We start from the raw sequence: 71,820 nt of genomic DNA, 5'->3' as shown, positions 1-71,820 counted from the left end.
ATTAGTTTATTTAGCTAAATAGCCAATATTACACGTAGTACCAAAAATACCCTTTTCTCAACCCAAACCCTAACCAGCCTCTTATCCTCAATATCAGCCTCCTCAGATCAGAGCACCGGACGGAGGCGGAGGCGGCGGAGGAGGAGGAAAACGACCAGAGCCGCTGCCGGAGGCCTCGCCGTGCCTCTCTCGGAGAACAGCGGCGATCTTGGCGCGAGCCTCGGAGATCGCGTCCCTCTTCTCCCGGAGCTCCTCCGCGTCGAGCCCCTCCAGCGGGAAGTTCCACCAGTCGAGAACCTCGTCGTCGTCGTCGCCGTCGGAGATCAAAAAACAGCCAACAGCGAAGAAGAACAAGTTCGAATCCAAATCCGAATCACCGTCCATCGCCGATTCATTCGACGCAAAAGATGAGCGGTCCGGGGAAGAAAGTGGTCGAAATGACCTTCAAGGCCTCGAAGAACATCGATTGGGACGGCATGGCCAGGCTTCTCATCTCCGACGAGGCTCGCAGAGAGTTCACTAACCTCCGACGTGCCTTCGACGAGGTCAACACCGCTCTCGAGACCAGGAGAGCAAGAGAAGACGGCAAGGACGACGAGCCATGAGAAGAAGAGGATAAGGATGTAGCTGGTCCAAACGCCTGGGTACGTGAACCACTTGGTGTTTCTGTTCAGATCCAGCGGCGGAACTGCATTCACGTACAGTGTCCCCATCACAGAAACCTTCAATCTGGACAGAGCTTCTAGGGTTTCGAACCAGAGAGAAATTTTGTTAATCTTTTTCTGTTTCTTTGTTTCGGATTCTGGATTTCTTTTGTGGGTAAGGACGAGATGGAAGTGGAAAGCCGTATTATTATTAATATTTCTTTATTAAAAAAAATATTGATATAAATAAACCCCAATCCTTCGCAACAGATAACCATAACTATCGACCAAACAAAAATTAAGCAAATAGCACAAAATTTACTATTGTTATGGTAAATTAGGATATTTTTTATCGCTGATGAACAAACAAATGAGTGATTAACTAGAAAATGTTATGGTTAATCGTATTTACTATTGTTCTTGTTACGGTAAATAAGATTTATTATTGTTCTTGTTACGATAAATAAGATTTACTGTTATATTTACCATAGAAACGAATGATTTACTCAATGGTTAATATGATTTACTGTCGGATTTTTAGTCCTCGATTGTTCACGGAAATAATTAGTAAATCCTATTTACTGTTAGATTAACTAGTCATATTTACCATAGAAACGAATGATTTACTCAATGGTTAATATGATTTACTGTCGGATTGTTAGTCCTCGATTGATCACGGAAATAATTAGTAAATCGTATTTACTGTTAGATAAACTAGTCCTCATCTCTGATAATTTTTCTGTTAGATTAACTACAAAATGTTACGGTAAATAAAATTTACTTTTATTCTTGTTACGGTAAATAATATTTACTGTTGTTCTTATTACGGTAAATAAAATTTATTGTTTTCTTGTTACGGTAAATAAGATTTACTATTGTTCTTGTTACGGTAAATAAGATATACTATTATTCTTGTTACGACAAATAAGATTTAATGTAGTTTTTGTTATTGTTAATTAGATTTACTTATTTTTTTTGTTATGGATGATATTATTTACTATGATAGTTAATAATATTAACCTAAGGGTATAATTGAAATATTAGAATGTTGTCATGATAAATTGGCTATTTTCCTAAATATGTTAATAGTTTGGCTATAATTTTAAAGTAGGGGTGTCATTTTGGCTACTTCTTTAGCCGACCCTAAAACCTATTAACATTTCTTACCTACTATTAATTGCTCTGTTGTTGTTTCATAAAATCTATTAACAATTATTATCTACTATTAATAGCACTGCTGTTGTTTTTTACTCTGATCATGGCTAAAAATATGGAGAGAGAAAGAGATAATTAAGAACCTTATAATTATGTATTTTGAATAATAAATTGAAGAGTTTTTCTAATTTCGAAAATAAATTTAATTTATAAATTAATAAGGGTATCAAGGGAATAAATAATGTGCACTGGCTATTTTTTTAATGTTTAATAAATCTCGGAACGAGGGAGCTAGAGATAGAATCAAAATAATTAAAGATTTGGTTTTCTTTAGGCTCACAGGAAAACAATTTCTCCCAAATTTAAGAGATTTAAAAGGACAAAACCAATTTTGTAACCTTTAGCCCTAATTTTTATTCCAAAATTATATGTGGTAATTTTTTTTTTTTAAAACTACTTGTAAATATTTTTTTTAAAGTCTTTATCGCGAAAAGAGTGTTTCGCAAGTCCTAAACAATAGTTTTCTTTCATGTTTACATTTTAAAAATTGTTTACTATTTTGAGTTCTGCTTAACTTTGTTTACTCATAGTTTTATTTTATAAAAAAATAATTGCTAATAACTATTTATAGTTGAAAGACATTAATATATATATATATATATATATATATATATATATATATATTTTTTTTAAATAACCACTATTTTGAAAATATTAAACTTTAAAACACTTTTCTTACCTTTATACTTATCATTATTAATTTATTATACACGTATGAGAAATCATTTTTTAATGTTTATTTTTTTCATTGACACCTAACAAAAAAAAAATTAGTATTTATACTCCTAATTTACACCAATCAATTTTTCAAAAATTTACAATCCGCTCACATTATTTATTTATTGCCCCTCTTGCTTAATTCACAGTTTCATATAGTCAAGTCTGTATATTCTTCCTTCTAAACAAAGCCTTACGTTTGGTTTCCGGTCAAGTTGAACTGCTTTTAGATCAACTGCTATAGAGGCTATTCAATCCCAACTATTCGGATCTATAGTTTTATATTCTAATAACATTATTACTATTTATTGACATGATTTGTTTAGGAAGAAATATGAAGATTAGATTTTGTAGATATGGGTCTTTGTATCTAGACTTATCTCCAATTTGTTTCATTATATTGGGAACTCCATGTGTCAGATAGACCCATATCAGATCTGAGTGTCCCACATCTTTCTCCATTAAGCTTCCTTTGGTTCATCCAATTGAACCTCATTTCCTTAGAAACCATTTATTTTCCTTCTCTTTTTTTTTTTTTGAACAAATCAACTCCATTTAGCCTTCTGCCTTCATCTTTTTGAATATCTTCATTAGATAATCCTCTCTTATTGAGTGCCAGCTGTTCAACGTGTCTGTACGATTGGGTTCTTCTTATAAAAGAAATGAAAGGCATCTCATAAAAGAATCTTAAAAGGTGTTTTGATTTCTCTTGAGTCCAAACTTATGTACAAATTAGTTGGCTTTATTTAGGGTGGTATAGTATAATAGTAGAGAGATAGAGAGGGAGGCCCACCTAATGGGTTATTAATGGTGTTAAAAACAAATAATCAGATTAACGATTTATTTAAAAATCTCCTTCACAAAAATTCAAAGTGGGGTTGCTGATGCTGTGTTTCTTTCAAGATCCCACATTTACCTCTCTCAATTTCTATAATACTTTTCTCCCTCTCACTCATCTCATTCATTGGTTTTATTTAAAGTGAGAGAGGTGACTGACTTAGTTGAGACAAGTGAGAAGAAAGAGACACAAATTCAACCTCTCAAAGCTCTCCTCTTTTGAATTATTATATACTTTACCATTGTTGCAAAACTTAGTTGAATTTGACCAAACCCAAAGTGAAGGAAGGAAGGAGAAGCAAAAAAATTCCCAACTTCTATACGTAATACTAAGCAATCAAATATAAAAACAAAAAAAAAAATTGAGTATTTGTGTCTCGTGTAATGATACTCTACTTTTTCATAACTTGCATCCCCTTCTTCCTCTTCTACAAGTCCATTTTCTCTCTGAATCCGAATCTGAATCGCAAGTCAACGAGAAGCGAGGCCAGACTATCGTTACCTTCTTCATCCCCTCTCGCTCTCCTCAAAGATCTCATCTTTACCGCTTCCGATCCGAACCCACCGCTGAAAACAATGTCTCCGAAGAGGAAAGCCTCGACGACCTCGAAGGTGGAGAGCGTGGAAGAAGACGATGACGTGTCAGCCCCTCCGCTGCTGGAGCTCCCGGAGCTGGCGCTGGACTGCATTCTGGAGAGACTCCCGCCGAGAGCGCTGTGCAGCCTCGCCGGAGTTTGCTCCGCCATGAGAGAGCGCTGCGTCAGCGACAGGCTGTGGGAGAGGCACATGAAGAGCAAATGGGGGAGAGTCTTGGGCCGAGCCGCCCGGAGAGACTGGGAATGCCACGTGGCGTCCAGGCCTCGTCACGACCAGCTGGCGAGGCAGGCCAATAGCAATAAGCAGCAAAAGGGTCTTCTCAGGCTTCTCTCTCTGGGCTGGCCTTTCTCTTGGATCATCACCAGACCCAAACCTGACTCATCCTCCGAGTGCAACGACGCTACTAAGCTGAGCAGTCCTCTCCGAGCTGACTCGGTCATGGCTTGGTACATCTCTCTTGAAACCGGCAACTTTTGCTTCCCGGCTCAGGTCTACAACCGAGAGGTATATATAGATTTAAATGTAACTTTTTCATTTTTATTTTTTTGTTGGGTTCTCTGATGATTAATGTTTCTGGTTGCTTTTGTGTACAGAACGGACATGTTGGGTTTATGCTGTCGTGCTACGATGCTCAGATGAGCTACGACCCTAGAACTGACACTTTCCAAGCCAGGTATGCTTATTCGTTCGTGCTCTTTTGTTTTGTTTTGTGTTATAGTGATTGAGCATTTATATGTTTGACTTTTTTTTTTTTGTTAGATACCCGGCACATGGGAGGAGGGCAATGGGCGTGGAGAGTGGAGTGGCTTGGGAGAGGCTCAGAGCTCCTCCGGTGGACACGTCTCCACACGATCTCCACCTCTCCGATTGCCTGCATCAATTGACCCCCGGCGACCACATTGAGATTCAGTGGAGAAGAAATAAAGACTTCCCATATGGTTTGTTTTACACAACACACCACCAATATATCCATCCTTTTTTTTTGTTATTTCTTTTCTCTAAAGGAAAGATGATTCTACACGTAACATGTTTTGGTTCTCTTTAGCTTAAGAGGAAAAAGAAAAGTAGTAAAGTGCAACCTAATTTCTATACCTTTGAGAGGTGATTATTCCATAATTGACGTTTTCCTTAATATTTGGTGCCAATAGTAATATAATATAATCAATGTAACACAGTAGTATGAACGCAAAAAGTGGTTGATGAGGTAATTATCATAAGAAATATTAGGTTGATATCCATTATCAACAACCAAATATTGACCATATCGAATTGTTAATGTATATCAAGGATCGTTCGTGTCAATAAATCAGGTTACAGTAGTATTGATTTAATGACATGTTGTGCTTCCGTTTTTATTTATTTATTTAAAAATTTATCTATTTGCAGGTTGGTGGTATGGGGTTGTTGGTCACTTGGAATCATGTGATGGGAATGAAAATCACTGCCGTTGTCATGATAGTGGTGAGTGTTTTGTTTATATCTTTTTCCATTTTATTTTTATTTTTTATTTTTCATCTTTAACTTTTCATCTAGTAGTTGATCTCAAACATAACTAAATGGAATCTAACAACTAGATATCTAACCAAAAATCCTTTTTTTTCTTGTCCTTCGTCCTTATGCACTCGACTCAACCATTTGATTACTCTCTATCTTCTAATATTTAACTGAAACTCTCTCTCTCTCTCTCTCTCTCCATGAGAGTTTATCAGCTTGAAATACAGCTGTAGCTATATTCTAGGCTATTAAAAATAGACACAATAATAATAATAAAATAATAATAAGCTGCGTGGTGGTGACATTTTTGGAAAATATATTCTCGTTAATTGATTTCATGCTCAGTGAAGGAAGGAGGTGTGGATGACGTGAACGTAAAGTTTGAATTTTTAATTTGTGCGTATATCAAATTGGTGGACCACTTTTGCGTGTGAAGTTTCAATTGGACCCGAGACATATTATTGTCAATATGTCGTATTTTCCACCAACATTGTGATAATTTCTGTCTCAGCAAATTGTTTATGGCCAACCACACTGAGATGACTTGAACGTCCTGTCTTTTTTTGGCGAATTGGAATCTTTGTGCTTTGTTTACGCTTGTATGTTTCTTGTGCCTCCCAATAAAAGCTCATCATTACCTATTTCTTACTTGTTGGCTTACCGTCAAGAATGACACAATCAATTTCAAGCCCATACATATTATTCCTTCCATGGAAAATTCAAACCTACCACACCGTATAATTCCGTTATATCATAGTTTGAGCTATTAACGTTCCTTTACTTCTATCAAACTTGGTGGGTCCATTCTATTCTAGCCCCAATCAGCTTTCCTTATTCATGCCAACCAAGATTTACCATATTTTCGTGCCGCTTACTTTTCATTCGTTATTTTTTTCCCATTCTATTATAGTCTTAGGCTTACCATCTTTCTTATCTTTTAGGTTGTCTAAAACAAATTCAATCACTTTATAGGAGTATACGCTGGCGTCGATACTTTCCCTAATTACCATAAAAAAAAAAAAAACGTTCTTATATAGCAAAATAGCATCAAATTTGCTCTAACTAAATATATACTTTTTTCACAAAATCTAAATCGGACAGTAAGAGTAGTTCATCAAAATAAGATATATGATCATATGATTACATAGCTAACACAACTCAAACATGGGCCACTTAATTAAGTACGTGTTATTTCTGAAAAAAAGCAAATTTACTGTAGTCTACTCTGACAATTTTGTTTGAGATTTCATTATAACATAGGATTCTCTAGCAGCTTCTAGTTTTCTCAAACTTGTTTTCTTTCAATGAAACTGTTTTAAATCAACATGTCAGTTGTGATGGCTCTTGTGTTCTGTTTTGCTTTTACCAGACAATAACTTTATTAAAGTCTTATAGCCAAAAGAAAGGAATTTAAATAAAATAGTAAAAAATTGTAGCACTTTAGTAAAAGTTGTACACGATCATAAAATAAAACTGAATGATATACAATATAGCTAACGCTAGCTAGACTATGACATTGGCCATGTAGGTCTATGTGAGTAATTTTTTATTTTGGAATTTTGAGCATGAAATGTGAAAATAGAGAGGCGTTTTGTTGTTGGCAGAGATTGTGGTGCTGGACTTCAAGCAGTACACGGTGGGGTCGCGGTGGCGACACACAAGGGTGAACAGGAAAGAGCACAGAGAGGAAGGCAATGAAGCCGACGGCTTCTACGGCGGAATCAGGAAGCTCAACAACCACCACCACGAGATCTCCACCTGGAACAACCTCTGGCCAACTGAAACTTTGGATTAATTTTTAATTTATTACTGTACATATTTTTTGAAAAATCATATGTCACGTACATTGGAAATTTGTTTCATGCACAATCCCGATCCCCGTATATTTGTTATTTGCTCCACATCGGATGCAGCTTGATTTGTATGTACACGCCCACGGTATAGTAAACACTTGGATGGGGACGATTGTTAAAGATTATATAAGAACATTTTCCAAATTTTAATAATACCTAAGAATTAAGAACGGCCGTGATGTTTGGAACATGACACGATGGGAAGAGATGAATTGGAAAATTTATTTAGTTAAGAGGGAATAAATATCGATGGAGATCAATTTAGTTTGAGAGAGAGAGTGATACTCTAATTTTTTTTTTTTTTTTTATATTTATATTTACTTATATTTACAATACGTGACTTTTTCAAGTTCATATACTGAAATCGATGAGGAGGCATGTTTTAATGACTTTTTATTGGCGCTTAGTGCTTCGTTACATGGATTTCAGTTCTGTAAGCCTGTTACTTCCGTTGACGGCATTTTTCTTAAAGGAAAATCGCACGGTACGTTACTTTTGACTACTGCTCAGTGTGGGGATAATCATTTGTTTTCGTTAGCTTTCAGTATCGTTGACTCTGAAAATGACAAATCTTGAAAATGGTTAATGAGGCATATTAGAGATATATATGGTGTTAGAAAAGATTTGGTCATTGTTTCGGATATGAATACGTCGATTCCAAAGGCAGTCCACAAGGTTTTCCCTAAATCCAAACTCGCTATACGCATGCAACATTTTTGGGGAAATGTGAAAACAAAATTTGGAAAATCATTCATTCAGGCCCTCTTTTATAGATGTGCAAAGGCTTACACCCAAGAGAGTTTGACTTTTTTTATGAATATACTTTTATGCTCCAATAAAAAAAAATAAAAAGTATTTGCTTCAAGAAAATCTTGAGTTGTGGTCACATAGCCATCTTCTTGGTCAGAGGTTTATTGTGATGAGTCACAACTTGAGTCAACACTATAAGTAATTCATTTGATACACATACTAATCAAGACTGTAAATAACTACTTCAAGTCCATTAATTTACATAATACTTACGTTTACTACCACCATTGTTTGGATTTAAAATCCAACAAACAAAAGAGGATTGCTATCACCATTTCATACTCCCAAAACAATAACTTGTCAAACAAAAGTGCAATCCTAGTAGATAAACATAGCTTTAATAACTTTAAAATGATATGAATCTAGAGATCATCTATCACCTTGCATGCCCAAGCAACTAATGATTGTAGAAATCCTCGATGTTGAATCCCGATTTTGCTTCACAACAAGTTTTGGATTTCTTCAATGACACGCACAGTACGTTATAGCTGACCTGGTCCCCATGGATAACTTGCAAAGAATTATGGATCAATCGCCATTTGGAGGTGCTTGTCATATGATTGAGAATATTCAGGGCATATTGGCGTTGATTGACCAGTATCCCTTACTTGGACCTGGCAATTTCCAATCCCATGAAATATTTGAGAGCTCCAAAGTCTTTGACTTTAAACTTGGTCTTCAAGTAACTTTTAACGCCTGCAATCACTTGTGGACTCGAATTGGCAATGACAATAACATCCATATACAGCACAATGGCCACAAAATCTGTGCCAATGCCTCGAGTGAAGAGAGAGTAATCAGCTTTGGACTGTGAAAAGCCAAAAGCTAAAAGCACCTCAGTGAACTCTAGGTTCCACTGTCTTGACGCATGTTTGAGTCCGTAGATGGACTTGTGTAAGCGACACACTAACACCTTTGTCATTGACTCCTCCTGAGTGAGAACACCTGGAGGCACTGTCATGTACACTTCCTCATCAAGATCACCATTGAGGAAGGCATTATTGACGTCCATTGGAGTCAGGCACCACCCTTTTGCTGCTGCTATTGCTAACAGTATCTCCATTGTGACTAATTTAGCCACTGGTGAAAAGATTTCTATGTAGTCTAAGCCCTCTTGATGTGTGTGGTTTTCTTCTTGCTAGAGTGCCATCTGAATGACATTTGTTCTTATATAGCCATCTACTTCCGATAGCCTTCTTACCTTCAGGAAGTAGGACAATGGACCATGTTTGGTTTGCCTTCATAGCATTCAATTCCTCGTCCATAGCTGCCTTCCATTCCCCATGTGGATTTTCTGACATGGTAAGGCTCTTGGTCTGTGTGGTCATCATGATCAAGGTGGTTAAGCTCAGTGTCTTATAAGCCACACAAAGTTGTTTCTTCAGTGTGTGGCACTTGCCAGCTCCTCTTCACGCGAGTCATTCTGAGGAATGAGATCATCACATTGAACTGGAGTTGTGACTTGATGATTCATGTCATTGTTAGAACTAGCTGGTATTTCAATTATGTTAGTGTCAGTAGGAAAATTTGGTAGAACAATACCATTGAATAGATCAACAAGATATGAGTGGGAGTTCGAGTTAGTAGCAGCACATGGAAAAACATTTTCATGGAAAACTACATCTCTAGAAATGAACACTTCTTGGTTACCAAGGTCAAGAAGTTTGTAACCTTCCACATCGTAAGGATAGCCAATGAACCAAACTGCCAAAGACTCTCAAATTTGAGTAATTAACTTCTCTGTCAACCAAAACAGCATAAGGGGTTTTTCCATGCAAGACTTGAGAAGGTGTCCAATTGATCAAGTAGCACTAGTACAAAAAAGACCTTTGGGTGCGACTTTTTTCACACCCAAAAGTCAATTTTCGCACCCAAAGATATCTTTAGGTGCGACTTTTCCGCACCCGAAAGTCCGCACCTAAAAGTCTTGGGTGCGTAGAGTCGCACCCAAAAGTCTTGACTTTCGGGTGCGGCATTTATGTGCGACTTTCCGCACCTAAAGTCGCACCTAAAAAGTCACCAAAAAAAAAAAAAAAATGGCGACAATCAGGCCCTAGCTCTGTAGCTGTCCGGAGTCTTGAAGCTTCAAGAATTCGTGTCGAAATAAAATCTGCGATAAGGCAAATTAAAAATACCCTAAATCACATATTCAACAAAGATCGAAATACATACATAAAAACAATACCCAAATTTGACTTCCCTTGATGTGAAATCCTGCGAAACACATTCGGAATTGAGGTGAACTCTTCTTCTTCTTCGTCGCTGTGTTAACATTATTGAAACCCTAATTCAGATTTCGAGACATAAAGAAAACCCCAATTCCGAATCGATTTAAAGGCCAAACCCTAATTTGATTACTTACCTTGGATAAATCTCTCTCCCCCTCCCTCTCTCTCACTCTCTCTTTCTCTTTCTCTCTCTCTCTCTCGATTGAGAGATAGGTATTTGACTAACTTCCAAGGCCGAGGCTTCGGATCGGAGCCGACGACGGGGCTGCGAGAGGCGAACCAGGTCTACAGACATACAAAAAGAAATAAAGGGAGACAAAGTTAGAGAGAGAGTCGGACAGAGAGAAAAAGAGAGAAGAAGAGGAAACTCACCTGAGGTCCGGCGGCGGCGGCGGGGGCTCAGCTCGATGACACCGTTCCAACTCGCGGCCTCCTTGCTTCTTCGGGGTCATAGCTCGCGCACGGACAAGAGAAGAAGAAGATGGGAAACGAGAAGAAGAAGATGGTCGGAGTTAACGTAGGAGAGAACTCGGAGAGAGAGAGAGGCTCGGGTTTAGAAGTGCAGATTAAATGAAAAACGAAGTGCAGATTTGTTTTATATCATGACCTAGAATTTGGGTGCGACTTTTCGCACCCAATAGTATTTCACAAAAAAGAGGGGGAAAAGTTGACCGCTCAAATGTTTTAAGACTATAGGTGCGACTAAGTCGCACCTAATAGTTTTGATTAAGTCGCACCTAATAGTTTTGACGAAGCATTGGGTGAGACTAAGTCCCACCCAAAAGTTTTGACGGACTTGTGGGTGCGAAAAGTCGCACCCATAGTTTAAAAAATCAGCGAAAATTTTTATATGCTTGTTTGAGTTTTGGTTGCGACAAGTCGCACCTGAAAGACTCATTTGGTGCAAATTTTGGGTGCGAAAAGTCGCACCCGAATGTCTTCTGCACCGGAAAATAGTATTTGTAGTAGTGTATGCATTAGTCAGAATACACTAAGACTAATAACAAATAGGTAAATGAGATTGGAAAATAAGGGCACGACCAACATTTAAAAGATGTTGTTGTTGGGAATATTGCCCACTTGAAGATAATGAATAAATGATTACTAAATTCGATAATAAGATTACTTTATTAGCATTATATGATCAGTGGGTTGATTTCTAAACAATTAGAATCAATAACAACTATCTTCCATAGCCTCCGTATTAAACTGAGTCACAAGCTGGGCACCTGAGTTCGTGCGGTGATCTAAAACGAGGTCGATGACTGATATACGCCTGGAAAGCTATATCTAAAGTCATATATGTGGAATACATAGGTGAAGGCTGATCACTATGTGAGAGCATTCTACACTTGTGGTAAGTGTACGACTTGGACAGGTCTTGGTTGTAGATGTGTCGTTTAAGGACCGTTACGACACACTAACTGAGGCCGATATGATGGTCATAGTGAGACTTGATCTGAATCCTGAAGTGATCATGGACACTGAGTCATGTAACTGAGCTCTTTGACTCATTAAATAAAGGCTATCCATGCTAATCACAACTTATGTCTTGAGAGTCTCTCAGAGCATGATTCGAGTGGGAAGTGATTTACAGATACGGAATCCAACCTTCCTGAAAGAAGGTTAATGTTCACTCACCTAAGGGTTGATTCCAGAACCGATAGATTGCTAGCACTTTCGAAGTAAGTAATGTTCGAAAGAATCTTTCGCTGGGGAAGCAACAATGCTTAGGGCTGATATGTATTAAGAGAAGTATAACGGAATAAATTGACTTCTCTTGACACGGGTTGAACCTGGAGGATCTTGATGACGAACTTACTATATCAATGGACACTCGTCACGATGAGTAAATATAATTCTAGTAATAAAAGAGAGTTCAGTCTTGGCTTACAAAGTGGAGTATTTGACCAAGATTAGACGAATCGATGGAAAAAGAGAAAGGACTATTTCATCTTTTTCATCGGATTTGTTAAGCTTCTATTACTAGGTCCATAGTCCCCGATTCGGCTCTGATAAAGGCGGATAAGAACTTTCGTATAATAATGTTTATCATTATTAATCTCACTTGCTGTAATTTTGATTGACAGCATTAATTCTGGAAAACGGGTATTCGCATAATTAAATAAATATTTATGGTAGAATTGTTTATTTATTGTTGGATCAAGTAAATAATCAATTATTAATTATTTTTTTTGTAGTTGGACCAAGTAAATAAATAATGGGTTTTAAGCAATTGGGCATTGCACAAAATATGAAAATCGAATTGGGAATTTTGGCATAAGATTTGCGCAAATCCCCTTGGCCGTGTGCCATCAAATCCGATTTTTTCAATATTGGTATTTACCAATATTTTCTATTTAGTTGTTTAAATAAAGAAGAGAGAATAATATAAGATATTGTCCTATATTTTCTCCTTATTTAAAGGAAAATATTTAGGAGAATATATGAGAATATATTTAAAGGGAAATAATATATTCTCTTTTATTCTCTCACTAAATAATATATTCTCTATTTAAATAGAGAATAATATCTCATAGATATTGATCTGATGGATGAGAGAAAAAGTAGGATTCACTTGTTGAGATCCAAGGGCCTAGATTAAATCATCTATTGTGAACACAATAAAAGGAAATAATATATTCTGGAAGGTTCCATGAATATCTCATTTTACTACTATAAATAGGGGTTCATGGGAAGCCAAAATTAAGCAATTAATTTGTGGAAAATTTCGTGGCTCTCCCTCTTGGCCGTGCGAAATTTTCTGCCTCTCCCCATCGGAAATCCGTTTCCATTCTTAGTAAAATAAGAGCGAGATTTGAAACACCACGTTTCTCATCTAGTGAGATAAAGACTGTGCCCACTCATCTTTCTTATTCATCTCGAAGATTACGTTTCGGAAGACTAAGGTGTCATCCTCGAGTCCTTCATCAAGACGACGCAAGGAGTACGCGATTGGTTTAGGAGCGTTCTGTAGCTGAACTGAAAATCAATGTAAGTATTCGTTTTTTCTTCAAATCGGTTGCTTGATAAATATGTTAGGAATTCTTGCCCACGAGAAGATACTTATGTAAATTCGCGTTGAAATTATTAATAAAATAAAGATTGACATTTATTATCTATTTGAATTGAAAGCGTTATTTCTTATTTAATGAGATTTATTAAACATTCATTATTCCATAGCCTCCGTATCTAACTGAGTCACGTGATGGGCACCTGAGTTCGGGCGGTGTGCTAAAACATGGTCGATGACTGATATACGCCTGGAAAACTATATCTAAAGTCATATATGTGGAACACATGGGTGAAGGCTGATCACTATGTGGGAGCATTCTACACTTGTGGTAAGTGTACGACCTGGACATGTCTTGGTGTAGATGCGTCATTTAAGGACCGTTACGACACACTAACCGAAGCCACTATGATGGTCACAGTGAGCCTTGATCTAAATCCTGAAGTGATCATGGACACTGGGTTATGTTACTGAGCTCTTTGACTCATTCGCTAAAAGGCTATTCATGCTAATCACAGCTTATATCTTGGGAGTTTTCTCAGAGCATAATTCGAGTGAGAAATGATTTACAGATACGGAATCCAGCCTTCCTGAAAGAAGGTTAATGTTCTCTCACCTAAGGGTTGATTCCAGAACCGATAGATTGCGCGCACTTTCGAAGTAAGTAACGTTCGGAAGAATCTTTCGCTAGGGAAGCAACAATGCTTAGGGCTGATATGTATCAAGGGAAGTATAACGGAATAAATTGACTTCTCTCAATACGGGTTGAACCTGGAGGATCTTGATCACGAACTGACTATATCAGTGGACACTCGTCACGATGAGTAAATATAATTCTAGTATAAAGGAGAAATCAGTCTTGGCCTACAAGGTGGAGTATTTGACCAAGATTAAACGAATCGATGGAAAAAGAGAAAGGACTATTTCGTCTTTTTCATCGGATTTGTTAAGCTTCTATTACTAGGTCCATAGTCCCCGATTCGGCTCTGATAAAGGCGGATAAGAACTTTCGTATAATAATGTTTATCATTATTAATCTCACTTGCTGTAATTGTGATTGACAGCATTAATTCTGGAAAACGGGTATTCGCAGAATTAAATAAATATTTATGGTAGAATTGTTTATTTATTGTTTGATCAAGTAAATAAACAATTATTAATTATTTGTTTATTGTTGGACCAAGTAAATAAATGATTAATTGAGTTTTAAGCAATTGGGCCTTGCACACATGGAAAAATCGAATTGGGAATTTTGGCATAGGATTTGCGCAAATCCCCTTGGCCGTGTGCCATCAAATCCGATTTTTTCAATATTGGTATTTACCAATATTTTCTCTTTAGTTGTTTAAATAAAGGAGAGAGAATAATATAAGATATTGTCCTATATTTTCTCATTATTTAAAGGAAAGTATTTAGGAGAATATATGAGAATATATTTAAAGGGAAATAATATATTCTCCTTTATTCTCTCACTAAATATTATATTCTCTATTTAAATAGAGAATAATATCTCATAGATATTGATCTGATGGATGAGAGAAAAAGTAGGATTCACTTGTTGAGATCCAAGGGCCTAGATTAAATCATCTAATGTGAACACAATAAAAGGAAATAATATATTCTGGAAGGTTCCATGAATATCTCATTTTACTACTATTAATAAGGGTTCATGGGAAACAAAAATTAAGCAATTAATTTGTGGAAAATTTTGTGGCTCTCCCTCTTGGCCGTGCGAAATTTTCTGCCTCTCCCTCTCGGAAATTCGTTTCCATTCTTAGTAAAATAAGAGCGAGATTTGAAACACCACGTTTCTCATCTAGTGAGATAAAGACTGTGCCCACTCATCTTTCTTATTCGTCTCGGAGATTACGTTTCGGAAGACTAAGGTATCATCACATCGAGTCCTTGAAGAAGGAGTTCCTTATCTGATCGTGTGGAGGCTTGTACGTTCAAGACGAAGACAGATTGTGAAAGCTTTCAGTTCGTGAGCTAAAAACTGTAAGTACTCGTTTACTCTTATTTCGGTTGCTTGACATATATGCTCTCGCATAATTTTAATTAACGTAAATCTAGATCTTGTCATATAATCATTGAATTAATTTTCTCATGATTAGCGTAATTAATTACTTTTCCGCATTTATATGGTTATATGGGGGAATCATCCCCGACAAGTGGTATAAGAGCTAATCGATTTACTTAATTAATTGATTCGTTCATGTGATTAAATTTAATATGGTTTGAATGAATTTATATTATGATATGAGGTTCATGCAATTCAATATATGATTATGTGAATTGTGATTTGTGGTTGATCGTAGAATTTTTTATTATCGCTTTTCTAGATTTTTTGTACACCCGAAATTCAAAGGGTATAGGATTTTTTGTAAATCTATTGTTGTTATTATTATTGTTGTAATCCGACGAGCGACGTTCTTGATCACGACGATCAGCGAGAGATGAGACGGACAGAAAACGAAGAAGCACGACGGACGAAGAAAACTTGTCACAAAATTTTGTGACAAGTTTCGGCCATCCTCTTCTTGGAGGGCTGCGCCCTCGTGGCGGCGGCGGTCCGGTGCAGCCTCAAGTCTAATCTTGACCTAGGTCAAGATTAGAGGATTCGTCCGGACCTCAGCCCGGAAACCCTAGTGGGCCCACGGGCCCACTCATTAAAAAAAAAAATTTACCGAAAAAAAAAATTAAGTTTTTTTAAATGTTTTATTTAATTAATTATATGGGCTGAGCCCTAATGATTTTTATTTAAAACATTACAAAATAAATGATTATGATATCGATTTATTTTAAATGGGACATTGGAATGGACCCTTACTTAATTAATTTTTTCGATAAAAATTAGAAAAATTAAATAATTTGATATTGATTTATTTTTCTAAGGGACATAAGAATGGGCCCAATTGAATCCATGGGCCAATATGATTGGGCTCATCTTGATTTACTTTATAAGAGTCAATTAGGATACGATCAACACGAATCAAACCATGCTTGCTATGCTTGTTTATTTAATTGCTTTGCCATGCTTGTATGCTATAACTTAGATCATGTATCGTATGTTAATAGTTGTCATGGGCCTTCATTCATTAAAATTGTCTAATTGGATTAGGATAGTTAATTAATGAATGAGTTGAACGGATCGGAGAGCTTTGTCACCAAGCCGATAAGAGGCTAAGCTGAGAGGTATTTAAGAAGACCTAGTGTCTCACCTTCTCTACTGGGAGCTTTTTCCGTGAAGGAATACTATTAGGATAATCAAGACTAGAATGTCACAATTTTCCTAATCACTAGGCTATATCAAAACTTATTGTTTTTAAGGGTAGCTTAGAATCACTCGTGCTTTTAATATGATTTAGTAAACACGAGTGTATCACCTAGATTAAAGTTAATGCTAGGAAATTAAAATACTAAAAGTATATTGAGTCTTAGGCCTCCAACATTGACACAACACCGTGAGGATGAAAGATTCCCTCGTGACCGGTGATTTTCTAAACATGGTGGTCAGTTCCATTCGGAAGGGCTTTTCTGATTCCAATACCAAGGGTGTGTCTCTGACGATAGGTGGGAGGGTTGATCTCTGCGTGTACTAGTTACGCTAGTGCGTATGGGCTAGATTTCTTTCACTGAAATGTTGGGTCGACTCATGTATGAACCAACCGGTGGTTGCTCATGTGGCCAACGATTCCTATTAAAATGGTAGTTAGTGAGCATAGTTATGAAGGTACATGTACTGTGATTGTTCACTAATCTGAGATGGTTCTCATTTTCACTAGGTGCACTCCGTTACGTCACCAGAGTGAAACGGACTGTGACTATTAGTCGAATTACCTTGGAATATAAAAAACTGGGTCTTTTAAATCTTTAGTATTTTTCCCCGTGCTTATGCATTATGTTTTTTATTTCCTAAATTTATATGATGAATGTTTTTCTTTTCAACAGTAATTTATGTACTTGTATTTTATTAATTTCAGCATGACTTCGAATTATGATCTCTTGAAGTATATTATGGATAACAAAATGAAGTCTGGTGAATGCGTAGTTCTCTATATGAGAAACATGACGGATTTGATGAATCTAGCCGCCTTTCGGGGCACAAAGATTGATGAGGCAACTCGGGTTGAAATCATTCTGAATTCACTCGCCGAGGAATACGCCGACTTTGTCATTTACTTTCGTGGTTTTGGCCCGGATTATAAAATGACGAAGTTTCAAAGCGAACTTCCTTCTTGGCGTGATGGTTTAATAGAGTATGCTTACCATCAGGTGCAACCGAGTTTGGCACCACAGTCTCGTCCACCTTCACCAAAAGATTTACCATTAGAGAATGTTCTCGTAATGGAAAGGCCATCACTTATAGTGATTCCTGATGATGATGACATTAGCCATGAGTCGAGTGAACATAATGTACCGTTCACTCACTTACATGTATTAGAAGCATTATATGCTGGAGATTCTCTCTCGTCCTGGATAATTGATTCGGGGACAACTAATCATGTTTGTACAACCTTACAGGTGTTTGACTCGTGGGAGGAACTGAGGGGAGACGAACTACAGCTTAGAGTGGGGAACGGAGAGTCCGTCACGGCTAAAGCTTTATGAATAGTTCGACTCCGATTTGGAAATAAATATTTGATATTAGATTCAGTTTATTTTATTCCTGGGTTCTGTAGAAACCTAATTTCAGTTTCTGAATTACTTAAACAAAAATTTTCTTTATCTGTGAATGAGAAAACTATGAGTGTTTCTTTAGATGGAAGATTAATATGTGATGCCTTATTATATAATGGTTTATATGTATTAACTCCTGAAAATAAATGTTCATTTAATGCTGAAATGTTTAAAGTAGCTAAACCCACATTTAATAAGAAAATTAAATTGTCTAGTGATGAACAAACCTATTTATGGCACTTAAGACTTGGTCATATAAATATAAAGAGGCTAGAGAGGCTTTCAAGGCTTGGGCCGTTGAAACACCTTCAAGTGGGAACTCTGCCTGTTTGTGAATCCTGTATTGAAGGAAAAATGACCATGCGATCTTTTGCTAGAAAAGGATTAAGAGCCACCGAACCTCTGCAACTTGTTCACTCTGACGTCTGTGGACCAATGAGTGAAGCTGCGAGAGGCGGTTATGAATACTTCGTCACATTTACTGACGACTATTCTAGATATGGTTTCATTTACCTAATGCAACGAAAATCTGAAACTTTTAGTAAGTTCAAGGAATTTCGTGCTTGTGTTGAAAACCAATTGGGTAAGACTATTAAGACCTTTCGATCGGATCGGGGAGGCGAGTTCTTAGACACTGAGTTCACCGATTACTTGCTTGAGCATAGGATTGAGTCGCAATTATCGGCTCCTGGTAACCCTCAACAAAATGGGGTTGCTGAAAGGAGAAATAGAACTTTATTAGACATGGTAAGATCCATGATTAGCTACTCTTCACTTTCAACATCTTTCTGGGGTTATGCATTAAAGACTGCCATGTATATCTTAAATCAAGTTCCTTCAAAATCTGTATCTGAAACACCCAAAGTACTATGGAATGGAGCACTGAATGATTGCGTCACTTCCGTATTTGGGGTTGTCCCGCTCATGTCTTGAAAAAAGAAATCGAGCAAGCTGGAACCAAGAACAAACGTTTGTTTCTTTGTTGGTTATCCAAAAGGGACAAAAGGAGGTATATTTTATGATCCTATTGATAGGAAAACATTCGTTTCAACTCATGCTACTTTTCTTGAAAATGATTATGTTAAAAGTCATAATCCTCGAAATAAAATTATACTCGAGGAAACTGTTAGACCAACCCCGAAGACTAACGTCCAATGGAATCCATCTCTACCTACAATTGTTGTGAGAGTGGGAGATGAAGGAGAAAACACAAATGTTGGTCCAAGTGCTACACTGCCTCGTCGTTGTGGGAGGGTCTCTAGAGAGCCCGACCGATATCTTAGTTTTGAAGCAAACTTCGTTGCCTTGGATGCGAACGACGATGACTCTGTGTCATTTAATGACGCCATGGTCGACTTGGACAAGGAAAAATGGCTAGAAGCCATGAATCTAGAGATAGAGTCTATGCACTCGAACTCAGTCTGGACTCTTGTAGATGCACCCGAACAAATTGGACCGATTGGGTGCAAGTGGATCTATAAGAGGAAGAAAGGAGCTGATGGACAAGTCGAAACCTTTAAGGCTAGACTTGTGGCTAAGGGTTTTACCCAAAGAGAAGGAATCGACTACGACGAAACCTTCTCTCATGTAGCCATGTTTAAATCCATCAGAATTCTTCTGGCCATTTCCGCTCATTACGATTATGAGATTTGGCAAATGGACGTAAAGACGACATTCTTGAATGGCTATCTGGAAGAAGAAATCTACGGATTCATAGAAAAGGGTCTAGAGCACAAGGTTTACAAATTATTGAAGTCCATTTATGGACTCAAGCAAGCGTCTAGATCCTGTAACCAAAGGTTTGATGAGGTGATCAAGACCTATGGTTTCGAACAAAACCTTTCTGAGCCTTGTGTTTACAAGTACTCGAAGAAAGTAGTTGTTTTCTTAGTCCTTTATGTAGACGATATCCTCCTTATAGGAAGCGATATTAAAGTAATGTCTGACATAAAGAAGTTGCTGGCAAAGCAATTCCAAATGAAAGATTTGGGAATGCTGCCTTTGTTCTAGGAATCCAAATCATTCGTGATAGGAAAAACAAACTACTAGCTCTGTCTCAAGGTACTTATATAGATAAGGTATTTTCTCGCTTCTCGATGCAAAATGCCCATGGGGTGTTGTTGCCAATTCGTTCAGGAAAGTTCCTGTCGAAAGAGCAGTGTCCTAAGACACCGCAAGAAGTGGAGGATGTGAGTCGAGTTCCATATGCCTCAGCAGTTGGGAGTCTGATGTATGCCATGTTGTGTACTAGACCCGACATATGCTATGCAATGAGAGTTGTTAGTAGATACCAGTCAAACCCTGGTCAAGAGCATTGGGTGGCTGTTAAGCATATCCTAAAATATCTTAAGAGAACTAGAGACATGATTCTTGTATACACAAGTAATGACTTGGTGATACAAGGATACACTGATTCTGATTTTCAGGTAGACCGTGACATGTTGAAGTCAACGTCTGGATCAGTGTTCACTCTCAATGGAGGAGCGATTGTCTGGAGAAGCGTTAAGCAATCTAGTATCACAGACTCTACTATGGAAGTTGAATATATTGCAGCTTCCGAGGCAGCCAAAGAGGCTGTTTGGCTTAAGAATTTCTTAGCCGAACTGGAGGTAGTTCCTAACATGAACAAGCCTGAGCAACTCCACTGTGATAACACTGGAGCCATCGCAAACTCGAAGGAACCTCGCAGCCATAAGAGAGGAAAGCATATAGAGCGAAAATACCACCTTATAAGAGAAATAGTTCGAAGAGGAGACGTGGCAGTCATGAAGATCTCGACGTTGGACAACATTGCGGATCCAATGACAAATGGACTATCTGAACATGTGTTCATGAAACACGTGGGAGGAATGGGCCTTAGATACCTGCCATATCTTCTCTAGGTCAAAGTGGGAGATTGTTAGGAATTCTTGCCCACGAGAAGACACTTATGTAAATTCTCGTTGAAATTATTAATAAAATAAAGTTTGAAATTTATTATCTATTTGAATTGAAAGCGTTATTTATTATTTAATGAGATTTATTAAACATTCATTATTCCATAGCCTCTGTATCTAACTGAGTCACGTGATGGGCACCTGAGTTCGGGCGGTGTGCTAAAACATGGTCGATGACTGATATACGCCTGGAAAACTATATCTAAAGTCATATATGTGGAACACATGGGTGAATGCTGATCACTATGTGGGAGCATTCTACACTTGTGGTAAGTGTACGACCTGGACAGGTCTTGGTGTAGATGTGTCGTTTAAGGACCGTTACGACACACTAACCGAAGCCACTATGATGGTCACAGTGAGACTTGATCTAAATCCTGAAGTGATCATGGACACTGGGTTATGTTACTGAGCTCTTTGACTCATTCGCTAAAAGGCTATTCATGCTAATCACAGCTTATGTCTTGGGAGTTTTCTCAGAGCATAATTCGAGTGAGAAATGATTTACAGATACGGAATCCAGCCTTCCTGAAAGAAGGTTAATGTTCTCTCACCTAAGGGTTGATTCCAGAACCGATAGATTGCGCGCACTTTCGAAATAAGTAACGTTCGGAAGAATCTTTCGCTAGGGAAGCAACAATGCTTAGGGCTGATATGTATCAAGGGAAGTATAACGAAATAAATTGACTTCTCTCAATACGGGTTGAACCTGGAGGATCTTGATCACGAACTGACTATATCAGTGGACACTCGTCACGATGAGTAAATATAATTCTAGTATAAAGGAGAGTTCAATCTTGGCTTACAAGGTGGAGTATTTGACCAAGATTAAACGAATCGATGGAAAAAGAGAAAGGACTATTTCGTCTTTTTCATCGGATTTGTTAAGCTTCTATTACTAGGTCCATAGTCCCCGATTCGGCTCTGATAAAGGCGGATAAGAACTTTCGTATAATAATGTTTATCATTATTAATCTCACTTGCTGTAATTGTGATTGACAGCATTAATTCTGGAAAACGGGTATTCGCAGAATTAAATAAATATTTATGGTAGAATTGTTCATTTATTGTTTGATCAAGTAAATAAACAATTATTAATTATTTGTTTATTGTTGGACCAAGTAAATAAATGATTAATTGGGTTTTAAGCAATTGGGCCTTGCACACATGGAAAAATCGAATTGGGAATTTTGGCATAGGATTTGTGCAAATCCCCTTGGCCGTGTGCCATCAAATCCGATTTTTTCAATGTTGGTATTTACCAATATTTTCTCTTTAGTTGTTTAAATAAAGGAGAGAGAATAATATAAGATATTATCCTATATTTTCTCCTTATTTAAAGGAAAGTATTTAGGAGAATATATGAGAATATATTTAAAGGGAAATAATATATTCTCCTTTATTCTCTCACTAAATATTATATTCTATATTTAAATAGAGAATAATATCTCATAGATATTGATCTGATGGATGAGAGAAAAAGTAGGATTCACTTGTTGAGATCCAAGGGCCTAGATTAAATCATCTAATGTGAACACAATAAAAGGAAATAATATATTCTGGAAGGTTCCATGAATATCTCCTTTTACTACTATAAATAGGGGTTCATGGGAAGCCAAAATTAAGCAATTAATTTGTGGAAAATTTTGTGGCTCTCCCTCTTGGCCGTGCGAAATTTTCTGCCTCTCCCCCTCGGAAATTCGTTTCCATTCTTAGTAAAATAAGAGCGAGATTTGAAACACCACGTTTCTCATCTAATGAGATAAAGACTGTGCCCACTCATCTTTCTTATTCGTCTCGGAGATTACGTTTCGGAAGACTAAGGTATCATCACATCGAGTCCTTGAAGAAGGAGTTCCTTATCTGATCGTGTGGAGGCTTGTACGTTCAAGACGAAGACAGATTGTGAAAGCTTTCAGTTCGTGAGCCAAAAACTGTAAGTACTCGTTTACTCTAATTTCGGTTGCTTGACATATATGCTCTCGCATAATTTTAATTAACGTAAATCTAGATCTTGTCATATAATCATTGAATTAATTTGCTCATGATTAGCGTAATTAATTACTTTTCCGCATTTATATGGTTATATTGGAGAATCATCCCCGACAAAATATGCTCTCGCGAATTAAATTAATTAAATATAACTAGATCTTGTTAATTATAACCATAATTTAATTAGCTTATGATCAACATAATTAATTATTTTTCCGCATTAATATGATTATATGGGAGAATCATCTCTAACGAGCGATATCAGAGCGATTGTTCGTGTCTGATACACGCTTGATTCCCCGATAGTCGTTGTTTTCTTTCCACAAGAGCATTTTGCTATGGTGTTTCAACACAAGAGTAGTGATACATAATGCCTTTGGAAGAAAAAAAAATCAGTGAAGGTAAGCTCTTTTGCATGATTAGATCTTAAACATTTCACAGATTTTCCAAGTTGCTTCTCAATGAAGGTAATGAAAAAGGGAACAACCTTGAGAATATTAGACTCTTTTCAACAAATAAACCCATGTAAAACGACTAAGATCATCAACCAATGTGAGAAAGAATCTGTAACCATTGTGAGAGACAGTATGGAAAGGACCCCACACGTCTCCATAAATGAGATCTAAGACATTCTTACTAGTATGAACAGAATTACCAAAAGGTAGTCTATGTTGCTTTGCCATAGGGCAAATGACACAAGGTTCAGAGTTTTGAGTAGGAGAAGTGAACCGTAAAACATCTTTGAGAGAGTGAATTTTCTTGTAGGAGGGGTGCCCTAGTCTGTTGTGCCAAACTCTTGCTGAAACTGCATTAATGACGCTGGTGTTGTCTTCAGTCAGCACATAGAGATCGTCCACTTGATCACCCTTCCCAATCATCCTCTTGTTGAGTAAATCATGTATGATAAAACCTTTGTCAGTGAAGGATGTTGTAACTTTGTTGTTCTTAGTGATGGCACTAACAGACAATAAATTGTACTTGAACATAGGGACATATAAAACTTCATGAAGGACAAGTTCAGAGTTTACTTTAACATCTCCAAAGAAATGGACAGAAATGACACTGTTGTTAGGCAGGGTAATAGTCGATCTATATGTAGGATGCAATGATATGAACATGGATTTTTTTATTGCAAATTTGCTTTGATGCACCGGAGTCAAGAATCCATGTTTTACCATAACTACTTGTCGAATGTACACCTTCACTGAACAACAAAAACCTGTTTGACAAGATGCAAGGTTGGCATTGGCTGTGGATTTCGCTGAAGAGGATGTTGAGGACATGAGTTTGTTGGAGAACATCTCTATGAGTTGATGGCACTGATCGTATATGAGAGCATTGATCGAGGCACTGCAATTTTTTTCTTCATAAACCTCTTAATTGCTGCTTGAAGACTTCGATCTAGGTGTATGACTTGGTGGATAACCATGGATCTTGAAGCATTTGTCCATGGTATGTCCGAGAATCTTGCAGTGAGTGTAGTAAGGGCGGTCTTTCTTGTTGATCTTCTTGGCAGTAGACTCATCTTTGATTGCCATGGCCATGGTGTTTGATTGCTCATGTGTGGTTGATTCCAATCCAACCGTTGTGTTTCTCCTTTTGAGCAACAAGGGAGAACACTTTGTTGATTGGCGGTATCAAATGGAATAAAATCTGACCTCTTGAGTTGGCATATGAAACGTTCTATCCCATGAGGAAGACTACGAAGTAGATGTTTTCGTTAAACACCTCTAGATCCTTCATCGCATCACATTTGCAGCCTCCACGAGAGCAGCTTGGCTTGAAGTTCTGGAGGTCTTCCCATAGAGATTTGATTCTTGTGAAATGTGTTGAAACAAACCTGATCTCTTGAGTCAAGTTGACCAGATCTCTCAAGACTTGAAAGATCCTAGGGCAATTACTTTGTTGGAAACGCTCTCGGAGATTTTTCCACACCGCCTCTGCTGAGAAGCCATGAGACGTCAATATTGTTGTTTCTCTTCGAGGTATTGAATCTTGGATTGTCGGGTTGAGATTTAGGAATTGATCCATCGATGAAGCCCAATTTGTTTTCTTCACGGAGAGGACGATCAACATCGATCGACTCCACGAGGTGTACTTATCACCGTTGAGCAGCTGAGCGACGAGAATAGCTCCTGGATTGTCGGTCTGGTAGAGATATCATGGATTTTCCATTGGATCGTCAATCAGAAGCTTCTCAGTTGAGACGATCGGTTGTGAGTCCTTCGGATCCATGGCGGCGTGAATAGCGTGAGGTGAAATAGTTCAAGAAGCTTGAGAAGAGTGCTTGCAATGAATTTTTGCTCTGATACCATGTTGCATTTCACGATCTTGAAATTTGGCAAAGAAAGTGAAAGAACAAGAACAGAGAATATTTGAAAAGAATGAATCTCAAAGAGAATGTTTCATTGATTTGATGTGTCTAATAAAAAACACAATCATGGAATATATACAAGTCAGCGAAGAATAAAGCTGGCTAAGCTTATACAAAACGACCTGTCGCTCAAAGGAAACGATAGCTAACTAAAGGAAATAAAATAACTTGCACAATACGCAACTAAACATATCAGACTAAACCAATAATCTCAATACTTGCCCCCATCGTTGTACGAAAAACTTCATAACCAATTTGTTCATAGAAATGGGTCGGGGAAGTGATGGAGACTGAAACACACCAAGAGAACTGAAATTAAATATATAAACTACACAAAAGAAAAAGTTCAAAAAATTTAAAAGATTAAAAAAACCTTAATTAATTTTGAAATACCGTGCGGGAACTACAGTCATCAGAGGCATACTCGACGACGAGAAGAGACGTGGTCGACGACAGCAGTGGTGGAATTCCTGAGAGAAATCGCGAACTGTTCTGTTTGGTGACCGAAGACTACGAAACCGCTTCGTTGAGGGAGAGGGATTTGTTATTTCATAGATATAAGAGCAAGAAGAAGCATAACATTTGGTCTAGAGTTTTAAAGAGATCGGCTGTGGAGATGGAATCTCTGGCGGTGGTGGAGGAAGATGAGGTCTAGGTCTCTTAGCTCTCTCTATTTTTGTTTTGTCCCTTAGCTTCTCTTTCTATTTTTGTTTTCGTGGAAACTGAATTGAGTGGATACTTAATACCAAGGATTAAAATTCCGGGGGAACCGGACGGGAACCGGTCCGGCTCCCCCTTTTTTGAGCTACCCGGCTCTGGAACCACCAACACCGGAGAAGTCCGGTGGTTCCGGGGGAACCGGACCGGGATCCGAGTAGGAACCCGGTTCCCATTTCCCGGTCCGGTTCAGTTAAAAAAAAAATTCAGGTATAAATAGCCGATTTCCTCTTCAAAAAACACAATTCACGTCGGTTTGAGGAGCTTCCATTTCCGCCGCGACCTAGACGTTTTTTTCCCAGATCCCGCCTAACCGCCACCTTCCCGACGCAGCCACATCCATTTTCTCCCAGATCCCGCCGGTTCCCGAATTTCCCGGTGAGCTTCCCGGATTGAAGAAGATGAACGACGGGAAGGAGAAGAAGAAAAGGAACTTACCCACAACTCCGGCCTCTCTCACGGTCGTCGGTCTCTTAGTCACCCTCTTGGATTCTCTCGCTCTTTCTCTCTCTCTCGTAAAATCGCTCAAAATGAGCTCTGTTTCTTTTTTTCTTTTTTTTCCTTCTTCCTGCGTGTTTTGGGTTGTCTCAATGTGTTCCCATTTTGTTCCCACGTTGATAAGGTTAAATGAACTTATCTCCTTTATTTCCCATGTTGACAAGCCAAAGGAATACTCTAGAAAGCTTAAAATATGACTAATTCCTACTACATCCTTACTTTACTTTGCTTTTCTAGTATTCTACCACAACAACTTTTCTTTGTTGCAATTTGGTCCATTTTTCCTCAATGCTCACCACTTCGTCCATAATTAAATGGAAACGATTTAGAAAATAAACCGAGATAATTTCTCGTTGATTCTAATTTATTTTGAATATATTTAAGGTGTTTCAAAAATTATTCTCACTCTCGAGACTCTTCTTAGTACTCGAGGACTCACCGAAAATATTATTCGGGAAATTAAAATCATTCGAGTCTAACTCGAAATTCTCAACTCATTCCGAAATCTTTAATTGACCTTAAATATTTATTTTCTAAATCTAGGACCATTTCACGCTCTAGTGAAATTATAATTTGCAACAATACTCAATTCAAGAAAAAAAAAACTCGTTCATTGATTCCAACGTTCACAAGACGAGTTACACAAAAAGCCTTACTTTACATGCGGATTGTTACCAATGCAAACAGGGTTAGCCCTATCAAAAGAGCAGTGTCCTAAGACACCTCAAGAAGTGGAGGATACGAGTCGAATTGAACAATAGTATTTGGTGGATTGTGTTGAACTTTATCATTTTGGTTATTAAACTTACTTTTTGTCGTATTTGTAATTTCGTATTGTGTTGAAACATTCTACACTATTTTTAATTTTATGAATTTTATCCTACGTACTTTGTATGTTTTTTTGTATATTTCTTTTCTGAATTCCCCTCGGTAAATACGGTATTTGACGTTATTCCTCTACGGTAACGGTAAGTTCAACGGTACCGGTTTCCTTTTTTTTTCTCGCTTCCCCCGGTATTCCTTTACGATACGGGGGGTTACCAGTAAATTCGAAGGCTCGGAACGGTAACGGTAACGGTATTTCGATCCTTGCTTAATACTTAGTCAATTTTTTAATTTCATTTGCCGCCTAAAATGAAATTCTTAGAGGTAAATTTTCCTCCTTTTCAAAACTTCATGAAAATTAAAATATAAGTTTACACTACTTTTTATATGGATTGTAATGAATATAAAGCTTATCTTTACATTTTTCTATTCGAATGGAGTTTAATATTGTTAACCCCCAAAATCATTATTTTTTCATTAGAAGTTCTTTTTAAATGTTTTTTTTTTTTGGATTTTAAATCCAAAATATTAGGATATATATATATATATATATATATATATATATATATATATATATATATATTAGAAACCATCAATTATAGTACGTTTATGAAGTTGTTATGGAATATATATATATATATATATATATATATATATATGTGTGTGTAAATTATGATATCATATATATATCATAATATATATATCTATATATATGTGTATCTATATATATGTGTATATTATGAAGTTGTATATTATATCATATATATATATATATATATATATATATGTGTGTGTGTGTGTGTTTGTTAGTGTTATAGCGATAAGTTATATATTATTACATATATATAAAGAGGAACCCACTTTTACTATTCAATCAGTGTACGTTCACTATTCACGGTCAAAGAAAAATTACAAAATTGTCATTTCAGTCTAATGATATTTACAACCTGCCACTTTTTCCTTCAAATATATTATATTAAAAAACAATATGTTTTAGCCGCGTGATTTATGCAAGGATAATGCCTAAAGCTGTTGACGTAAAAACCAATACAAAATAAAGTGTAATAAAAATTAAAAAAATACAACAACTACTTATGTGCTACTTTGTCTCTCATCTCTCATTTGTTTCTTTTGTCTTTTTCTCTATCCCTTTTAAACCATTTTCTTTTTCCTTTAAAACATCTCTTTTTATGTCCCTCCACTAAGCATGTAAAGAGTTCTTAGATGCATGAATTTACTCCCAAGTGTATCTGAACATGTGCATTTTTTTATTATTATTATTATTTAAACAGATTTGTCTCCTATCTAATAAAAAAAATCATCATGGGTTGATAAATCACCTGAAGTGAAGGTAAAAAAAACAATAAGCTTTTAATATAATATTGGTTTTTTCTTTATTTTTTTTATAAACAATAAGGAAAATTTGTGAAAATAGATTTTTATAAAAATAAATAAAAATAGTAAATGAGATATTCGGAGAATTAAGTTCGAAAATATGATATACCAAGTAATGTCAAATGTGTGAAACTTGCTTTATTTCAATTCAACTATCATCATTAAAACAAAAAACAAAAGGTAGATGTAACATGTGAGATCCAGTAAGATGGTTAGAAGGTTTTTCAACTTCAAACTTTTTTTGATGGAGTCAATAGTAATTACTGACTCTGACGTAACCATTTCAAGCATAGCAATATTTTAATCCTTGGAATCAACTATACAAATATTTTATTAACTTTTATCGAGGTAAGCATGTTTTTATCTATTCTAAACATTTTTACAACTATACTAATTAGTTTGGTACCTGAAGATGATTTAGGTTTGTTCATCGTTTATTAATGATGTCATTGGAAAATATAAGATTTTCAAGTATAATTTGAAAGCAAAAGGACGGATATAATAGCCACTGCAAAAAAAAGTGTTCAATGACACATTAGGTGAATGATTAAGCGATCGACTTATATCATCTCAAGAGATTCATCCAAAAACTCCAAAGTCGGATCCAAAGACACAAGTTGAGAGGTAATATAACCATACAATAATTAAAGCCTTTTCAAATATATAATTTCTTAAAATTATCACAGACATGTAGATCGACAACGACTCTAAAGGAAAACTCTCGAAAACGTGCTATTAATAGGTATTTTTCTATTTCAAACCTCTATACTAATATTATATATGCTTCTCTATTAATTTACAACTATTATTATAAATATTGTATTTATATGTGATTGCAGTAACAAGCATGAAAACAAGACAGTAAAAGCAAAGAATGTTTAGCTATGAAGAAATTTCGGTTCACCTTTTTTGTTATATTTTGGCAATTTCATGGCACAAAAAGTTTATGGATGTGTGTATCATATAAAACAAACTGCTTTATCTTTTGTATAACTATATCTATGTTCATCATTGTAATATAAGAATATAATTTAAACTTATAATGTAATTAGAACATTTTGTTATTAACTATGGATTATTATTATGATTAGTATATACTATATTATAGATAGTGCATTATTAAAAAATACATCAATTATCCCACAGCAACACACGGGTTTAGCGCTTGTTTTTATATATATATATATGTATAACTTTTAGATGCGACTAGTCGCATCTGATAGTCAATCAGAAGCCGAAAAAATTCGCTCAAATTGTCTTTTGATTTTGACAATCCGATGCGACTAGTCGCACCTGAAAATATGATGAAACTTTCAGGTGCGACTGTGTCGCATTAGATAGTTGTAAATTTTAGGCGGGCCTCAAATCCCCCTCTTTTATTTCATTAATCTGACGTGGCGAATGAAATTTTTATTTATTTTTAATTATAATCCGGTGCGACTAGTCGCACCTGAAGAATTATCAGGTGCGATTCTGTCGCACCTGATTATTAGGGTTTTGTTTAAAAACCCAGGTCGACTCTTCTTCTCCGTAGCCGCTGAAACTTGTTTTTTTTTTGTAAACTCGTTTTTCTCTCTCCCTCTCTGCGAACTTCTCTTCTCCGTCCTCATTAGCCGACTATTCCTCCGTCCCTCTCTTCTCCGACTATTCCTTCGCCTAAGAACACTTCGCCGACCACCACAAGCGCCCGTCTCAGGTTCCGCTGCCTCAGCCGGCCACCGGACCACCACAAGCTCCCGCTCCGATCGACATCCTCAGGTTATCTATCTCTCTCTCTCTCTCTCTCTCTCTCTCTCTCTCTCTCTCTCACTCTATCTCTGGCTCTCTCTTTCTCTCACTAATTTTCTATGTTTCATCAGCCGGAGCTCCGCCACCGTCTCCGCCGTCTCGCCGTGCGCTCAGCCCCGGCCCCGCTGCCTCCGAGTCACCACTGCCACTCTCTCTCACTCGGTATTTCTCTCTCTCACTCCATCTCTGCCTCGCTCCCTCTCTGCCTCGCTCTATCTCACAGCCACGTACCCGTACCCGCCTCACAGCCACGTACCCGTGCGTCTCTGGTCCTCTGCCTCGTACCCGGCCACCGGACCTCCGCCTCATCCGGCCACCGGACCTCGCCAGTCACCACTGCCACCGTCCCTGCTCCGGCCACCAGGTTATCTATCTATCTCTCTCTCTCACTCTATCTCTGGCTCTCTCTTTCTCTCACGGCAATTTTGCTCTGTTTTGTCCAGCTCCGCCACCGGACCTCACCATCTCCGCTATCCCTGCTCCATCTCCGACAGCGCCTCAGCCACCGGACCTCACCGTCTCTGCTGAATCTCCGACGCAAGGTTAGTGTTTTTATTTTTTTTTTCCTGTTTAAGTATATATACATATATATATATATATATATATATATATATATTACTAATTCATATATGAATATATGTGTAATAATATATGTATATATATATATGTGTGTGTGTGTGTGTGTTTGTATATTGCATATATGTTTAGTTTATATGTGTTACTAATTATAGTATTATATATTGTGTTAAGTAATTTTAATTGGATTAGTTTAATTTAATGTGTAACTTAATTAGTATTAATTTGATAATTAATTTAACATGTTTAATTAGTAATTTGGTTAAGTTTAATAATTCTATTAGTTTAGGTTAAAAGTTTAAATTGATTGTAAATTAGTTAGTATTAATATGATAATTTCACATGTTTAATAATGTGATTTGTTTATATTAGGTTAAAATTAAGTGTTAATTGTTTTTTGACATGTTTTGATATATAGTTTGTGACATTTTTAAATTTTTTGCTTTTAATTAATTTAGATTAATTGTAAGTAAATTATTACCTAGAAATTGTAATTAGTTTAATAATTACATTTAGTTTATAATTAGTTAATTAATTTGTGATAAGTTTGTGTGGTTGATTTAACATGTAATGAAATTGTAATTTAAATAAGAAAAATAGTTTTGTGACATGCTTTGATAGTTTGTGACATGTTTTGATAGTTTGTGATATTTTGTTTATTTCGATTTTTCATGTATAAATGTTGTGATCGAACCACGGAGGTTCGGTTTAGGGCTGAGCTAATTTATAGGATAGTTCTGGATGGTTTGTGTATGTTTTTAAATAATTTTGCAGGTTTTTGGTTTGTCAGTATAATAGGGGAAACTCTGCCGAAATTTCGGTAGAGTTTCGAATTAATTAGTTTAAAAACTCCCAACTTATTCAATCCGAGCTCAAAATAACATAGAATTCATAATCTCTCTTTCATTTTGTTCTCCGTCGTCCTTTATCAATAACTCTTCCAAACTTTCATTTGTCGCTCTCATTCAGCGAAATGTCTAATCCAAGTAGAGATTGGATCACGGAGAATAATCGGGTGACATTGCAGTACAAAATCGGTGTTAACGAGTTTATTCGCGCTGCAAGAAGATTCCCTAACGAAAATGGAAAATATCGGTGTCCTTGCAAACCTTGCAACAACGTGAGATGACACGACATCGGGGTTGTCAGGAATCATTTGCTGAACAAGGGGTTTACCCCAGGCTACACAAAATGGTATCATCATGGCGAGCTCGAGCGTGTCGTCCTTCCTCATGAAGAAGATTCCATCGGAGGAACAGATCAGGGAGGAATAGGAGGATTGCACGGTGCTGTGGAGGATATCAGGGATCACGAGGATTTCGATGATGCTACGGAGCCGACCCAGAGCAAGGTGCGTGCAGAGGAGCAAGTGGAAGACCTCTTCGCCGAGTTGGAAGCAGAATTATACCCTGGATGCAAAGAGTTTTCTTCTTTGTCGTTCTTGGTTTCGTTGATGCACCTCAAAGTCATGAACCATTGGACGAACAAGTCGTTTACAGAACTCTTGCAGCTCTTGAAGAAGTCTCATCCAGCTGGTAATCGAATTCCGGAGAAGCATTACGAGGCAAAGGCGAAGCTGAAGCGTTTTGGCATGGGATACGAGATGATCGATGCGTGTATTAACGATTGTGTCCTATTTCGAAAAGATCTCGCGGAAGTCGACATGTGCCCAGTATGCAACAAGAGCAGATGGAAGCCAACTGGGAAAATGATACCGCAAAAGATTTTGCGATATTTTCCCCTGAAAGATCGATTGAAGCGGTTGTACGCGTCTCGACACACGTCGCTTCTGATGCAGTGGCACGAAAGAGATCGCGTCAGGGAAGTTGGTGTTCTACGACATCCTGCGGATGGTACGACGTGGAAAAACCTGGACGAGAAATACCCAGGCTTTGCTGCAGAGCCTCGAAACGTGCGGCTTGGACTAGCTGCGGATGGATTCAATCCGTTCGGAGAAATGAGTTTATCGTACAGCATGTGGCCCGTGGTACTAACTGTGTACAACTTGCCGCCTTGGTTATGCATGAAGAAAGAGTACTTGATGCTGACGCTTTTGATCCCGGGGCCTCACTCACCAAGAAAGGACATGGACGTGTTCTTGCAGCCAATTGTCGAAGAGCTGAAAGAACTGTGGGAGACCGGATTCCACGTTCGAGATTGCGCCAACGATGAAGTGTTTCGATTGCGTGCCGCGCTACTTTGGACGATTAACGATTTTTCAGCTCGATCCTATTTATTGGGATGGAGTGGCCAATGGTATCTCGCTTGCCCGACGTGCAACCTTGACACGCCGTCTTTGAATGTCAGAAACAGGATCGTCTACTACGACCATCGTCGATTCTTGCGTATGCGTCACCGATTGAGAAAAAGCACCGATCACTACAAGGATCGCCACGAGAAACGCAGTAAACCCGAGAATAAACCCGATATGAAAGCTAGTGGTTCTGACGTGTCTGACGAGCTCTATTCGCTTTCTATCGGTTCCCTTCAAGTCGCCTATCAATATCCGAGTTGCTTTGTAAATGGCGTGAAGTTCATCACTCGTCGTCGCGATAATCAACGAGTCACTCAAAATAGCGGTGTATGTGTACTTGTGGATGATTTCACTTACTATGGTCGAATGGAAGACGTCATCGTCGTGAACTATAGGCATAACTGTAGTGTTGTATTGTTCAAATGCATTTGGTACGGTGACAAGTATCATGCAAACCGACTAGTGCACACCGATAAGACTACTGGAGAAACGAGTGCTTATACTGCGAAACAGTGGTTTAAAGAGGAGCCGTACGTACTCGCGACTCAAGTCAAACAAGTTTTTTACAACGAAGATCTTGTTAAAGGCGGCGACTGGGAAATCGTCCAGGAATGCAATCATCGAGGGATTTGGGACATTCCTGAAGTTGACCCCTCCAACTCAGCCTCGATCCCATTGACTATAGAGTTGTCAAACATCGAGCGTTTGAATCATCGACACGAAATCGATGAAGCTGAGTTAGTGACTGTCATTGACGATGATGAAAATGAGAGATGGGTCGTTTTTTAGGGAGAAGATGTTGATGTCGATATAGAAGATGATATTAACATTATAGGCATAGATGACGATGAATGAGTAATATCTTTTTTGTATGTTTATTTACTATATAATGTAACCACGGTTTTCCTCCGCCATATGTGAGGTTTGTCAATAATAAAATCCGTGGTGCCGTCCACGTTTTTTTTAAACAGAAAACTAATATTTATTTACTAATATGGTTCACATCTTACAGGATGTCAGATGCAGGTGGAGATGAGTCTCCGCTACACCGTTCAGGAGCAGGTGGAGATGAGTCTCCGCTAGAGACACCGGGTTCCCAAGGTCCTAAGAAAACAAGGGGACCAACAACCGGCTCTACTTCGGCAAAAGCAGCGCTTGGGGTACCCGGTGCGAAAGTTGTTAGGTATGACCCAATCAACCAAACTTTCTACCAGGACGTAAGAAAAACAATAAAAAAGGTAGGAGTATTCAACAACCGCGTCGGCACTTTGGTGAAAGTCCATATCCCGGTCACACTTCGTGATTGGAACGAAGTGACGCCCCAGATGTTGGGCAATATTCTGAGCGCACTTCATTCCGAGTACACTTTCGTGTACAAGGATGATGAGACCGAGGAGCTGCTTCCGGCGGATTGCTATCGTCATCAGATTGACCAGACTATCATTCGCGATGCAAAGCGAATGAGGCGCAACCAAAAGTCTAGATTATCAGGGACTTTCTTAGGAAAATGTTGTGGGCAAATGAATGTTGCCAAGAAAGAAATCCTAAAAGGATATCAAAAAGACGATTGGGAGAAGGTGATAGAGGAGTTCGCAACTGACGATTGGAAGGTAATGTATAATTCAAAAAAATTATGTTATCTTCTATGAAATCGAATTATAACGCAATTTATATGTGCAGAAAAAGTCTACTCGCAACAGAGACAATTCAAAGAACAAGAAAACGAAGTCCACACAAGGGTCGATTTCTTTTTTGGCTCATCGACATTTGAACGTAAGTTTATTCTAATTTTGTAATATTTTTTTTTTGCAATAAATACATTACTCATATTTTCATAAGAACTGCAGAGTAGGGAAGATGGGACTTTGGCCTCGGCGTTAAACACGTGGGAGAAAAAACATCAAGATGATCAAGACAATTGGACGACAGCTTGGGCGCAACAAGCATTTGTAAGTTACTTGTGTTAATTACTTAATAATCAAGTTTCGATAATCTTAATAATTTTTTTAACATATGTTTGAAGGCGTGAATTATGACTCAAGTCGAGGATATGCAACGACAAGCGACAGAATCAGGCCAAACGTTTGACATAGACCAGGCGGAGCAGTACGCGATGGATACTGTTCTCGGGCAACGTCGAGATTGGTATGTCGGGATAGGTCCCTCGATCCCGAGATCCTCGTATCTCTTGGCTCAGGCTCAGGACGACAGCTCGTCCTCAGGTTCTTCATCGACGCGCGTTCCAGATCCAGTGATTAGCGAGCTACAAGCAGCGTTGGCCGCACAACAAGCTCAGATGAAGGCGTTTCAGCGACAATTCTTTGCCTACACACAGCAGCATCCGTATCCCATGCAGACATCCCCCGCGATGATGCACCCTGGGACGACGCCGCCATCAGCTTCAATGCCGAATGTTCAGATGCCGCCATTCGCTTCAATGCCGAATGTTCAGACGCCGTCATCCGCTTCAATGCCGAATGTTCAGACGCCGCCATCCGCTTCAATGCCAAATCCTGATCAGACGCCAGGTTCGGTAGAATTTCAGCGACATCGTTCGAGCGGCAGCGCACCAGGCCGCCAAGGCGCACAAGCAAGATCTGGCGGAAGATGAGGCCGTGCATTCCAGAATTGGCAGACTTCGAATGAAAAAGGGAAACAAAAAGAATAGATTGTAATTTTTTTAATTTATTGAACGTAAATTATCAAATTTTATGAATTTAATATTAGAATTTCTATTAAATTATTTATATAATTATTCTAATTAATATTATTCAAATTATTTATTTAATTTAACAAAAAAATTATTTAATTAATTTTTAAATAATTTTTTAAATTATAATTTTTATATATTTAATAGGCTGATTCTATTATAATCAGCATTTTAAAAAAAAAACTACAGACAATCAGATGCGACTAGTCACATCTGATACCTTCGCGGGAAGAGTATCAGATGCGACTAGTCGCATCTGATTGTACTAACACCTGCCAAAATATTAGGCAGGGAATTACTATCAGATGCGACTAGTCGCATCTGATACTTTTACCGCGAAGGTATCAGATGCGACTAGTCGCATCTGATACTATAATTCACGCTTTAATATCTTATATTGGAGGATATTTAGGTGCGACTAGTCGCACCTAAAATGTCGCACCTGATAGTGATGACTTTCAGGTGCGACAAGTCGCACCTGATAGTTATGACTTTCAGGTGCGACAAGTCGCACCTAAAATCATCAGGTGCGCACTTTCAGATGCGACTTTGTCGCATCTAAAGTCGCACCTGATGATACTTTCAGGTGCGACATTGGTGCTTTCAGGTGCGACTTTTGTCCAGGTGCGACTTTTGTCGCACCTGATGCTATTAATTGTACTAGTGTTGTGTGTTATGTGATTTTTTCTGTGTGATTGATTGAAATATGTTTAATATGATATGATATGACGATATGCTATAAATTAGAATATCTATAGCACGTCTTATTCTTCTAGGTATGTTATCATGTATGTTTATATCTTTTGTCTTTCATTCATTTAACGTAACGAATACGAGTAATAAGATAAGTAAGCAAGAGAGTCATACCGCCTCAAACTACGGAGGTAATTAGAAGAATTTCTTGAGCCGAATTACGGGTTCACATTGAGAGTTCCTCCTATGTTATGTTATATGACGGGACGTTCTATGAGAGGTCAGAACATCATAGTTCGTTTTCAAAGTGTACACTGAAATCGGTACGGCCACTTTAGAGGACCCCTGAATTAAAATATGATAGAAAAATAGGGTATTTTATGTAACGGTTTAGTTTAAAATACGAATAACCGGTTCATGCATTTTACTACTTATGTTTTATGTGTTATAGCTATTCTTGGTGAGCGTTAGCTCACTCTATATATATTCGTCCGTGTTGCACGTAAACAACATATGAACAAGTGAGAAGGGTGGATCAGTGGCGACGACAGCGAGATGGTTGGGTTATGTTGCAGTTTACGAAAATAAAAGACTTTTGCTTTGCTTTCATTTTTTAAATAATCCAAAAAAAAGGTTTTAATTTTCATGGTTTTAAGTTACGCATTTCAATACTGATACATCTTATAATTTTATTTATGGTATTATCTGCAATCGTATTTTTTTTTTAAATTTCGATTATGCAATTTTGATATTTTGGTTGTCTTCTTTCATCCAGTTTTTAAATAAAAAATTTTTTTTAGGTCTTGAGTTGTCAAACTTTATATTCCAAGTTATGCTTTAAAAAAATTACCTCAAATTTTCTAATGTTTTAAAAAGTAAGATAAGTAAGACAGTCTGAAAAGTCGGGTCGTCACAAATATACCCCCTAAAATGGGTGACCGTAGTCTATTTTAAGAGATTCTATTTTAAGGTCACAATGTAGTTAAAAAAAATTAAAATTGTAGTTGTTAAACGATTTCCTGGTAGTGCAACTGTTAAGCATATACTAGTGAATAACTGTAAATAAAAACAAAAGATAGCAATAACTTACCAGAAAGAGTTCGAAATAAAAGATGTTGACTACCAAAAAATTTCCACCAATATTGAACCACAACTCATTTTTTAAGTAGATTCTGTTTGAGATAGAACAATGAATTATCAACTTATTTGGGTATGTTTCACCTCGTAAGTATTAAAACTTTGCAAACGGACCCCGGTTGAACAACTCTTTTTGCGCATCAGTTTCCAGAATCTTGTACATCACATCAAATTGTGAATGAACAATGATTCTCTGTTTGAAATTTCAACTGTCGCTATAATTAACTCACCAAACTACAATAACACAATAAATAACACGTAAATATAGAGTAATCCAACACGTTTTTACCATTTTATCTTTACATTTACTTGTTTCTTTACGCGTGCACTCTTAGACGGTGATTTTTTTCTCTTTTTTCTCTGCACTTCTAGTCTTCACCAATATGACATAGTCCTAATAACATAAGTCATATTCTTAGATTCATGTAAATAGGTGTAAATAACATGAAATAACAACACGTTTCAAGTAAATAAATATGAAACTTACAAGCCACTAACATTTAAGCTTTACATTACCTATTTATGCTCAGTCAAACTCTTAGTCGGTGTTTTTTCTTCGTCGCCGTAATTTTTTCCTCGCCATTTCAACAAAGACCTAATACCATATTAAATATGTTTATTTAGATTCTGAATGTAAATATATGTAAATACAAGGTACCTCTAAAAACCAACGTCTAAATCCCGGTAATGTGTGAAATTACAAATGAACATTATTATAGACCAAGGTTTGACTTTCTGAGGAAACCGGCCGAAAATCGCCTTACCGGAGAGGATCGGTACCGATTCGCTAGTTACCATTTTCGTTCCAATTCACCGGCACTTTCCGGTGGTTTTTGATGATTTTCGTTGCTTTCCGGTGGTTTTCGTTCATGCAGCCATTTTTTGTCAACTTTCCTTGGATTTCGGTAGGTAAGTTTAAGGGGTTTTCAAATTTTTGAGTTTTTTTTTCATTTTTTTGATAATTTTTTTACTTTAATCCATGATTTCAAGGGTTTGAGCAATGAATATGAGTTTATTGGTTGTTTTGTATGGTTTTCCGTGTATTTTTAGGTTTAATCCAAATCAAAATTGTTGGTTATTAATCTGAATCTGAGTTTTTTGATGTTATAGATGATGATTATGATGTTCTTGAGTTGATGTTATTGAGATGAATATGATGTTTAATGATGATGAATGATGTTCTTGAGGTGAATATGATGATTTGATAACGGATATGATGATTTGTGATGATGAAAAGATATCATGTATTCGTTGTATGAAGTATGAACTATGAAAAGTATGTTTATTTTTGTAAAATATTTGTCTGAATACCCCTCGGTTACCTACATTTATTGATGGTCTCCTCTACGGTAAGCGGTTTCCTACCGGTACCGATTTCCTTTTTTTTCTGAATACCCCTCGATTTCCCTTTCAGGAAACGGTTTACCCCCAAAATTGAAATCCCGGTACGGAAACGGTAATGGTAAGACGAACCTTATTATAGACCGACTGACCGTATTACAGGACATCTTTAAATACCTAGATATCAAATGAGAAAAATCTCTAAAAATACCTAAAAATCTCATAGTTAAATAGCCTTCTTTACTGAATAATATCAAAATCTCTTTGAAACATCATTTTTCGGTCCGATTTACATATGCATCTAAAAAAAATCATAAAACTCTAATTTCTAAAACTTCAAAATACCTAGATAATCAAATGCATCAACTAAAAATTACTTGGAACAACCCAAAATGATGTCTTGTGAATCATACCTCTTTGCCGTTTGTAAATATTTGTAATTTTACAATTTCTCGTTCTCAGTCGTTGGTTCCTTTTCTTTAACTTTCTCGGTTTGAAATGAGAAATGAAAAATCGCGCGAAGGTTCTTGATTGAGTCAAATTTCTTTCCTCGTTTTGCGCGTTTATCATAACTACATGAACTAATACCCATTTTAATTACAAAATATAATGACGCTGAGCGAGAATTCTGATTGGGACTTCAGTCAATTTACGCGTGTAAATAATGATTTATGGTTACTTACCAAAAATTTACTACATGTTGGCTAAATGGCAAACCATAAACGTAAATATTGTTATATGTCTATTGGACCATAAAATATAATGTCATACACTAACATGTCCTAAAATGTTCTTTACTCTAGAAGGCTATATCACTATGTAAGGAAAAAAAAGTTTGGAAGACATATGTAAAATGACATTTTGTGTTTTGCTAACTCATAGATATCGCATTGTATATGATCATTTTTTAAAAACGCTGGAAATAAATATTTTAAATAACAAAATTTAGGGTGATCAAATCGAATATGCCACAATATTATTTCATCTCCTAAAGATAAGAAATATGAACACTTAAGTATCTGACTTTGTTTACTCTAGCTTTCTTCGGAGTTGAGGTAGTACAATTCTCCACTTTTCTTAACATTGTCAATCATCTTCCCCGAGGGGAGGTTCTCAAAAACACAATTATTTGATGTGAATGTTGTGTCATAGTGAGACTACGTCTCTAGACACAAGTATTAGTACTTAAACAATAAAGTGTTAGTCTAATAAGCCATAATATATTTTCTTGATATATGACATTAACGGGATAGAAATCAAATTTATGTGTTATTTATCATACTTTTTCAAATTTATCCAGTAAAACTAGAGTGTATTAATATTTATACAATTCACCACATTGTCCTTGCTACAATAAAGATATATGTCTATATGTCGTCACACGAGGCCAACTAACCAAGCACCAATTACAACATAAGTAAGTTTTGAGACCCTTGAAGTTGGGACGTCTGAACTACTCGTACTTTTCTCCATAGCCCGCGCAAAGTGAGAGCCTATGCCTACACTGAATAAGAGTCATCTTGCTAAATTGTGGCAATAACCGTTTATCTCTGTTGTATTGGTCTTGTTCAATGGGCCGAAATCCCATTCTTCTAAGAAATGTTCGCTTCCACGAGTCCGAATTTTGATGCTTTAGTTTGTTGCTGTCCCTATCTTCATCACTCCCACTTTCTTTCCCACCACTGAATGGAAGCCTAAACAAGAGCCTCATAATCTTCTCCCTTAAATTTTCTTTGGGCCTTTTGGCCAGCGGCTCTACGGCTTCATCGAGCCTTGCCTGGCTCAGCTTCACGCGCCTCACTCGTCTAGCGAACACAACTCCTCTTGGCTCACCCAATATCATGCGGTGTTTCTCACTAATGGGACTTTTTTTCATGTCTTCTTCCCACATATTTCTTGGACTAGCCCATCTCGCGGAAACCGACTCACTCGGCTTATCTTGAAGCAAACTCGTACGACGGTATCCACAAGTCTCGGCCCGTTGAGGGGACAACGACCGGGCCCGCCTACTAGTTTTTCCCTCCCTAACCGTTTCGAGAGCCACCACAAAAGGGTCGAAATCGTCGTTCCACAAGCACTGCCGAGCGATGGGCCGTCTGAGGACCGAACGTGGGGACCTTGGCTCGCCACGGAAACCGGGCGGAGGGTCCAAAGGAACAACTCTCCCATCACAAAAGAGCTCATCATCATAGGCCATGACCGGCTTAGATTCCACGCCGGACTGTCCACGGAAACGCTCTTGTTTCTCTTTGACTTCGTAGGCCTCTAGGCTTGTCCCGAACGCGAAATCGTGATCGAATTTTCTAGTTATTGGCGTTGCTGGCTCGGTTTTAAGACCAAACAAAGTGTTTGATGCTTCGGGTATGGGACTTGTTGGTGCACTATAGAAGTTGAGGCTGTCTTCTAGGCTGCAAATACTTCTCGGGCTCGTGGCTGCGCTAAGATAGCAAACATCGTTTGGGGTTTCCATTATATCACGAATAAGAGATTTTGAGATATGAAGAAAAAAAACTATGTGATCTAATTTGGTTTTAGAGAGCTCTTTCTTTGGTAACCCCTCTATATATGAAGACCTTAAAAGGCTTAAGAACGCGTTTTTGCTTTTTAATTATTGTCATCACTAAAACTTGGACAACATTTACAAGTAAAAAAAGGGATGAGCAATTCTTTGTTGGTATCACTTTCTTATCTGCAATTTAAGTGGCGGCCAAATCAGCAGCTCAATTATTTACTACTAAAGGTCTTCATTATCATTATTTTATTTTTATTGAATAGTTTATATATGTGCTTTCACAATTCCAGGGAGCGATAGGCGCAAAATCTTCTTGTCTTTTGAAAGTTATAATATATCGTAATATTATTGGTCCAAGATTCTTAGAACTAATTGTTTTTTTTTTCTTCTTAAAATTCTAAGTCACGTGAGACTCAAGCAAGGCATGCCATTCCAAGCAAATTACAATTTTTATTTATTTGCGAAAACATTAAATTTTATCCTAGACTATCACCACTCCAGGAGAATCATATCACTCGAAATAGGATCACATGCAAATAGATTTTTAAATGAACAGTTTTTTTTTTTTTTTTTTTTTTTTTTTTTGTTATTGGAAGACCCGTGACAATGACCAAGAGCAAGTAGAAACAAAATTTACCAAGTAGTACGATATTTATATACAATACAACTCTGTAGAATTACTGTAGTTGATATAAATAAATACGACACCTAGTTCTCCTAAATATCGCGTGAAATTATTAGCAAACTTTGTCATAGGACAAAAGAACGTGAATTATTAATGGTTAAAAATTTATCATCCTAAGGTATCCAATGCTACTTTATTTCTTTTGAATATGTACGACCATATTGTTTTGTTCTTCATTTATGCAATTTGGCGCTTTACTTAACCATATAGAAAATACTACCTTTTGTTCCTCTACTTTTAACATGCTTATCCTCTCGGAGCAATTTGATAAAGCATAAAATATATTTTATGAAATATGGACTAATATAACTTTTTTCTTTTAATCAAGAAAAAAGAAATTACCCCCACTAACAAAATTAGCAAGTGTGACCCATAAAGCTCATATTTCAAGTCCAAAACCAACTCAAGGCCCAAGTCAAAATATCAAACAAAATTCCTTTAGTAATAACAACAATAGTATGTGCACAAATAGCACAAGAACACATTACTGAAGGTAAGAGCACAGCTCAATTTACAAAACCATTTTTGGTGGGAATCACCAATAATCCCCGCAAGAACAGACGCCAGCGTTGAAATGGTGGAATCTGTAGTTGTCCCTCATCACGATGTCCCTCTCCTCGGCCCTCGATATGAACTTGGCCGCGGCGTGACAGTCTCCGCAGATCCTCAGATTCTTTATTATCCTGAGAGGCGTCCGCGGCGGCGTGCTGATCAGCCCGAACGCCATTGCGAGCTTCTCGCTGTGGCCGCACAGACTCGACTCCCTCTCGTCCTCGCCCACGTTCTTGAGCACGAACCTCGTCTCGGGAACGTGGCCCGACTCCTTCATCGCCGCGTACACGCTCTCCACCTTCGAAGCCACCGAGGGATGCGACGAAGCCTCTCCCGCGATGAAGCTGTGCACCTCCCTCTTCACCTCGATCCAGCTACACCCGGGCGATTTCCTCACTCCCCGTTGCCTCATCACCCCGCGAACCTCCTTCGCTTCTTCCCATCTCCCGCCCGAGGCGTAGATGTTGGCCAAGAGGATGTAGTTTCCCGAGCACTGCGGCTCGAGCTCGAAGAGCCGTCTCGCTGCGCGCTCGGCGATCTCGGGATTCGAGTGGATTCTGCAGGCTCCTAGCAACGAGCCCCAAACCGCGGCGTTTGGCTCGAAGGGCATTCGCTCGATGAACTCCAACGACTCGTCGAACCGTCCCGATCGGGCCAGGAGATCGACGACCGCGGCGTATTGCTCCATCTCCGGCTCCATCGAGTGCTCTTCCCTCATCGAGTCGAAGAACTCGAGTCCTTGCTCGACGAGGCCCGAGTGAGCGCATGCCGATATGAGGTTCGTGAAAGTCACGTGGTTCGGCTGCAGCCTCGGGATCTCTCGGAAGAGCTCGATTGCTTCGGACCCGAACCCGTGCATTCCGTACATCGAGATCATCACGTTCCACGTGACGAGGTCTCTGTCGGGCATCGAGTCGAAAGCCCGGCGGCTCGCCCGGATCGACCCGCTCCGCCCGTACATGTCCACGACCGCATTCTGCACGAAATTACCGCCGCTGTCCAAACCGTTCCTCGTCACGAACCCGTGAATCTCTTTGCCTTGGCGTAGAGCCGCGAGCCTCGAACAGGCTCGGAGGACCGAGATAATCGTAACACTGTCGGGGTTTACTCCGGCGAGGCTCATTTCTCTCAGGAGATCCAGAGCAGCCACGCCGCGGCCGCTTTGAGCGCACGCCGCGATGATCGAATTCCACGTCACGACGTCTTTTCTCGAGATTTCTTTGAAGACTGAGTGAGCGAGGTCGAGCGATTCGCATCTCGAGTACATCGAAATGAGAGCGCTTCCGACTCCGTCGGACTGGTTGATTCGGCGCCTTATTACATACCCGTGAATCTCCTTCCCTAATCTCAAATCGTTCATGCGGGCGCAAGCAGATAGAGCCGACAATATGGAGATCGAATTCGGCTTCACGTCTTCTTCTTTGCACATTCGTAACAGAAAGTCGAGAGCCGATTTCGTGTCTCCTTTTTGGGTGAAACCTGCAATCAGTCCGTTCCATGTAACTGTGTCGGTTTTGACTCCCAAAGTCTTCATCTCGTTGAGCAGCTCGATGGCTTCTTCATAACAGCCTTTGATTGCGTAACCGGATAGCATTGAATTCCACGATATCAAGTCCTTTCCTTTGATATCTCTAAATATTCGTGTTGCGGCTTTTAAGGACCAGCATTTCGCGTAGAATTTGATTAAAGCGTTTCTCACTAGCTGGTTCGAGTCAAGCTCGTCTCTCTTTATGGAATACCCGTGTACTTCTCTTCCCGATTGGGAAGAAGACAGGTTCGTACAAGACGAAACCACGCTCGATATCGTAAACGAGTTTGGTGTCACTCCTCTCTCGACCATTTTCCGAAACAAATTCAGTGCCTCGGCGGGACAGCCGTTTTTCTCAAGTCCCGATATCACCGTGGTCCATGACACCACGTTCGGTCTGAAGTCATCTTTGTTGCTCTGTTCATGCAGATATTCCAAAGCCTCCTTCAGTTTCCCATGCTGAGCATACCCGGAGATAATCGAATTCCAAGTCACTTGGTCGGGTGTTACACCTTCGAGTCTCATGTCATTGATGTACCTCATGGCTCTGCCAAAATCGCCTTTCGACGCGTAACCCGAAACCATGATGTTCCACATCACGATGTCCTTGAATTTGATATCTTCGAACAACCGTCTAGCGATGTTGATTCGCCCACATTTCACGAACATCTCGAGATAAGACCTCTTCACGAAAGTGTTTCCCTCGAACCCGATTTCCAACATGTGGTCGTAAACATCTAGTCCCGACTTGTAGTCCTTTGACTCAGTACAAGCCTTAAAAACCTTTGGGAAGACGAAGTGATCGGGTCTGACTCCTTCACCAACCATCGAGTAAAACAAGCCAATTGTCTCTTTGTGGTATCCCAATCTGCAATACATCTCCATCATCGAAGTCCAGTTATAAACACTTCTATTAGGCATTTTGTCGAACAGTTTGCCCGCATCGTCGACGTGGCCGATCTTAGTGTACATTTCCAGCAATTGACTACCGAGGAATTCACATATACCCACCCCCGAAACGATCAAGTGAGCGTGAACTTGAAAACCGAGCTCGGAAATACCGATCTTCCGACATTTCTGAAGTATCAAAGCATAGGTTTTGGAAGACTCGTCTGGGTTTGTTAAATCCATGGAATAAAGCAAACTCGCAATGTCTCTCAAAACCCCATTTTCAGGAACTGAATTCTTCGTTAGAGAACCGCGGTTACGAATGCCAGCTTTTGTTGGTATTGAGAATGTTTCGGAGTTTAAGTAGCCCATTGGAGGTGTTGATCGACATTTATGAGAATGAGACCTTGTTTGGGAGGTATTTTGATTCAGTTTGTTATTAAAAGCTGACTTGTGAACAGCTGGGGTTATAGGGCACGTAGCCATTTATGCATGAGAAAGGTATCAACGGAAGTTGAGCTATTTGCTTACTATACTCTGAACCTGTTGTTTTCGTTTTGAGGGAGAAACTCTGAATTTCTTTTTCTTTTTTTTTTTTTTTTTTTTTTGAAAGGGACCAACACAAAACACCAAAATGTAGCATCTTTCTTATCGTATCCCCACTTTTTTTCTTCTACTAATTTTATCGAACGCCCAAAAATAAAAAGAGCCAAAAATTCTCACATTTGTAAAATCTTAGTCGAAATTAAAGGAAGGATCTCTTAATAATACGTCTAGTTGGACTCGCTGAGAGAGAAGATGGAAAGTCTGTGCGCCTACAATTTGAAACCTCCGGTTTTTCTGTGCGCCTCTAGAAACAGCAAGAACCGTGGAAGAATGAGATTCACAGTTCGCAGCAAAGATTTCCGAAGTGAGCTCAACGACGACGAGAGCGAAGCTTCCGTGTCCGACGCTGCATCGGCTTTCGCGATCCTCGGTGCGGACCCAAAAAGCTCCTCCGCAGAGCTCAAGGCCGCTTTTCGCGCCAAAGTACTCTCTTTTATTTTTCGCTTACATCGTTCGAGTTTTCAAGATAAATTTGTGATTGTTTTTATCAGGTCAAGCAGTTTCATCCTGATGTGAATAGAACCGGGAAAAGCTCTGATGTGATGATTCGACGTGTCATTAAGGCTTATCAGGTGAAATTGTTATCGTCTACTTGTTTTCTCATGTTCATTTTAGGTTTAGCAAAAGTGTCGATTTTCAGTGTCTATGTGATTGTGCAATGAACTTACCTTATCATGGTTAGCTCTTTCGTTTCGATTCACAATTTTTTTAGTTTGTTTGATAAGGTCTTTCACAAGTGGAACATCAATCCAGTGTTTGTGTTGATTTCAGGATAACAACTAAATAGTTTATTTTCATTATTCTCTTTAGTACCATGTTTTTTATTTTGATAATTCAAAATTGCAACTTTTTTTTGATACATTACTCTCTGTGGGTGTGGCTATAAAATTGTGAGAGTTATGCATAGTATTTTTGGTCTAGTTATGCAGATCTTATCCGATCACAGTCGTCTGGAGATCATTGAAAGGTAAACGATTCAAATTTCAGTTCCAGATTCCAATACATAGTCTTACATGGTCTTTCTTTGCAGTGAATGTTTAGATCCCTTCGATAACCCGGAATGTGAAGCAAATGATATCTTCGTCAATGAGTCTCTTTGTGTTGGAAAAGGTAGATAGATAAGCGAAGTGAAAATCATTGGCTCGGTTCTTTAGGAAACTCAGGTTTATATTTCTCTGCGACCAAATGCAGGGTGTTCATATTCATGTGTGGAAAGAGCCTCTCATGCCTTTGCGTTTGCTTCAACTGCAACCGCAAGAGCAACTTCTCAAGGTTTTTTTTTTTTTTTTTTTTGGGATCAATTCATATGGCTTCTTTCATTTATTCAATCAGCAATATAGATGGTGTTTTGGTATCCTATTTTATGATAGGACACGGTGAAGATTACCAAGTTCGGATCGCTGTGGGTCAGTGCCCGAGAAGTTGTATTCACTATGTTACTCCTTCGCAAAGAATAGTTCTAGAGGAGTTACTTTATAGGTAATGAGAAGTTCTAGCGTGTCATTCAGATTAGTGCATATTATCATCAAAAAAATTTTACTTGATATCACAGCATATTGGACGTGCCATGGGATAGTTCGCCCGAAGCAGAGATGCTTCACAGCTTAATTGTAAAGGCCAAGTACGAAAACAACCGGTACCAGAAGCCAAAGAAACAACCCAAAGCTTCAACTGAAACTGTTGATTGGTTTTAAGGATTGATTTGTACAACAATGCTGATAGAAACTGCTGAAACTTCTCTTTTTGTTTTTTCTTTTTACTATAGGGATGGAAAGACTTGTGTATTCATGTTTATTGTTCTATTTTTTATTTTATTTTTAAAGCCTTGTATATGAAATAATATGATAAATTGTTACGTCTTGATTAATATGTCTTTCTTATGCTATCCTCTACTATAAATTGTATATGATAAATTGTAAAATTTACGCATATTTTCCCAATTTGAAAAAAGAAATAATCAGTTGGATTGAATTAAAAACTCTATGCCCGTGTCTTTTTCTTGATTTAGCCTTTTTTTAATTATTATTTTATTTAATTTAGCAACACTTGAGGAAATAATTTGGTTTGATTGTTAGAACTTAGAAGTAACTATTTTAATTTCAAAAAAAGATTGTATGAAATAATAATTTTAAAAAAAGGCTCTTCAAATATTAAACATATATAATGGAAATTTCTTATATAGAATATAGAGATATGAAAATATATAAGCAACGTATAAAATAATGTAGAGGGTTATAGTATAAAATCCTGATTAGTTGAAGGTCAAAATATTAAAATATATTAATTCTGGTTTTTCTGCTATGGACCAAGGATTGAAATCTCGCGCGAGATGGGGGTATCTCGCGCGAGTTCTCGTTTCTCGCCTAGGTGCGAGAGCGAGATGTTAATAATTCGCAAAGCTGTCCGTTTCTCGCGATATCTCGCAGTGTTTCTCGCGTTTTGACTTACCCAATTTATCGTTCGACTGAAGTTAAAAAATGAAAAAAAAAAACACCCAAAATCGCAGCTTATCCTCAGCTTCGGACGAGAAAAAAGCTATGCAAATCTCGCCGCTTCCATCACAAGATCTGCTCAATGAGGTTAACTACTTTAGACATTATAGTTATTAACAATTATCCATTTTTTTATGTAGCTTACTACCTTAATCCAAAGTCACAGTACAACAGAGAGGTTCATATGGATAGTACACACATGGCATCGGTGACAAAGGTCTTTGACGTTTTGCACCCACACGATGATTCATCTAGGGTAGGACACGAGGTATTTATATTATTGGTATTTATGCACACGTCTTTGATATTAATTTCTTATAATTTATATTTTCAAATATACAGTTGTTAGCATTTCGAGACGCTAAAGGAGACTTTTGTAAAAAAAAAAAATGTGCGATATCAGCGAGAGGTACTCTAGCAGCAGGTAATAATTTCACGTAATGATTTAAGATGGTTTATAGTTCGAATTTTAATGTTGATAATGTGTATGTATTTTAGCAAATTGGTGGGAGCTTTATGGAAATGCTACTCCGACATTGCAAAAATTAGCTATGCGAATCCTTTCCCAAACCGCGTCTTCATCAGCATGCGAAAGGAATTGGAGCACGTTTGCATTAATGCATACGAAGCAGCGGAACCGCGTAGCATACAAGAGGTCTGAGAAACTTGTATTTTGCAGTTACAACATGAAGCTGAACATGAGAGACATGAAGTACAAGTTCGATAATTCAGTGGTGCCTTTAGATCCTTTGGACATCATCGAACGGGCTTTTGAAAGGTCAGGAGCCCAAAATGAAGGAGATGATGGATGCTTAACTGGATTGATCCTGTTCACCTAGATGACGAAAATCAGAACCCGGATATGCACATTGCTGAAGAGGCTGCAAATCTTGGAGTTTATGTCAACCAAGTTTTGAACGAAAACGTCTGCCCCCTCTCCCTCCCATCGAGAGACTCAAGACGTTTCAAGTTCTTCAGATGATACTGGGCATGCCTCGGATGATAACGCAGGTAAGATTGCTCTCATAATTTAATCAAACAAGTTTTTTATTTTCTAATTCCGTTTTTATTATAATCATAGGTGGCGATGGTGGTGGTGGTGATTGTGGACATGGTGAAGAACGTGACGGGCAATACAACAGTGGTGGTGGATACGATCCTCAATTCGGCGGCAGTGGTGGATATAGCGTACCAAAAACGGACGATGAATACGACCGCATGAATCCAGCCTTTTTTTAGTCAGGATATGGAGGCAACACGTACGGGGGTTTGTCTGATGCAATGTCATTCTCTTCTACTAGCAAAGACGTTGATCAATTGTCACAGTTTTTCGGTGGGTTCTCGATTACACCGGAGGACTCAAAATCCTCGCATCCAATAGAGCCGCATGGTTGGTCTTACACTTATCCTGAGTATCCGATGATAGTCCCTGTGCCCATGCATATCCCCGTCATCCCCGTCTCTCCCCCCATCTTAAGGGATTTTTACAATCCACATGATGTCCAACCTCGTATTCATTACCGACCAGGTTTTGAAAAATACTCCATTTATGTTACATTAGATCAGTATAACTACAATCGTCACGTGAAGACTTATCTAACCACATTTGCTCACATGATGACTTGGTACGAGTATTGTCTGATGCAAGATCAACAACCTCATACATTTCAGGGCCCCCGACACTCTACCAACGAGTTGCGACAATGATTGTGAACTCTCTATTACATGTGTATTGATTGGTACTCCATTTAGAATTTTATGTGTGGAATGTTGAAAACTTTAGTTTAAAATTTAATTTTTTGTGTATCCTAAATTTATACAAAATCCTAATTAAAAATTGTTCAAATATCTCACGGAATATCCATTTCTGGACGGTATATCCCGCGAAATGCGGTATACCATACGGTACGAGATACTCCGAACGTTCATCAAATAACACGAGATACCACGGTATGAGACGACGGTGAGACGCGAGATTTTAATCCTTGCTATGGACAAGGGTTTGAGAGTTAAAAAAAAAAAATAGAACGAAATAAACAGCAAAAATAACTATAGCTCGATCGGGTGAGTGAAATCACCAGTATCAATCCCGTATTTGTGTCGCCGGAACTCGCCGGAAATATCAGGTTCTTCTCTGATTCCCATTATCAGATTTCATCTTTGTAATTCTCTCCCTCTCGGAGACTGATAGCCGCCAAATTTCGCCGGAATCAGGCGTTTGAGCCCGAGTGACTCTCTCAAATTCGCTCCCTGTACATCGTGAACCCTCAGATCCTCATTATGATCTGTTTCTTAACAATGAAATTATATTCGATAATATCAAAATTAAGGTTTTCTCAGTGCATATATTTTTATTGTAAATTTCCTAGATTAAGTTTACGTTTATGGAGGATAAGTAACACTGTCCGGGACACTTTTTTTCCCAAATTTAAAAGGCAACCACAACAAGAAGTTAATGTGTAGCAATTGTTTAATTCGTAGGCTTAGAAAGGAGGACATCGGAGGCTTCTTCGTAAAACAAAATATCTGGTTTTCAGGTACCTTAGATAGACTGTTCAATTGATATGAGGCTCTTCTTTGTTGGGGACTTGAGTTTTGTGCAAATCTTACGAGTTTTTAAAGCTGCTCATCTTGGTGCAGGTTTGCAAAAAGTAACTGATATGCTTGGATTGAAATTTGACGAGCACTTCCAATCCTATCGTTCAAAATGCATGTCCTCGTTACTCACTATGCCTTCTATGCCCTTTTCGCTTGCCAAATTTGCAGCGCCATGAACATGTTAGTCTGTGTGTGTACAGTATATATAACGTTAGTTTCTTTTATCCTTGATCTTACTCGGAATTTCATTTGTGCTGGGTTATGGTCTCTAGGATGGACAGTAAAGTGTTGAATGTCGGGGAAGAACTATGGAACAAGACACTACCTCTTCAAGGTGGTTCTCGTCTTTACCAGCTTCAGGGGTTCAAACAGCTTACTTGGTACGAAGTAAAGATATCATATCCAGCTTCTGTATGTACTTCGCGTCTAAAAATCCGCTTCTTAATTTCTTATATTAACTTGGTATTCGCTGTTAGAAATACTCTTTTAAGAAAGGATTGAATGTTTGACAGATACCCGCTAGCTTTTCCTTGGAGCTGAAGAGGGGTGTGTTTGATACGGGTCTACGCATGAACCGAAGATTGCTCAACACCGAGAAAATCATTATCAAGACCGAGGGTGGAATGAACCAAACCAGTGAGGTTCCGAATTCGCTGTTGAAACTCACTTCCGTATCGTCTTTCTTCATAATTGTGGATTTTTTTTTCTTTTCTTCAGGATGAAATGTATGTTTTGGTGAGCGTGAAGCCTGAGGGGTTTGTCGCTGTACCCAATGCTGGAGAGCAAGAGATCGTCCTTTACAACATAGGTACGGTTTCTCTATTTTATTTCCCTTTTCATAGTAACTCTTACGAGTTTGAGTTTTGCAAATGTTTAGTGTGTTTTCTGGTTTCCGTGATGACAGTTTGTGATGAATTGCTGTTGGGGATTCCACACAAACCTTGGACGGTTGGGATTTTCGTAATTCTTTGTATTGCTCTCTCGTTCATCGTCCCATCGTTCCTCCCTCCATATTTGCTGCACAAGAGTGAAAACTTTGCAACTGCGTCCAAGGATTCTTAAAACCTGTGACATTATTGGCTTTAGGTGTTTTAAGTTGCTACGTTGATATTTATGTTTATGCAAATTAGTTTATTTTTTATTCTAAATTTAAGAAATCATGAATATATCATATGCTTTAACATGATCAGTTCGATTTGTCCATAAACATTTTAGATTTGTAATTTGAATATGTTATGGCATATACACAGTAAAAAAATAAAAAAATAAAAAAATAAAAAATTTAGAAGCAGGCTAGGATAATTTCAGCAGGGTTCGAAATGCCGTTTTTAATGCCGTTTCGAGCCTCTTGATTTACGGAAATTCGACATGCCGACGGAAAACTTAACAGAAAAAATGTGAAAAATGGCAAATGAAATGCCGTTTTTGATGGAAAACCAACATGTCGATGGAAAACCGAACGGAAATATTGTTGTTAGTATATATACACATGATACATGATAATATATCTTTTAATTTTTAAACTTAAGATTTATGGCAACTATATTTTATAATCTTCAATACGTAATTGTTTTTACATCAATCAATATCTAATATTTCAATACCCACAATTTGAAAATTTCAATCTCACATCACATAACGTATTTATACCCGATATACAAATTTATATATATATATATATATATATATATATATATATATATATATATGTATGTATATTATATATATATATATATATGTGTGTGTGTGTGTGTGTGTGGATATATCTATGTATTATTTATATATATATATATATATATATATATATTATTTCTTAAATCTAGATGAGATTTTTAAGTTTTTATGTGATATATTTTTTATAATTTAATTTATAATGTTTTATAAATTTATTATTAATTTTTTTTTTTATATTAAGTTTATGATAGTATAAATTTTTATTTATAAATTTTATGTTAAACTTATACACAATATAACCAAATGAAAACGTAACTCAGTGGTATATGTTGGGCGTCCCACTTAGGTGCCTAGGGTTTGAATCTCATTCTCACCTTCAATTCTTAAACTAAAAACGACACAAAACGAAAAACGACAAACAAAACGAAAAATTTGTACTTCGTCAGCCATTTATTCTCCGACAGCGGTGTCGCCGGCGAATTTCGTCGGCATTTAAAATATTGAGTTTCATATAACATCTCTTTCCAATATAGTAAATTAACTTAAAATATATAAATAAAAACTTTAATTATATGTAAAAGAAATAGTAAACTATTCAAGCACTTTACAAGTAAAAGCCAAGTTTTGTTTTTTAACATTGTAAACGGGGTTTAAAATTTCACGTAATGTCATCAAAATGGCGGCAAAATTGCATTGTTTTGGAAAGTCTGACACATTTCTGACATGTTGTTCGTTGCACCACAAATTTACGTCGATGTGTCATCGTTTTGTCGTCAATTTGCCTATGTCGTTTCGTCGTCAAAATATTCTCTCAACTTCGAAGATGAGATTCCGCGCCAGAGCGTCGTGATTTCGCCAAAGACCACCTTATTTCATAAAGTCTTTTGCAAAATCAACATATCTTCTGTCATATCACCACGGTCGTCGATATTCCCGCCGCTCGTCTGTAAAACTGTATCGTCCAAGAAGAAGAAAAAAAAAAAGCATGGGGAGGCAGAACTCAAAAGCGAAGAAGAAGAAGTGACGACTAAAAAAAAAAAAAAAAAAAAGAGGAAAACAAATAAATAAAATTGTAACCCTACATCAGAGAGAGAGAGGCTTAAGTAAAATCCCAAATAATGTGTGTGCGCTAAAGGGAAAATAACACATATATAGTATGTGTTTTAGTGAAATGTCGAGTTTATCATTTGGTTTTAAAAAATGTCGAGTTTATACATTCTGTTTAACTAAAATGGCAAAATTATACTCTGAAACGGATAACAGTGTCACAAATCTCCCTTCCATTGATATTAACTCTTATAGAAGGAAAATGTGAATCAAATCCAAACCAGTACTTAACTTCCAAATTCCCAATTTTGAAATAAAAATAGCTTTAAATTGAACTTTAATAATAAAATTCATACTCCTAAGAGATGGCTTCATTCCGTGTTCGAATTGCAACTCTAAATCTTGGATTTTCTATTCGAATTTGTAATTTTGATGACTATCAACTATTGATTTTTAACCCTTTGTCTCTTTCTATTTTTTGCACGATAAAGATACTGTTGTTTATTTTTTGATTTTTAAATAAATTACATATACGATGCGAATGAATGAAAATAATTGGTGTTTACATATAAATATTATAGTTAACTTCAATGAAAAGTCAATAAAAATTAAATAAAAAGAAGATTCGTAGCACCGTTGTCTATTTTTTGGTAAAATTTCGTCATTTTAGTTAAACAGAATGTATGAACTCGATATTTTTGAAAATCAAAAGTTAAACTCGACATTTCACTAAAACACAAAGGTATATATGTGTCATTATCCCGTATGCTAAATATAGGCCATACGTGTATAACATACCAAAAATAGGGATGGCAACGGGTACGGGTAAAGCCGGGTACACCTATTCCGTTACCCGTATCGGCTATAAGTTTTTACCCGTTACCCGGACCCGTTTACCCGGATTTTGAGACGGGCCGGGTAACGGGGATACCCGCCGGGTAAGCGGGTTAAAAATATTAGACCCGTTACCCGTTTACCCAGTTTAAAAAAAGGGTAGCGGGTCGGGTAGACCCGCTTACCCGTTTATAAAATAAAAATCCATCAACAATATAAAGTTTAAAAATAATAAAATTTAGGTGAAAAATATCAAAGTGTTACTACAATATAAAAAAAACATTAAAATTCAAAATAAATAAATAAAAAATACAAAAGAAGTCTTCATTGCAAATTGATCATCTTCATTGTAAATTTGGTCATCTTCATTGCAACATATAAAAAATTATTATCTTTTTAAATATTTAAAAGTTAACGGGTCGGGTCCCGGGTAACCGGGTACGGGATGACTATTCCGTTACCCGGACCCGTTAAAATCGTAACGGGTATTACCTGTTTACCCAAAAAGAACGGGTATTACCCGACCCGAATAAATCGGGTAACGGGCCGGAACGCGGGTAACGGGTCAAATTGCCATCCCTAACCAAAAATAAACTAATCCTTATTATATACATATAATTAATTAGTTGCTTTTCAATTTATTTAATAATATGTAAGAAAATTAGAATTATAGGTATAATTGCAAGAATAAAAAGAAGAATAAAATGTTAAATATATTTATATGTAACTGATTTTTATATATTTTGAATAAACACATATTTAAAAACATATATATTTCTATAAATTATCCGACATTATTTCCGTCGTAATTTTCGTCGGCACAATTTTTTCAAGAGTCCACATTATTTCCGTCGAAATTTCCATTGACCACCGCAATTTTCAATTTTTTGGACAATCGATACGAAATCGGCAATCAGAATTTCAATCTTTGGTTGTAAACATGAATAATCATTGATCATGCAACGCATCGTAAAATAAAAATATTTACTCCCAGAATAAGCTTTTAGAAAGATAGACGCATATATAAAAATAAAAATAATTTGTTTAATTAAAAAAAATCCAATATTTACTTCTTAGCATATTAGTGTGTTGAAATAAGATGTATCTCTTCCAATGACCGCCTCCACTGCCGTGGAAAATTTGCTCTTTTAAAATCTTTTCAGCCTCATTTTAATCTTTTTTATTCCAACTAATATCCAATTCGAACTTCCCACCGAATTTCCTATTTCGCCCAACAATCGATGCGTATTGAGTACGCGCCTCAAAGGCTTTCAACTCGTACAAGAGCTCGGTCATACTACATAGCTTGTTCGAAACATAATCAACCCCAAATGCGACGAAATCGATGTATGACTCGACCTTTGACTTAATTCTAATGGTCATAGGAAAAATGATATAAATATGACCCAAAAGGAACAATGAAAGAGATCAATAATTTACGAATATCCAGAAACACTGATTATAATATCATTCATACTCGATAGTAGAGGGCGAAGACAACCTAAATCATTTGACGAAGGACTAAAGTCTATTATTGGCTCTTCAACTTCGATCGACTATCTCCATTTAACCACCAATTTTCATGTTGAAATTTAGAGAGAGAGAGAGAGAGTCGAATCTGAGAAATATTCTTCTTGTTATTGATATGAAATTGTATCACCTATTTATAGATATGGTGGATACATTAGACTAGACTAAATACATGATCAGTGTAATAAATGTGCGTAATAACTACTTCTAGGAAATAGAGAATAATAAATATACACATAGAACAAGACATAGGAAATAGAATGAGAAATAAATGCAACACTTTTCCCAAAGTGAGAAGAGTTCCAAGGAACCGGCTGGTTCCAAGATGGTGAGGTTAGTTCGGAGTGAGCTGAGGTGGATTCCGAACTGAGGACGAACTGGATGTGAGACGAGATGACGAACTGATGGTGAGACGAGATGACGAACTGAGACGAGCTGGCGTGGTGATGGTGAGACGAGCTGACGTGGTGATGGTGAGACGAGTTGACGAACTGATTTTCTACATTTCATATTTCTTCAATTTAATGCACATCATTGTTTACTACACGATGTTCATTACTAACTATCCTCACATATTCCATTTACATGATCAACATAAACTATCACAATCACTCCATCCTTAGTTCATCAGAGTAATGGTATGAAACTTGTCTCGAGTGCCCATCAATCCGAAATCATTTGCAGATCAAGCATGATTTATAGCTGTGATAAATAGTCTTTAACCATATATCCTTACAAGAATCTAATGTTAGATTTGATCTGATATTTTTTGACAAAACACGTTCAAATTATGTATCTTCGGCTTTTTTAACCGAAAATTGAATGAATTTTATTTTACTGACTTATAATTAAAATAAATAAAAAATTGTGGTTCTCAATCACTTAAGGAAACAAAACGTAATACCATCTTGAAATTCGAATTTGTGTTTTCCGAGCCGCTGTGTATTATTGAATTGTGAATTGAATCATTGAGGCTTGAGAGTGACGAATTCTAAAGGAAAAATATAAGAAAAGTACCACTAACCGCTGGCAAATGGGAAGAAGTACAAAGCTGTACTCTCTCTCTCCAATATTTGCGCTCATTTTCTCCTACCACGTAGTTGCACTCGTACATGTAGTACAATTTACATTTCAACAAAAGCGTAACGAAAATAAAAATCGTGGTACTGAATTAGCCTCTCAAATGGCAAAGCCTTTGCTATTTATACAACCAAGGGATCTTCATCACAACTCGCAACCACAGCTTCATATATATAGCCATTTGCATTGCTTTCATTTTAACCATCTCCATGTGAAATATATATATGCTGGTAGAGGAGTCTAACAGGGTCTGCCTGAGATCACATGAGAACGTTCAATAACAATACTAGTGGGCCCCACTTTGTTGTACTCTCTTCTCTTCATGTGTTCTCAGGTCGCCCCTGCTGGGCTTCCCTCTACCGTCCGATCAAATCACCATTTTCTAGGTCTTGAAATGAAGGACAGTGAGGCAGGTAAACCTTTTTTTTTCTTAACTAAATTATTATAATTTTCGTTTATCTAAACTAAAACAAGCCATGACTACATGCTTCGGACGCGTCACTCAATATTTAAATATTAATACATCATTGTTTTAACTTGTAAGCACTTACTTACCCTATCCTTAAATCATGAGACACTAGGCTTGTTTTCTCAACTGTTCCAGACCTTCACTATATTCTATCCCTATCCGTTTCAACTAAAAATGGGTGCCCATTTTCTGATAGAACGCCTCCAGCTATTAATACAGAGAAAAAAAAAATTATATAAATGTAAATAAAATTAAAAATTAAAAATGGGTGTCTTACTTAAGATCGTGGATACTAGATAAAGTTCCTCGGGAAAATATAAAATATATTAACGAAAAAGAAATACAAAAAAAAAAAACAAAACAAAAAACACACCTGATATAGTTCGTAATTTTTATTCGTATTTTTGACGTATATTTTATATGTATAATGTATATTAGAAGTGCACAATTTGGCTTCGTTGTTGGTTTTGGCTAAGGCCATGTAAACATTTGAATATCCCTATATATGCTTCTGACCTAGACACAACAAACTGAAAAGTAAATCTTACATAATTCTTACAAAAATTAAATCTTACATTTGAATATTGCCATATGTTACGATTACGAAATTTTTACATAACTAAATCTTACAAAAAGTAAACTACGATGTCTATTAAATGCTACTTTGTAAGTGTAAATAAAACACAACGATAATTTAACAATTAACAGTTCATTTACAAGAGAGATTATTGTGATCGACTTGGGTATGAACATATTTTGAAACTCGGGTTATATAGATAATATCTACAAGTATTAATATCAGCAAATGTGACTGAAGTTATGGAAAAAAAGGAAGATAATAATCATGCAAAATGGCTTTTAGCCTCTGTTAATATAAAGGATTATTGTTAAACAAAAAACCTGATCTAAAATGTTATATTGGAATCAAATAGGATCGCGTTGCTAATATTCCTGATTCCACGGGCAAAGGGAATGGGAATTTCAACACATTATGAGTGGTGGAACAAATACTTGGAGAGAATTCACAGGCATCGTCGAAAGCTTTATCCCACAAAAACAAAAAAAAACAAAAAAAAACAAAACAAAACAAAACAAAATAAAAACAAAAACTTTATTAAGTTAAAAAAATAAAAACCCTTAACTTCCTTCCAACCCCTTGGATAGTTTAGCCAATTAAACCGAAAAGAAACTGTACTTGTATTTCAGCAGATAGAAATCACAGCTAAAGCAATTTATAACTGGTTAATACTCAAAATTGTAGAGCTCAACTGCGCTCCAGAGAGTATATTTATAAAAAATAATCGAAAAATTATGATGGGTATCTTTAACCTACATAGTTCTAGAAAGGTATTTAATTTAATTAACTAAATTATCCTCGGCGCACCTTTTCTTCAGTAATCCGGAGGGGTTCCTATGTAGAAACTTTTTGGTGCACCATTTTCATCGAAGAAAAATGTACGTTTCAACCAAAAACAGTCGAATTTCGTCAGCTTAAACGGGATTCGTACCGCTTCAGTCCAAGCAGAGACTAAACCAGTATCCTTATCGAAGACTTGATAGCAAGAAGATCATCTTCGCTGATTTCACTCCAAACCCCACCTATCATCAGCTTCCCATCTATACCACTACATAATGGGACATCTTTTCCTCCTTCAAATACGAAATCCTCTTCGAGCGTTACCTTGCTCTTCTTGACGCAAGATTTATCTGACCCCATAACATCACAAATAGGAGAGACTGCTATTTCACCGTCGCAACTGGATTTGTTTCTTTCAGGCGACGGGCCTTGAATATTGGCTGGACCATTTTTGAGATCGAGAACGGGAAGGCACCCGGAAGACCCTGCAGAGTTGGGCAACATCCCGATCGGGCACGAATTCCATGACTCTGTGACGACCCATCTTCTCGAACTGACTGTTTCGTCCTCTGTCGTCGTCTCTGGGGCTTTTCTCTTCGCTCGAAGGGATTTGATCAACTCGAGGTTACTTGTGGCTTCAGGCATGGACTCGTCTTGCTGGGTGAGGAGATTCTTCAACTCGGTGCAGTTGATGATTTCCAAATTAGATGAGACGAGGGAAGCAAGTTTGTTCAGTTTCGGCATCAGGTGGTCTTCTCCTCCGATCAGCTGCACGATATTGAAGGTCGAGTTCATAAGCAGCTTGTTTCCGAGACACGACCTCATGAGACATTTTCGGAGCAGTTGGGTCAGAATCGCTTTCGGTATTTCCGGGGAGGAAGATTTTGTCTCCACTGCAGAATTGTTGCTCCGACGAGGCTTTACTTGTTGCTTGACATTTCTTATAAGCCACGCGAACAGCGAAGAGAGCTGTTCAACTTGTTGAGCTGCCGTATCTTCAGAAGTCATCAGATTCCGTAGTCCTGAAAATTTCGAAAACAAAGATGATCTATTGAAGACTACATCGAGATCATAAAATAAAAAAATGTAACGAGAGGCGTTTCCTTTAAACTTTCAGAACAGAAAAACAAGGGAAAAATTAACAATGAGACTGTCAGTAAAAGTTCAAAAGTATATATGCAATAGAAATATGTTCAAATTTATAATGTCAGCAGAACTCAAGTGGTTACATGAACATGGCATGGAATGATTCTTCATGAGTACAAAGATAAAATAAAAGAATAATAACAATTGTAATACTTGTCTTCCGGTACTTGTCTCCCTTAAAGAGCACAGCATTGATCATAGTACACCTAAAATTGGCCAAAGAAACAGATAAAACATCACCAAAATAGTTGGAGCTCTAGTGGTACCTGTTTTAAACTTATTGTCCTCCTGGATCTCAATCATATCGAGAACTGCTTTAAGAAGAGCAACAATTAATTCAGCATCCTTTTGTAAGAGAGCTTTCACGACAGGTTTCCAGTATTCCAATAAAGAATCGATGCTTGGATCAGAGATGGGCTCTCCAGAAGTCCCCACTGAGTTTGGTAAATTTAAAGCCTTGAGCAAGTAATCCAACAAGACTGATACAACTTCAGAGGAGCATGAAAAGTACAACCCAGCAAGCTTTTTTAGAATCTTTGCAGTCCGTTTCTTGTTACCTGAAAATGTTCAGTATTTCAATAAGCACACTGTCACAAAAATCAAAGGAAATGACTTAGTTTCCTCATGATAATCATGTTCAAGGACCAAATGAACGTTGGTAAAATTATCGTGAATTAAAAGGGAGTTGATTTTGGCACCAAAACATATTTGCATCTCATGCAACGTAGCATAGTGCGAAATCTAAAAATGAAACGAAAAAAAAATATCAGACCATGCAAGGCCAATGTCACAGAAACATATTGCAGTTTCTTTGAAAAAGATGGATTCAAACAGATTTGACCTTGGTTGAGATGAGTTGTTTCGCAGTCGATAACTACCATTTCATTAGGATGGGACAAATTACTATAACCTCAATCAGCAAGGCCAATGTTACAACCGAGACTAAAACTGAACACCAAGCTTTGGTATACATACAGACTTTATCGTGTTAGGCTAATTCTAGATAATACACTCCTCTTTAGCAGTATGCAAAAAAAGAAAAATACGGTTGTACTTACGTTTCCCCTTTAACGGCGATGGTGATGAAGGTTGAGAAATCTCTTTAGAGTTTAAGCATAAGACCAACTCCTGAAGTTTAGACTCGATTCTCTTTCTGATCTTGGTGATACTGTCACCTAGGAATGGAATGGCTTTCCTCTGAGGCTCCCAGTAGTAAGAAAGCAACCAATCAATTGCCTGAAATCATTACCACATATGACATTAAAAATCAGTTTACGATGACCAGTTAAATTACTTTAATTACAAAAAAAAAGGTTTTTTTTTCCTTGAGCCCTACTGTTTTAAAAAAATATGGGAATCTACTGATATCTCTGAGCATAGACCCACGAATAAATTTTAAATTTTTTCATTTCCGAGTGAGACATACCTTAGCTGCCGCGCTGCGAACTACCTGAAGTGTAGGAAGATCGCGATGAGATCCCTCTAAAAACAAACAACGAAAGAATCTATTAAACGAGAATTTAAAACTGAAAGAAGAAGAAAAAATGTCGATGCGAGGAAGGAAGTTACAAGCCTTTTAGTCATGGAATCTACCACACGCATACAAATACTACTACAAGATCAAACAATGGAGGTTTCAAAAGAATTCAAATGCTAAAAGAATAGCACCGGTGCATGTTAAATTGGCACTGGAATAATCTACTTACAGTCACTAATCAGTAAGAGAAATAGAAACAGAGGAATGAAAAGCGATTGCAAAGACTCATACCGTGACGAATATCAATTAGCATACGAGGCAAACCAATTGCATCGGCAGCCACGGCTATCGAAACCTTATGTTGCATGCGTGTCTTCTCAACGACACCATTCACGAGCCTTCAAAATTTGAACCAGTTTACTTTATCCATGGATAATCGTCAAACGTACGATAAAATTTAAAATAAATAAAATAAACATTTATAAAAAAAACACAAGCAAGCAAGAAAATTACTATATTCTTACGTGGAAATTGCAGGCAACTTAATCTTTTTATTCTAACATCTAAAACCAATTACAATTTGAAAAATACAGGATGTCAATATTTCTTACAACTAGCTCGAGCGAACCCACAAACATACAGAGTTTTAATAACCCGTACCACTAACTTAAGAATAACTGATTAATTGGTAAATAAAATAAATAAATGATCTCACATGAAACATAAATCCTTTTCTTTTCTTACGAACAAAACAAACCAAAATTCACAAAGGATATATCTCTCTCACCTCACGATTGCCATGCAATACAACATCGCAAGCATTTCTTCCGAAAGCAAAGCATCCGAAATATCACTAGCTTGGTTTCCATCAGCAGCATCGATAGACCGACCATTCCTACAATTTCGACAAGAACACAAGCGAAAACACAGTCAATCCAAAATCTTATGCAGATATATATATATATATATATATATATATATATATATATATATATATATAATACGGTTCACTCTAAATTCGAAATAAGAGTGACTGTAAGTGAGTACCTGATCTGAGGATCCTTTTGCTGAATTTCGATGATCGAAGCTGTAATCTCGATCGTGACCGGAATACATCCTCTGCTCCGCCATGTTGAAATCTGTTATACACCGAAACCCTTTTAGGCTTCGCTACGTATACAATTTATATAGAAAAACTGATTCAACACGAGAAACCACTTCCAACAAAATCAAAAGGCTTAGATATGCTTTTTGGGTGCTAAAACCCTGCCGCTAAACCCTAGGCTCTAATGAAAGTTCTATATTTTTTTTTTTTGGGGAGTGGCGATATAAAATCTCAAAAAATTAAAATAAAAAGCAGTGGGATTAAAAGTAGGGTTGAGGGTTTTACCCTGGTGAGAGCAGAGGCGACGGAAAGCGGATCGTGAGAGAAGAGAGAGTGATAGACGAAGAGCCACTCGTCCCAGCTCATCCATGGAACCAATTTCACTCCGTCCGACGACGATTCCCTCTGCCCCTCTTCCATTCCAGCCGCAACGATAAATCTCTCTCTCCCTCTCTAGCGCGCGCGAGACCAGCAACTTCGTATAAATTGTCTACGAGAAATATTTTTGGAGAATTTGCTACCCATTCACCAGCTTCCTTAAAAAATTTAGTTAAAGTTTCGTTTTAAAAAAAAAAAAAAAAAAAAAAAAACATTAATGTATAGACTATAGATTCGAAATAAATTAATTAACTAAAAATAAATTTAAATTTTGTAATTAATTTACTGCGAGCTATTTTTTTTAAAAAAGAATGAGTTATTAACTGTTGACCTAATATTTTTTAATGGGTTCTTTAACTAACTAATCAGTAGTAAATTTAAATTTTGTTAAATAATCAATATTTTTTTATTTTACAAAATAGCCATTAACAAAAATTAACAATGATCAAATATCCAAAATATCATTCATTAAATATTTTAGAATTAAAAATAAAAATTGAGTCATTAAATAAGTTGACCATAGTCACATTTTTTTAAGGAATCAGTCACATTTATTGGCCCTTAATTCCTTAATTATCTCTCTCTCTCTCTCTCTCTCTCTCTCTCTCTCTCTCTCTCTCTCTATTAACGAAGAATTTGTATCTTTGCTCCAATTTTTACTCTTCGATATGATGCTTGAAGGCTACATCGTAATTTCTCAAATTTATTCAGCTGCATTTATGTAATAAATCAGCCGACATTAACACAAATAAATCGAAATTAACATAAATTTATATATATATATATCGAAATTAACATAAATACACACAAAAATATTAAAAACAATAAGAATAGTTTTTTTTTAAAGAGTTACCATATCAAAAAACACACAATATTAACAGAGGAGGAGAGAGAGAGAGAGAGATTGATCTTGTCCTTCTCGCATTGCGCGGCGCGACTTGAATTTGTCGGCGGAGGGAGTTTCGAAGACGGAGTTTGAGGCTGAAGTCGGAGAGTCGTCATGCCCCGCCCGCACTCCAGTCTCGCCGCTGCGAACGAAGCCAATCCGATTCTGCCGCCATCGGAGATATTTCGTAGTTGAGATTCGACCACGCCATTGATTTCTTATGTATGTATGTGTATGTGTATGTGTATGTGTATGTGTGTGTGTGTGTGTGTGTGTGTGTGTGAGAGAGAGAGAAAGAGATAGAGTGAGAGAGAGAATTCATGCCATTGATGTTCATTTGGAAAGCTTATATCACATGGGATCGTATGCAACTAACCAGACTAGTTGGAGAATAAAAAACCTATTTAATTAGGTTAATGAAAAAAATGAAGTCAACAGATCGACTTATATCGTTATTTAATTCATTCATGCACTTGTTTTCATTATGTAATTTTGTTGTAATTAAATAATTATTGTTAATATGATAAATATTGAAGAAAATAAATTCTACATTTGTTGCAATTTGCGTCATGTAGTCGTTATGAGTTTTTAATGTAATTGGAGAGAGAGATAGAAGCAAATATTTTCATGGGAAAATATCTAGAGTACCCCTCGTGTTTAATCGAAATGCGAGATTTATCCCATCTATTTCTAGAAATATCAGACATATGTCTTCAGTTTAATATAAATGACATATACATCCCCTCAAAAAATATTATATTACAAATATCACCCTTTTCGTTTATTTTTTACAAAAAAATAATTTGAACTCCTCAAAATACACTTAATAGAATAAATATTTATTTACTATTTTAATAAAAAAAATCAAAATCTCTCTTTTATATAAAAAAAAAAAACCTTAACTTTTTATAAAGAAATTTTTTTAATTTAATTTTTTGTATATAGAATAGAAGATAAAAAATTATTTCATTAAGGGTATTTAGGGGATTTCAAATTATTTTTTTGTAAAAAATAAACGAAAATGGTGATATTTGTAATATAACATTTTTTAGGGGATGTATATGTCATTTATATTAAACTGGAGGGATATGTCTGATATTTCTAAAAATAGAGGGGATAAATCTCGCATTTCGATTAAACACAAGGGATACTCGTGATATTTTCCCTATTTTCATTAATTAATTTTTTATTCAAATAAATATTTAAACAAAAGGGTAAAACCGGAAGTAAAAAATTGGTTTAATTGCAACGTCATCAAAATTGGCTATTTAAACAAAAATCTTAAAATTTTGGCTAGTTTGCAATTCTAATGTTTTAGATGGCTTAGTTAGTGTAATTTGTTATTTTTTAGAAAATATATTAATTTGTTTCAATTTAATTATAATTCGCCAACGCCAAAAATTGTAAAAATAAAAATTATGAATTCAATTATATAAACAAAAAATTATTATATTAGCAGTTGGATCTATTGGTTTAGGTTAGTGCCGAGGGTTACACTTATTTGATGAGCGTGTTGGGATTGAACTTGGCGGGCTTGAGTGTGCGAACGCGTGTTGCGAGCGATATTTCTTCTTCAAGCTTGAGCGGGAATTCCGGAGGCGGTGTTTCGGGGAGGCATTTTGGATGCAAAATGGCATCGGTTAGTCTTGAAAGGAGTGGACTCTTGGTCTTTGAGAGATTTTTCTCACGGAGAAATACGGTTTCCGGCGGGAATATCATGATTGTCCTCGAGATCCCCTCCTTCTAGCGCCAAAATGATAATGGGATTTTTCGCATAGCATTTGCGACGTGCATTACATGGAGGAGTCTGGCTTCACACGTCGTGAGTGAGAGATCTCCTTCCTTGGCTCCGAGGAATTAGAGGTATCGAGTGTTAGAAATCACAAGATTTTTTGGGGTATGCGATCTTGATGCTAGAGAGAACTTTCTTTGGTCGCAAAGGGATTGACGGATGGGGACAAGCCCAAAAATCCAAGATCTCTTAGGGTCCTTAGGTGAGTAGTTCTAGGTGGTGATGAATCTCCGAGTGGCTTTCTTCCTTGACTTGGATGGCTTGGATCCTTCTTGCTTTTTTTCCTAAGTCAAAGAAATAGGAGACTAATGAGCCAATAATGGGGTGTTCCTCTATGTAAAGTGAGGAGCCTGTGAATTTGGTTTTAACAAGCCCCTGGACACTTTGAGAGAGTTGATGTAAGGAATTTGTTATGCTATAGAGTATAAAATGGATGAAAATGTGAGGAAATGTGTAGAATGTGATTTGTCTGCAATTTTAGAGAGAAAATAAGTAAAATGTAACTCTTTTGATGGTATTGGCGGTGTTCTTGAGTGTACTGTAGTAGACAATAGATGGAGATAAGTGGAGAAAAAACGGAGATATGCATGGAATTGTGGTGATAAGTAGAGAAATAGTAGAGAGTTGTAGCGGAAAAGATGGTGATGGAAGTATAGAATGCCTTTTTATGTGATGGTAATGATGGAGAAAGAGTGGTGTTCTAGATGTGATGGGTGAAGAGAGAATAAAGGTGTTTGTGGATGCGCTGAGAGAGAAGATCAAATAGGTTGAGTGGTAACCTGTATAGAGTTTTTATATGAAAATTGTGGTCTCTTTTATGTGGTGAAAAGCGGATTTCTGTAGAGTTTTTGAGGTGTTAGTGTTACGATGAATTGTGGGTTTTGATATGAAAATTGTTGTCTCTCTTTAGCCATGTAAAGGTTTTGCTCATGGCAGCAAGGGTTTGTGACATGCTTTATAGGGGTTGGCAAGGCTCCTTGCACTCATGTCATGGCCTCGTTTTGGGATCTGTGCCACACGTGTTTTTTCTTTCTTTTGGTGGGTCATATTCCGACAGCGAAAAATAATGCATTAACAACAGATTTATTATTATTTATACACATATTTTATTTCTAAAAAAAATCACTCTAATATTTTTGTAATTTTCTTGAAAAAGAACCATATAACTCAAACTCAGGAATTTTATATTAGTGCGCGAGAAAGTGTTCCACCACTTAAACTATTCCACTTAATTCATTTAATATTTTTTTTATATATTAATATTAAAATTTACTTTTTTAGTCACAAAACCAAATAAAGATGGAGTGGGGAAAAAACTATAACCAATTGAGTATTTTTTGTTTATTTCTATTCTAGTTTCCTGTTGGATTTTATTCATAAGGATGATTCATAATCCTATTATGAGTTTAGGATTCGAATGACATATTTTCTCCTTAATGTTGTGAAATAACAAAATCAACCAAAAATTGTAAAACTAAAGCAAGACATAATTACAAATAAAAATAAATTAAACATAAATAATAAATTTGAAAATAAAAATCAAACATAAATCGGTGGATTATGACAGTGAAAGATGTCGGCAGAGCACGGTATATATATATATATATATATATATATATATAGAGAGAGAGAGAGAGAGAGAGAGAGAGAGAGAGAGAGAGAGAGAGAGAGAGTACTCACCATAGGCGGAGCTCTCAGTTCAGGTAGAGAAGGACAGGTAATGAGTGGATCTCTAGTAATGAGGAGCTTTTCGAACAAATTAAAAAACAAGAAGAGAATGATGTGATGAGTCCTTATAAAAATGAGCGATCCAAACAGCTTGAATGTTACGAAATGTAGAAGCAACAAAGCAAACCGTGGCATGTGTTTTTAAATCTCGATAGGAAGCGGACAAGTCGGTTCTGACGAAAAAAATATCGATTTTGAATGGTGTCCCTTTCTAAAAGTCATGTTTGTAATAGTGCAAAGAAATTTAAATCGGGATTTGATTCTAAATCTCGGTAAAGGTGTTAGAAGTAAAAAAAATTATCTTATAAAGGCAAACTGCTCTATCTAAAGTTTTTGCTTCTAATAATCATACAAATAATAGTGTTAAGAAATTCACAACGGACATTTGTTTATGAAAGTTCAAGATTATTTGTTTATGAAAGTTCAAGAAATTATCACATCAACGATATGAACTATATTTTGACCAGGGTATATAATAGGGTGCTCTAGCTTACTAGCCTTTTTAAAATTTAGAATTGTGAAATAGTCAACGTTTTAGTAATATTTGATAATTAGCCAATCTTTAACGTAATAAGGCATAATTACCCTTATTTTTTCCCCTAATTCTTTGCCGAGAATAGATTAAATGAAAATAATTTATCTATACCTAAATACTCTCTCTCTCTCTCTCTCTCTCTCTCTCTCTCTCTCTCTCTTCGTTACATTTTTAGCCATAACAAAAGTTGAAAAAAGCATCGCAGTTAATAGTCGGTAATAACTGTTAATAGGTTTCTACCAGAGGCCTATTAACAGTTATTAACGAATATTAGTTGAAGCAGAAACCTATTAACAATTATTAATGATTATTAACTGCGTTTTTTTTATGTTTTTGAGCTTTGTCCATGGCTAAAAAATGTGACGAGAGAGAGAGAGAGAGAAAGAGTGAACGTGAAAATAGAGAGAGAGTGAGATATCTGAGATCCTAATAATTAGGGATTTTGAATAATAAATTAGATTTTATTAATTTCGAAAATAAATTATATTAACTAATTAATAAGGGTAAAAATGGTATAAACAATGTGCCACATAAGCAGAATGGCTAGAAATCAAAAAAATCTGAAACGTATGACAAAATAAAATTATTAAGTTTGAATAGGCTTAGTCGGTTACAAATCTCTATATAATAATACACACTTGACATAGTAAATTAATTTTTGTGAATAACATTACTTAATTAAGAATGTAAAATTGTTGCTTTTATCATTTTAGTTGTTTTTTTTCTTCCAATTTTCGTTGTTTTTTTTCCTAATATATTAAGTAATATAATTCACCAAACACCAGTAACTAAAGACTTAATTTAATTAACAGGTGAAGTTAATTTAGTTAACTGCAGACTAGTCGACTATTTTTTTTAATAAAATAAAAACTTGGGTTATAATCACAAAACGAGCAAGTGGCTAATTGTAATAAATTTCTGTATGAAAAATGACAAAAAAAATTGAAATTTAAATGAAAGAAATAGTTAACATATACACAAATGTGCATAAATTTAATTTATGTTAAAATTAATTTAATTTAAAGTCATAAATTGCTTGTATACATCATCAACATTTATAATACTATTTTTCTTAACAGTTTGACTATTTTAGTGATAAATTAACTTTCGAGTAGTAAGCATAGTTTGTTTACTCGTGATCGGCTAGATGCTAGCACTCAGATGTTGATATACCAGCTCATTGTGTTTAACTGTATTAATTGGCAAATCAGGCATGAGTGATCACAATGAGTTATTTATTCACATCACGATTGAGGTTATTACAAAAATACTATTAAATTGAGGTTATTACAAAAATACTATTAAATTATAAGGTTTAAGTGTTGAGCTAAATAAAATATTTTTTGTAATTTGATAATGACTAGTATATGCATAGAAGGATAATTCACAAATTATTTTGTTATATTTATAATTGTTTGTTCTCCACTTTTTATTTTGTTATTTGGAGAAATTTTTTAATTTTCTTTTTTGCTATTTAAACTTTTAGCGTTTATCAATATATTTTTATGAGGGGTCATTTATCAAAAAAAAGAAACGGTACTCTTGGAAAATGAATCATATATGGAAACGGTATCGACATAGAGTTATGGGATATGATAAACAAAAATTTAGATATCATTTATATAATAGGATTGCTAATTAAATTAATTTAAATAAGAGAGTTTTAATTGAAAACACAACCTAAACTCTTTTTACTCACATGTCGATGTCCTCATGTGATGCATTGCGTGTGACTAATAGTCGACAAGATGTTGTTAAGAGTTGCACCAGTCACGATCGTATCAACCACTGCTCGAATCGATATCGTAGTCTTTCAAGTCGTGCCTCCGAAAAAAGAGGCCTAAGAGTAGGTTAACTCCAAACATATTTACGTGAAAATCACGAATAACCTATACATATTTATGTATAACTTCAGTAACGAGCGAATACAGTCATTTTTCTTCTCACTCGGACCTCACAGTTTTAGTATTAAACTGGAATTAATTTTTTATTGAAATTAGCATTGAAGTGTTGGAATTCCACTTAACATCTTACTTTCTATTTATAACTTTTGAAAAGTACAAGAATGAGAGCCATTGTGGACCTCAAACTCAAGAAAATAAAATCTCACTTGATTTATATTTTCTCAACTAACTAATCTTGGTTGTTAGTTGAGATAAATATCCAACTTCTTAGTCACGGAGGCAATGCCACCATACTTACTATTTTTTGGATTGTAAGTAGTTTAATTTTCAGAATACCGATTTATATTGTTCATTTACTCTTTTATCTTTATTGTGGGTTGTACTCACGTACATTTTCAACAAAATTTTTGCATACAACTTTGTTTGCCATTGTATGTTTTTAGGGCCTTCTGGTAGCGCATAAGTTGTTCCATATCCCAATCGAGTTCATCAATGGATTCTAGGTCGTAAAACCATCGCCAATTAAATTATCAGAACTTTAATAAAGATAATTTAGCATTGGAATTTTGAGAAATGGTTATAAATTTAAAATTCCTATATTTAAAATTGCGTATTTAATATGAGATTTGGAGATGAATATGAGAAATTGAAGATTTTTTCTCAAAATCATAATCATGACAAATATATTAGTGAGCTTTATAAAGAGATTTATTAGTATCTAGCCTCTATTAAGAGGCGAGATTAAAATAGTAGCCAAACTATCAATTTATTTTAAAAGATAGCCAACATTGATTAAAGTCCCAAAAATATCATTCTCTCCTTCTCTGAAAGGATTATTTACAGCAATGCCCCTTGAACTCCTGCACGTGTAACACTATGCCCCCTCAATTTGAAAACCGTACACAACCAACCCTAAAATCTTGCATCGTAACAAACATAGTCCTTCCGTCAAAATTTATCTGACGGTGTTAAACAAACAAGGGTAAAAACGTATTTTTTTCCTTTTCTTCTTCTTTTTCTCCAGACGCGATCTCGCCCAATCACCGCTACGCCGTCGTGGTTCTCTTGGCTTCACCGTCACCGATCCCAAACATAGGCTCTACGGACGGGTAATCAATACCCGACCCGCACTAGCATGAGCATTTGAGAGGGACGGGGCTGACGATCGGCCATAGGATTCCGACGAACATAAACCCCAAAAAACGGAATCAGAAAGAGAATGTTGACTTTCTAGGGTTTATACTCGTTCTATGAGGGACGCGACGGGACTAGTTTCTTTCCGCAGCGAATCGCGCTCTCCACCTGCGCTTTTATCCCGACCACGGCCGCTCGGTTCTCAGGCGTCTCCGTCACCGAAGCCCCGACAGAGGCTCTCCGATCAAGCAGCCGGAGGGGTTGAGCCCTGGAGGTGGCAGCGCGACTTGGCCTCACGGACATCGCCGCTGATCGACACCACCAAATCCAGGCTCCGCAGAAGATTGAAAAACCCCGTTTCCGGCGAACTTATTGCCGAGGTCGGCGACGACGATCGGCCCTGCGACAGTGTCGGGGTTTGGCGACAAGGCAAAGAGGGGCATTTTGATATGGGCATTTTAACTTCTCTTTAACGATAGGGGCATTTTGATAATTTTCTTTGTCACGTGCTAAAAACGTGACCACACACCCAACGTCCGTCAAAAATATGTGACGGAAG

The 71,820-nt window shown here is 36.9% G+C and overlaps 5 protein-coding genes and 1 pseudogene across 8 annotated transcripts; 3 read left to right on the top strand and 3 right to left on the bottom strand.

Annotated features, from left to right (window-relative positions):
- The first annotated feature begins 3,262 nt into the window (after positions 1-3,262).
- LOC149380904 (F-box protein At2g26850-like) lies at positions 3,263-7,428 on the top strand. The gene is made up of 5 exons (XM_089630343.1): positions 3,263-4,514; positions 4,604-4,683; positions 4,770-4,948; positions 5,397-5,471; positions 7,109-7,428. Exons 1-5 carry the CDS (start codon positions 3,798-3,800, stop codon positions 7,297-7,299), a joined length of 1,242 nt encoding a protein of 413 aa, XP_089486469.1. The 5' UTR covers positions 3,263-3,797; the 3' UTR covers positions 7,300-7,428.
- Positions 7,429-40,551: 33,123 nt separating this feature from the next.
- LOC149380903 (uncharacterized) lies at positions 40,552-41,897 on the bottom strand. Its single transcript, XM_089601167.1, has one exon. It carries the CDS (start codon positions 41,792-41,794, stop codon positions 40,778-40,780), a length of 1,017 nt encoding a protein of 338 aa, XP_089457293.1. The 5' UTR covers positions 41,795-41,897; the 3' UTR covers positions 40,552-40,777.
- A 971-nt stretch (positions 41,898-42,868) lies between these two features.
- On the bottom strand, positions 42,869-45,975 carry LOC149380902 (pentatricopeptide repeat-containing protein CRR2, chloroplastic pseudogene; annotated as a pseudogene).
- Positions 45,976-46,267: 292 nt separating this feature from the next.
- LOC149380901 (Chaperone DnaJ-domain superfamily protein) lies at positions 46,268-47,996 on the top strand. Its single transcript, XM_089601119.1, has 7 exons — positions 46,268-46,518; positions 46,587-46,667; positions 47,025-47,062; positions 47,126-47,205; positions 47,287-47,367; positions 47,466-47,574; positions 47,648-47,996. Exons 1-7 carry the CDS (start codon positions 46,288-46,290, stop codon positions 47,787-47,789), a joined length of 762 nt encoding a protein of 253 aa, XP_089457245.1. The 5' UTR covers positions 46,268-46,287; the 3' UTR covers positions 47,790-47,996.
- A 2,593-nt stretch (positions 47,997-50,589) lies between these two features.
- On the top strand, positions 50,590-52,326 carry LOC149380900 (uncharacterized). Of its 3 annotated transcripts, none has more exons than XM_089601079.1 (7): positions 50,602-50,713; positions 51,069-51,124; positions 51,354-51,365; positions 51,458-51,596; positions 51,698-51,826; positions 51,903-51,993; positions 52,090-52,326. In XM_089601079.1, the coding sequence occupies exons 3-7, from the start codon at positions 51,358-51,360 to the stop codon at positions 52,245-52,247; spliced, it is 525 nt and encodes a 174-aa protein (XP_089457205.1). In that variant the 5' UTR covers positions 50,602-50,713; positions 51,069-51,124; positions 51,354-51,357; the 3' UTR covers positions 52,248-52,326. The 3 variants fall into 3 exon arrangements, with proteins under 3 accessions (XP_089457204.1, XP_089457205.1, XP_089457203.1); XM_089601077.1 differs by having other exon boundaries at positions 51,228-51,365; XM_089601078.1 differs by lacking the exon at positions 51,069-51,124 and having other exon boundaries at positions 50,590-50,713; positions 51,228-51,365.
- A 6,930-nt stretch (positions 52,327-59,256) lies between these two features.
- On the bottom strand, positions 59,257-63,437 carry LOC149380899 (las1-like family protein). Of its 2 annotated transcripts, none has more exons than XM_089600880.1 (8): positions 63,190-63,437; positions 62,847-62,938; positions 62,587-62,694; positions 62,091-62,197; positions 61,749-61,804; positions 61,381-61,558; positions 60,589-60,879; positions 59,257-60,198 (listed from the first exon to the last, which is right to left on the bottom strand). In XM_089600880.1, exons 1-8 carry the CDS (start codon positions 63,322-63,324, stop codon positions 59,348-59,350), a joined length of 1,818 nt encoding a protein of 605 aa, XP_089457006.1. In that variant the 5' UTR covers positions 63,325-63,437; the 3' UTR covers positions 59,257-59,347. The 2 variants fall into 2 exon arrangements, with proteins under 2 accessions (XP_089457006.1, XP_089457007.1); XM_089600881.1 differs by having other exon boundaries at positions 62,847-62,964; positions 63,190-63,323.
- Between the last annotated feature and the right edge of the window lie 8,383 nt (positions 63,438-71,820).

This window comes from Urtica dioica, chromosome 11 (genome assembly GCF_054948205.1).
Source record: "Urtica dioica subsp. dioica isolate 48M chromosome 11, U.dioica_male_clone48M_v1_H2, whole genome shotgun sequence".
In the NCBI taxonomy this organism is placed as follows: domain Eukaryota; kingdom Viridiplantae; phylum Streptophyta; class Magnoliopsida; order Rosales; family Urticaceae; genus Urtica; species Urtica dioica.
This window is presented reverse-complemented; position numbering and strand designations above follow the sequence as displayed.

Excerpts from the sequence above, each read along its gene's own strand:
- LOC149380904 (XM_089630343.1), top strand. The coding sequence starts at position 3,798 with ATGATACTCTACTTTTTCATAACTTGCATCCCCTTCTTCCTCTTCTAC. Across the intron at positions 4,949-5,396 it reads AAATAAAGACTTCCCATATG|GTTGGTGGTATGGGGTTGTT; the intron begins GTTTGTTTTACA and ends ATCTATTTGCAG. Across the intron at positions 5,472-7,108 it reads CTGCCGTTGTCATGATAGTG|AGATTGTGGTGCTGGACTTC; the intron begins GTGAGTGTTTTG and ends TGTTGTTGGCAG.
- LOC149380901 (XM_089601119.1), top strand. The coding sequence starts at position 46,288 with ATGGAAAGTCTGTGCGCCTACAATTTGAAACCTCCGGTTTTTCTGTGC. Across the intron at positions 47,063-47,125 it reads CGTCTGGAGATCATTGAAAG|TGAATGTTTAGATCCCTTCG; the intron begins GTAAACGATTCA and ends CTTTCTTTGCAG. Across the intron at positions 47,368-47,465 it reads CGCAAGAGCAACTTCTCAAG|GACACGGTGAAGATTACCAA; the intron begins GTTTTTTTTTTT and ends ATTTTATGATAG.
- LOC149380899 (XM_089600880.1), bottom strand. The coding sequence starts at position 63,324 with ATGGAAGAGGGGCAGAGGGAATCGTCGTCGGACGGAGTGAAATTGGTT. Across the intron at positions 62,695-62,846 it reads CAAAAGGATCCTCAGATCAG|GAATGGTCGGTCTATCGATG; the intron begins GTACTCACTTAC and ends TCGAAATTGTAG. Across the intron at positions 60,880-61,380 it reads ATCGCCGTTAAAGGGGAAAC|GTAACAAGAAACGGACTGCA; the intron begins GTAAGTACAACC and ends GAACATTTTCAG.
- LOC149380903 (XM_089601167.1), bottom strand. The coding sequence starts at position 41,794 with ATGGAAACCCCAAACGATGTTTGCTATCTTAGCGCAGCCACGAGCCCG.
- LOC149380900 (XM_089601078.1), top strand. The coding sequence starts at position 51,295 with ATGCATGTCCTCGTTACTCACTATGCCTTCTATGCCCTTTTCGCTTGC. Across the intron at positions 51,366-51,457 it reads ATTTGCAGCGCCATGAACAT|GATGGACAGTAAAGTGTTGA; the intron begins GTTAGTCTGTGT and ends TATGGTCTCTAG. Across the intron at positions 51,827-51,902 it reads GAATGAACCAAACCAGTGAG|GATGAAATGTATGTTTTGGT; the intron begins GTTCCGAATTCG and ends TCTTTTCTTCAG.